Source organism: Dermacentor variabilis, chromosome 4 (assembly GCF_050947875.1).
Source record: "Dermacentor variabilis isolate Ectoservices chromosome 4, ASM5094787v1, whole genome shotgun sequence".
Classification (NCBI taxonomy): Eukaryota; Metazoa; Arthropoda; class Arachnida; order Ixodida; family Ixodidae; genus Dermacentor; species Dermacentor variabilis.
The window spans coordinates 127455299-127527036 of record NC_134571.1 but is presented as its reverse complement, the minus strand read 5'-3'; the positions used below and the strand labels follow the sequence as shown (position 1 = coordinate 127527036).

The 71738-nt window shown below is 44.7% G+C and overlaps 3 protein-coding genes across 4 annotated transcripts; 2 read left to right on the top strand and 1 right to left on the bottom strand.

Annotated features, from left to right (window-relative positions):
* The first annotated feature begins 13182 nt into the window (after positions 1–13182).
* Positions 13183–14606, top strand: LOC142578333 (uncharacterized). Its single transcript, XM_075687731.1, has 2 exons — positions 13183–13969; positions 14056–14606. The coding sequence occupies exons 1-2, from the start codon at positions 13183–13185 to the stop codon at positions 14604–14606; spliced, it is 1338 nt and encodes a 445-aa protein (XP_075543846.1).
* A 5676-nt stretch (positions 14607–20282) lies between these two features.
* Positions 20283–38168, bottom strand: IntS9 (integrator complex subunit 9). The gene is made up of 19 exons (XM_075690265.1): positions 37773–38168; positions 37531–37658; positions 33817–33880; positions 33672–33734; positions 33100–33239; positions 31869–31952; positions 31612–31732; positions 31111–31200; positions 29572–29728; positions 28751–28931; positions 27521–27624; positions 27244–27375; positions 27105–27160; positions 25469–25618; positions 24859–24945; positions 24439–24537; positions 21482–21592; positions 20532–20588; positions 20283–20442 (listed from the first exon to the last, which is right to left on the bottom strand). Exons 1-19 carry the CDS (start codon positions 37779–37781, stop codon positions 20323–20325), a joined length of 1953 nt encoding a protein of 650 aa, XP_075546380.1. The 5' UTR covers positions 37782–38168; the 3' UTR covers positions 20283–20322.
* Positions 38169–38222: 54 nt separating this feature from the next.
* On the top strand, positions 38223–69835 carry Fip1 (Factor interacting with poly(A) polymerase 1). 2 transcript variants are annotated; one of them, XM_075690266.1, is made up of 5 exons: positions 38223–38392; positions 41776–41967; positions 55347–55691; positions 62742–62936; positions 66988–69835. In XM_075690266.1, the coding sequence occupies exons 1-5, from the start codon at positions 38246–38248 to the stop codon at positions 67825–67827; spliced, it is 1719 nt and encodes a 572-aa protein (XP_075546381.1). In that variant the 5' UTR covers positions 38223–38245; the 3' UTR covers positions 67828–69835. The 2 variants fall into 2 exon arrangements, with proteins under 2 accessions (XP_075546381.1, XP_075546382.1); XM_075690267.1 differs by lacking the exon at positions 62742–62936.
* The last annotated feature ends 1903 nt before the right edge of the window (positions 69836–71738 follow it).

Sequence of the window (71738 nt, the reverse complement as noted above, 5' to 3'; positions counted from 1 at the left end):
GCCGCTCGCGTGACGTCAGGGCACGGACTCGTGCCTGTCGTCTGCTACAGACCGGGCGCTTTCTGCGGTGTTTTCGTTTGTTCGCGCTCGTTCTCTCTGCTTGTATACTTATGGCGGTAATCAAATATATTTTTACGACGTCTTCATTCGCGAAAATTTATTCAAACAGCTTATTTCTTAGACGACAATGCAGCTCTCAAAGGCAATGCTACGGTGCCAGTCGAAGGAGCGCAGACAAGCCCATTGCGGGTTTTTCATGAGCGGATCGACAACCGCCCCAAAGACATAGCATTTAATAATAATCCAGTTATGATACCATACATGCCGCGATGCAACAAGTATGTCACAAACGCTGGCTATATATGACTTTTACAACAGTTACCTTGATTTTAATCTGCTAAAACAGCTTTGCTCATGGCGAGTGGTTCAGGGTATAATATCGAATTTGTGCATTTCTTCACAGAAACGTTCGGCAGTAACACGAGGACTTCATTAACACTGCAGTTTAGATTCTACAAGCACCACTTGCTTCTTTACCTGCTTCTCAAAATTAGGCGGTTCTTCACGTGTTTATGTTAAGTGGCGGTAATTTGAAATAAAGCTAATGAAGGCTTACGGCTATTTGCAGAATACGAAAAGGAATGTACCAATATATATTCCCTTTTCCGTGCTACAACTTCAACTCACTTGAGAAATTTATCGCTGCTTGTTGCTTGAGGAATATACGTGACGGCGAATATGCATGTTTGGTGAACTGACACAGGCTGCTCGGCCCAAACTTTTTAGTGAAATATGCCTTTTCCACCGTATGGCTACAGCTAGAAAGAAGTCGAAGCGTCAATCATTAGTAGTATGGGACATATTGAAGATATCATAATTCCCCGGTGGAGAGTAAAAATAAAATGAAATATGCAAGGCTTGTGGTGTTTTCTTTATGAAGGCCCATTCTCTTTTATGTATGACGAAGCGAATAGTTGTCCGTTTGTATAACTAAACAACGCCGCATCGAGACATGGTGAGGCAGAATGTGCTTGAATTTTACTTTTCTAGACACCCAAAGCTGCGCTGCAGTACCTCGAGACTACTTTAGGCATTCCAATTGGCGCTGTAAAAGAATGTTTTATGGTTTCAATTCGAAGTTGCAGTGAACTGATGGGTTTCGCGAAGAACGCGTGCCTCGCCATATATACCGACACTCGGTTCCTACCGTTGCGTGAGGGGTGTGCCATACTGTCGATAAAGGCTACTGAGGGCCACCATGAAACATTTCATCGCTTGCGATTGATTGGCTCTCGACCTTAACCACGAAATTTTTCTCTCAGGTGATTGCAACTATGGTATTTGTGAATCAACTATGTAAACACTACATGACACGCCGTAGTGTTAACAGCCATGAGCAATTCGTTTTTTGGAGGCCTGTTTCAGAGAGGGGTGAAAATAACCGCAAACTTTTTCATAAGAAATGCGCGCCTAACTCTTTCTTTTACGCATTTATAAATGGCCATATTTGACTAGAACTCACCAGAGTAATAAGAATCGGGATGATAAATTCGCTGGGCAGTGTCTTTCTAACACGGATAGGCTGACGCCAATTACCAAGATTTTTCTTCCATGTAAAATGTAATGTCTCTCATAGCTAAATACTAACGTAAGTGTTTAGCGAAGCATCATACACAACTTCGCGTGTTGAACTTGCAGAAATTCTTTTTACGTAAAATCTGTGGGCAGACACGGCGTATATGCGCATTGTAAAACCAGTAGACCCTTTCAACGCTACATAGCTTGCGATATCCAAGCCCCAAATTTCCTTGACTCATGCAGTTTTCAAGAAGGAACTGCGGTTCAGGCATGGCAGCAGAAAGAAGCCGACATACCCTTCAATAAGTCCGGCTCGAGCCACCCATACCCCAGGCATACACGAAGGGACCGAGCGAGCCGCAGCGAGCGGCGTCCTGGCCATGACGTCACTCGCGAGAGGGCGCCACTCCAAGTTCTCGCCGCTAATAGCGCCGCAACTCAAAACTTGATAATTTAAGTTCTCTGGCTCATTTATGTACAATATAGAGTTCGTAATTAAACATAAAAGATGTCTCAGTTTCGCCCGAAAGGCAAAGCATCGATTGTGATGGCAAATTAGTAGGCAGCTATACGAAGTAATGATAGTAGTTTTATTGGCCGCATAAACTTGGAAACATTCGCTTACTAACTGAAGAAACATAGTGTCAGCGCGCACAAGCAAGCATGAATACATTGCACTCGATGAGCGCGGACAGGCGCTGTCAAACGCTGGTCAAGCGCAGCAGCAGCAGCGGGCTAAGTGACATTCGTGCTGTCTATTCAACGCAAGAGCGGAGAGAACACAGCGCGCACAAAGGCATGAGCTGTCGGCAGATCCCCTTCAGGATATGGCGCGCGCGGCCGTGCAAAGTACGCACTTGTTGGCGGAGTCGAAGCTGTCTCCCCTATCCCGCACTGCCTCCCCACTTTCCTTCATATTGCGCGCGCGATTGAGCCGTGCTCATCAGTTCCCCTTGCGCCTAGTCGCGGAATACGCGGTTGCTGCCGGAGCACAATCACCCTCCACCCCCTCCCTCCCATCCCCACACGGCCTTTCGCGCGACGGAAGACGGTGCGAAATTTGGTCGGTTTGGTCTCCGCTTTCCTCCGCGCGTGCCAGATTGAGCAGCGATCGTCGGCTTCCCTCGCGTGCTTTCACAATACAGGATACTTGGCGAGCTAGTGCGGGAACGTCAAGGGGGGTTCACCATCCGTTTCTTTATTGCGACAGCACTCTGGGCGCATTTTTGCCGCCGCCGTGAGGTTCCGCATAAAGTCCAAGGGCGACGAAATCGTCGCCGCGCGCCTGTGTGTGGGAGTGAAAGCGTGCGAGGCGATCACGGCTCAATCTCGCGCACGCAAAGTGACGCAAGCGGGGAAGAAGCGTACCGTGTTCCGTAGCCAGCAAAACCCCAGTGGGAGGGCAGGGCATTCTACCCCGGGCCGCTGTGTCTTGAAAGCCATCTGCGACGCGCGCTGTGTTTTCGCGGCTTAGTTCGCGTTCATGCGATACGCAACACGAAAGTGAATTCGCTCGCTGCTGCTGCCGCGCTTCCTCACTCCAGCGTTTTGACAGCGAGTTTTCGCGGTCATCGAGTGAGCTGTGTTCACGTTTGCTTGTGCGCTCGACACCTTACTCGTTAATTCAGTTAGTATGCCTATGTTTACAAGTTTACACGGCCGATAAAACATATCCTTACTTGGTATAGTTGTCCAGCAATTTGCTATCGCAATCGATGCTTCGTCTTTAGGGCAAAACTGCGACGTTTTGCTTTCTGAATTCGATGTCGAACTTTCGCTCAAATTCCTACAAAATTGCTTGGATTTTCTGCTCAGTTACGGAAATGACGGTTGTGGATGTGTAGCGAATGGCAAATTAATTGTAGATGGTTACAAAATATACGGCCCAAGGACACGCTTGCTTTAATCCTGACGGCAGGCAGTGGTCATGACGTCACGAGCTAGTGTTGAAGCGTCTGCCTTCGATTTTGCGGCCGTAATCTCGCAGTGGATTATCGTCTTCTCCGCAAGCAGGTGGATAGGAAGTGCTGTCATATGCGAGTATCAAGACCTATTTTTATGTGCGTCAACCTGATTTGTCTCATGGCGACGTCTCTTGGACTTTGGCATATGCAGTTTCAGCACATGCCGTATAGACTGTTAAGAACGGCCAGCTGCAGTGCAAGTTTGCCAGCCATTTACGCCAGCGGTGGCAACCTCATCTTGGAATTCCGCCGCCAACCTCTATCCACGGCGTGACTAAATCGACTTTGTGTCGGGAACAATACGCGCATCCTCCACTCTCCGACGATTCAGTTAGGGTGCGTTCGACGAAGCAGGCTTTGTGCTGAAACAGCCACCGTAAGTTACGCTCTAGCCTCGTCGCCGTTGTGACTGAAGTTCGACGAAGCAGGCTTTGTGCGCAACACGACAACGCCGCCCTGTTCTGCTATCTGTTCTGCAAGTCGCGCTCCCGGGCGAGCGCGACCTGCAATTCGCCATCTCGGAGATTATCGTTCTCAGCGAGAATTTTAGGGATCTATATACGCGCTCAAGCAACAGCCACGGATTTTGATTCGAGCGAAGAGGAAGACGTCGCGGTGCTGATGTGTTGTGCCGTGCGTGGTGCCAGCTGTGGCAGTGCGGATGCCTCCGAAGAAAAAGCGACGCTAGTGTGTACGCCTGAGCCACCGTTCGGAGCCGCCTCCTGCTCGAACTCTGCGCGCGTGACGAGGAGTAACATTGAGAGAAGTTACGGGGAATGCGGGAGATGGCAATTCAAGACGATGAGCAAAACGTGAACAAGGTGAATGCAGGAGCCAACGTTTCGACAAGTGGACTTGTCTTCTTCAAGGCGACATATGCTTTCCTCGCCACAGTATATATAGGTGGGGTTCTTCTAAAGGGGAGGGGGTGTGAGGCGGGAGCGCGTGGAAACGAGGGAAAGTGTGTTAGCGTGTCGAATTAGTAAAGGAACGCTGTGTACAAGGTCAAAGCCAGGACCCCCCCTCCTCTATTCGCTATGCTAAACCTCAAGCTATAGGCAACAACACTTAGTTTGATTTCTTGGCGTATCACCCCCCCCCCCCCATTTCCTTTTTCTTCCCTTCTTTTTCTTCTTTTTTCTTTTTTTGTCAGCTGGCGTGTCAGACGCCCTTGACACGCCAGCTAACGCGCGTGGGTTGACAGACTGGGGTGAGGGGAGGGGGGTCTTGGCTTTGACCTTGTACACAGCGTTCCTTTACTAATTCGACACGCTAACACACTTTCCCTCGTTTACACGCGCTCCCGCCTCACACCCCCTCCCCTTTAGAAGAACCCCACCTATATATACTGTGGCGAGGAAAGCATATGTCGCCTTGAAGAAGACAAGTCCACTTGTCGAAACGTTGGCTCCTGCATTCACCTTGTTCACGTTTTGCTCATCGTATTGAGAGAAGTTGTAATTTCTAGTTCGCGTTGGGTGGAAATCGGTGCATAATTGTTTGTGCTTTCTTTTACTGTTGTTTAGTTTCCTGCGAATGCTAACGGGTACATTCGGCATGTTGCTGGAACTGCTGCGCCCCAGTATCACAAGGCAAGACACCGATTACATTCCTGTAGTCTGCCGTAGTGGCATATAGACTTTGTATTTCGCGCGACGCAGGAGGACGCCGGTACAGAACACATGCTAACGTAACTTTCGGCGACGAAACGTTCATTTGAGGGATCGCCAGTCGTTTGTGCGCAGGCGCGAGTAAGAGCGGGCGCGAGAGAGAAAATCTGGCGGCTTTTGCTCCTTGAATATATGACTATATGTCTAGGTACTACGGAGGTGGTTTCTTAGCGCGTGTTGTAGACATTTGTCCCTAGGCGTGCCGGCATCGGGGAGTGGGGTATAGAGTTTGTATGCGCTCGGACGCTGGCTGCGGGCACGGTAAACTAGGTGAAGCAGCCGGATCGCAGCTTTCTTGCGCCTTATGGCGATGTAAATAACATCACGGATGCTTCTGTGGGAGCAGTAGCGACCGTAGTAGAGCCCGGGCCGCATATATTTGAATATCTAGACCCATGGCTGAAAATATTGCTACTGGTTTTCTAGTGGTACTACTGGTTTTCAAGTGGTGTGAATTAAGTGGTCTGATGTGGTCCCAGTTGAAAAGCTAGTGGTCTGTTGCTGGTTTCAACTGGTCCCAGTAGAAGGCTATTGAAGCCAGAGCGCCTTAGCAACCGCGGTTGAATGCAAGTGGCTGAAAGGCCGCCGGTGACGATGACTGATCCAGAACGAGCGCCGCAGGCGCGAGAAAGTCCTTTCGACGTATATGCAAAGTTCTGACTGATGTTGCAGAAGTCGCGGCGCGCGGTAGTGCTGGACTTAGCGTCACAAGTTGGCGGCTAGACCTAACTATATTTATTCAATTGCGTTTTTTGACTAATTGAAACAACATGTCATTATTTCGCATTATTGGCGGCGCCTCAAGGGCACCAAAGCGGCAACGGGGGCACCAAAGCCATAGAACCCGGAATGGTCCGTGGGTTGAGGCTCGCCGAGGCCTGCGCGTGCCAGGGATGTAAAAGATCGGCTGTCCGCTATCGCGGATAGCCAATTTTTTATGCGAACACCCCTTGGCACGCTTCGGCCTCCGCGGCCTCAACCCGCGCGGGCCGCCCTGCTTCCAGCTTTGATCACCCCGCTACCCCTTGCGGTGCCCATAAATCCTGCACCGCCTGCTGTACTATGACTTCAGGTGCTCTCCTGAGGCCTCCGTTTGCCGGTTACATGTGCCCTCCTGGATCAGTGCTCGTAAAATATCCAATCTATCATCGCGACGAAAAAAGCGACCCGCGACTTATACAACACCAGTCAGAATCTTGTCCATTCACACACAGCAATCAACAAACGGAGTGCCCGTGCCCACTGGCTCACAGCGCGGGTAGTGTTAAGAACGGCCAGCTGCAGTGCAAGTTTGCCAGCCATTTACGCCAGCGGTGGCAACCTCATCTTGGAATGCCGCCGCCAACCTCTAGCCACGGCGTGGCTAAGTCGACTATGTGTCGGTATCAATACGCGCATCCTCCACTCTTCGTCGCTTCAGCTAGGATGCGATGTGACTGAAGGAGTTCGACGAAGCAGGCTTTGTGCGCAACACGACAACGTGGACCTGATCTCCTACGGGCGGGGGAGCTGCCGCGGGAACGCCGACGGAGGCTCCTTCCCACGCACCGACCAAGACGCAAGACAACGCGCTACCCGGAACGGCTCCGAGTTCAACGAAATTCGTATGGTGTCGGTTTCGGACCTTGAACACGTGTGTGTGTGCATGTGCGTGTGTAAACCGTCCTGCGGAGAGGTGGCTAGTTTGCGATGACTAAACGAACGTTCGCGTCACCTTGTATCGCGGGAGGACCGAGTGCTTAAAAACTGCTGTTGTGCGGATGCTCGACACACTTTTCTTAAGCAGCCATGTTGGACTGAGACTCTCTCTCTCAAGCAGTCATGTTAGACTGATGTACTTTCTCAAATAGTCATGTTAGACTGATATAAATACTGTAAATAAACCCATATTCCTCGTTCTCGATGAGAGGCAGTCCTTCCTTTTATCAACGTCCTCCATAAATACTTCGTTTGGCGCAAAACAATGGACACAAGAAAAGGCGACAGGACAAGGCGCCTGTCCTGTCGCCTTTTCTTGTGTCCGTTGTTTTGCGCTAAACGAAGTATTTATGGATCCGCACCAACTAGCCCGCCAACACATTGTGATCAACGTCCTCAGCGTGGATAAGTTGGACGACGGCATGGGCCAGCTACCTTCGAATTCATGCCGGACTCCAATCTTGACAACGGATCACGAGCGATGGGATTAAGCCCCCAATCCTGACAGCAGCCATCGGCGGAGCGTAAACTCGACCCCAGATTTTCTCTCTCGCGCACGCTCTTACTCGCGCCTGCGCACAAACGACTGGCGATCCCTTAAATGAACGTCTCGCCTTTCGGCGCGCTCTGATTGGTTTAGCAGTTTTGCGACCACGGTCGCGCGACGGAAAAATCGAGCAGCGAGCGACAGGCCCAGAAAAGTCGCTTTTCGAGAAAAGCGACCATTTCCGACCGGTCGCACGACTGCTGTCAGTCGTCGGTGAATGAGCCTTCCGCATCACCAACTTGGCAACCAAAATTTGAACACACACACACACACAATCATGGGCTTCAAAGAGCTTTGCGGGTGTTAGCGTTGAGACACAAATGAGTGAAGAGCTTTGGAATAGGATGGATGAATGGAATGGATGGAAGGTAGGAGCGTCCCCTTTGAAACGAGGTGATGGCAGTTGCCACCATGCTCATCTTTTTATTTTACCTTTTATTTTTGTTTACCTGTGTTGTGTGTTATTAAAATTCGCGATATTCTTTAAATACGTCTTCCTACCCTTTTAACCTTATGTCACCTCCCTGCTTTTGAGCCACCAATCCTCCAATCGCCTTTTGCTAATTTCCACCGCATATTTATTTACATGACTATTGTTATATCTGAACCATAGGGCCTCAGGAAGCGTGACTGTGGCCGCATCGACATCGGGATTGATACCATCACATTTTAGTATGAGGTGTTCCATTGTTTCTACATATTTACCACACACAGTACATGTGTCTTCTTCTTCGTTAAATTTCCTTTTATAGCTCCACGTTCTAAGACATTCTGACCTAGCTTCAAAGAGTAGGGCACTGCCTCTTGAGTTATCATAAAACGCTTCCTTCCTGATCTGCTGTTTCCAGTATCGATATAGTTCCATACTACGCTTCTTTTCGATTGAATTTACCCAATTTTTACCTTCCGCGTTTTTAACCTGTCGTTTAATGCTCTGTCTTTCTTCGTCCTCGTGTCTAGCATACTTACTGGTTAGCTTCCTAGTTCGTTTCCGCCATTGTGAGTCAACGCTCTTTCTGTATAGGTATTTAAATACCTTAGCTGCCCACCTGTTATCGTCCAATTTCCTCAAACGTTTTTCGTATAGGATTTTACGTTGAGCTTCCCGTGCTTCGAACGATGCCCAGCCCATATCCCCCTGTACTGCTTCGTTTGTGGCTTTCCCGTGGGCACCTAGTGCTAATCTTCCCACAGCTCTATGATTTACTTCTAGTCTCGACTGAACCTCTGCCCTTAAACACAGGACCGCATTCCCGAAAGTAAGCCCCGGCACTATTACTGCCTTCCAAATACCTTTCAGTACCTCATTCTTGTTGTACCCCCACAATGCCCTATGTTTCATTATCCCGGCATCTCTTCGCCCTTTTGCTATGAGAGACTGTCCGTGCTTTTCCGTGTACATCTTCCCTTTGTTTATCCATACCCCGAGATATCTGTATTCGGCCACTCGGAGTATTTCATGGCCTTGTATTGTAAGCTCATCAGTTGTACCGTTGAAAAACATCCCACCGGACTTAGCTACTCTAGAACTGAAACCTAAACTGCCTCCTTCGTCTCCACAGTAATTATCCAGAGTTTTGTAGTCGAGGAAGGCGAGGATATCGACAATTTCCGGGTTTCAGCACCAGTACAGCCGCCTTGGATACCGCGCACGTCCCCCGGGTCCCCCTCTCCTTCGCTTTCTTTCCCAGAGATCGCGAATGCAGCAGGTATTGGCGGCGAGGACTTACGGAGTCGCCATCTATCGGAAGCGCCTCGCTGGCGTATAGTACGAGGGATCACGCGGCGCGCTCCTCATAGGTTTTGCTGTCAGCGCTCACTGAAAACTCTCCCCGGACATTTCTGTAGGTACTTTCGAAACGAGAGAAGTTTTTTAATGTCTAAATAATAATCTAGGGCAAACTGAAAGCACAGAATCGCTTACAGACGCTATTTCTTTACTGAATACGTACAGTGAACGCCACTGTGCGCGGTCGCCGCGATGGAGTCTCCCGAACCGGCTTCTTGCGTGAAAGGTAGGTAAATGCTGCGAGCAAACTATGTGAAATATGTTCTTATAATGTTTGTATAACTAAATGGAGCGTAATAGAATGAAGCCTCAATGCAGCGATCACAGTTTCGCAGCGACCGACTGCGCGTCTGCATGCTATTAGATTTGGAGCGGTCGTGCTTGTAGGGAGGAACTTGACTCTGCGTCGGGACTTAGGCGAGAAGGTTTTATTTACATTATTTACAGTTGAAACAAGACATATATCGACAGTCTAGCGTGACTCCCAAATGGAGCCTGCAAGACAAAGTATACAGCAAACGAGCACACAGCTCACGAGTACATTTCGAGCACAGAGCACGACGACGGGCACGACGACGAGCACGCACTAGCAGCCGACAATCGCTGCTTATAAGCACTCCGCTCGACGTCATAGTTCGACGTCATTGAAGATGACCCGCCCTTTTGGAGGAGGAGGGCTCACATACACGTATACACACACACACACACAGGTGCAATGGTCCGGAGCCGACGTCAGAGGGGCTTCGTAGAACTATGAGCCGCCCCGGGTAGCACATTGTCTTGCGTCTTGGTCGGCGCGTGGGAAGGAGCCTACGACGACGTTCCCGCGGCAACTCCCCCACCCGTAGCAGATCAGGTCCGCGTTGGGGAGTTGGGTAACAACAGTTGGCCCGCCGAACTCATTCGGCGCCTCTATATTCCAGAGCTGCCTTTCTCCTTGGTCGCCTCGTGTGTCGGCAGACTGTGACGAATCCTGGGGCCCCCGTACCGCAAAGCACCCTTTCGCCGAGGCGGCGCATGGTCGGTTAGCGTCGTCGTCCTCGCTCATTCTCCGAAGGGCGCCGCCACCCCGGATTGATCGACGCACCTGCAACGGGCTGAAATAGCTGCAGGCCGATCCTAACAATGCCTGTCCGCGTACTGCTTCGCTTTCGCCGCGTGCGCGTTTTCGCACCGTGCCTTGAGCTTTAGGCCGCAGGATATGAGCATTTGACAGTATACAAGCAACCATCGTTGCGTGAGCGCTATCAGAACTGTTCAAAAATAATTTCATTGTAGAGACTTCGACGCCTACGGGGACTGTGATGTGCCGTTGCGACGATTCAATCTTCTTTCTTTTTTCTAAATTCTTGGACATTTCAATATTATTTCTCGAGTTGTGTCGCACTATATGTTTATCGGTGTTCTCAGTGTGCGATTTCCCGCTGCTTCTTTTTTTGTAATCCAGTGCATTAATTCATAACGCAAACATGACCATATGCCATGCTTTTTTTTTAATGTGCTTCTTACCGCTCCCTTTTTACTCCAGTGAAATTGCCAGTATCTATAGCATCGACAAGTTCATAGACCAAACCGTCGTGACATTAGTCGGGCAGCGGACTCGGGCGAGCGTCTCAGAGCGCGTTTTTCGAACATCGCAGACCCGGAGCCGTAGCAGAAATCCTCCTCGCGTCTGTGCTTGCTGCATACCCGAATTGTAGCCGATGACTATTTGCCGATTTTATGTTTCACGAGCCAAGCTTCACGCAGCTTCTTGTCCTGCGGCTACGTATGAATAAGGCTGACACTGGGTTCCGCTGCGTACGTCCGGCACTGCGGCACCGAGCAGTAGCCTACCATGTTGCGCACCTTCAAAGGCAGCCACTACCTATTCTAGTGCTTTCAATCGTTGTAAAGGAGACACTCGAAGCGGGAAAATCTCGCCAATAAATGAGGACCGCAGCGTACGAGGGAACTTAAGCTTTCCTTTTCAGCTCGCTTCGGCGCTCCCGAAGCAGCCGACGCGGCCGCTATGTCCACGTGATCCCTAATAGCACGTCACGCCGACGGTGGCGCCAGCTTTTCCAGTGGTGGAGCTCGAGTCGCGCGCCCCGGAGTATCACCCACACGCTTGTGAGGGAGGATACACAGAAATCTTAAACTTATACAGAGGGATGAGAGCCAAATATCCCCCACCCCACAAAGCTCTAACGCAGGAGGAAGCAACGAGTTGGCGCAGATTGCAGACAAACTCCTTCCCAAATTTATACATCCTAAACAAAATGTACCCAACACAATACAGAGACACCTGCCCATGGTGCGGGGCCACACCCACACTATACCATGTCACATGGGAATGTAAACACAATAAATCATTCCACCAACACAATAACCCGAGTGCGGAGCAATGGGAGAGTCGGCTTACCAGCTGCGAGCTCACGGCCCAAAGGGCCTTAGTGCAGCACGCTAGTCAGGTAGCCAGGCTCAGTGGAGCCCTGGAATAGGGGCCCACCCTTGCTGGAAGAGGCTCCAAGTCGCCGGCGCCCAAGACGACCGAGACCTCGAGACGCTAAATCCTTGAAGGAACCAAAATAAAGTTTCTCTCTCTCTCTCTCTGCACCAAATAACACATGGTGCTGCACTGATAACTTGTGATAAGCGCATGTGCACATCTTCTGTCAGACTGTAAGGCTTGGCAACCAATACAAATGCGGCATCGTGGCAAATACGGCTCACGTCACAAGTAAAAAAAATTATAAAGTTTTAATTACCAATTTTAGCGGCAACATTGCATTTGCAAAATTGAAGGCCGACATTCATATCTTGCCCAACAACAACTTCACAAAAATCGTCGTAGGGTACTATGGCCTGCAGTATTTTGGCTGTGGGCAGCCCTGAAAGAAAACGAAAATTAAATTGTGTCTCAGTGACGCTGATCTCCCCACCATATTAGAAAAACGGAAAACGCGCCACCTGCCTCCCTGCTGCTCGGGCGTTAATGTTATGACAATTACGAGTTATCTTCATTGTGATCAATGTAGACCTGTGTTTTTATTTGCTGCTATACGGACAAACGTGATTATCCGAGCTGCGACACCACCAAGAGATTGGGAACAGAATAGAGCACGCTTCGCGTCGATTCTTGGCGTCACCATAAAAAAAAAAAAAGAAAAAAAAAGAAAGAAAAGAAGACCGCGATGAAGCCCGTGCCAGCGAAACCTGTTGGGCTGCACTCGCAATGGAGGGGGTTGAGGGATGAACATCACTGATCCACTATTTCATATTTCTTTCTCTACTGCCATACTGGGCGCCGTCCGCAGTGCCAAAGTACTGTAGGTTGTAGCACCTAAAACGATTTTAAGAAGTTTTTGATAAGTAAATAATATGACTTCGAGTCCTCAATTCTGGAATTGAAGTGCTTGCTCTATAAATACTAATTAAGGGATTATTAAGGATATGGTTATTACTTATCTGCCATATTTTTCACGCTACCGAGTTCCTAGTAATCACAGACACATAACTTCATAGAATATTGGGAAATATCAATACAATATTCACGTTTTATTTTTTTGTAATATTCTGTGCAGCTGACAGACACTGTACTCATGACATGAAGTCACACAACAACAGTTTTCTGAAACTTTTGAGGGTAAGAAGGAAAGCGTGAAACATAACGGCAGGTTTCGCAGCGGCTTCTTGGAGCGAGCGGGAGAGGGGAAGTAAAAGCGAGCTGAACATCGCGGCGCCCGCGACTATATCGCCGATCGACTATATCTGCCGATCGACCCCGACTATCCGGTGAGTGCCTCCATCTACGCGGACGACATCGCCCTGTGGTTGTGAAGCCCACCACACAAACACCGCAGCGCGCGCTCGGCCCTGCAAAGTGCTCTCGGCACCGCCGCTGCTTACCTGAGCAGCATTGGCCTTGCCATCTAGGCAAGGAAGACGGAGGCCATGCTGCTCCACCCAAGAGCAGCCGCCCGCCGCACAGCACCCCGACTGCACCTGGAAGGCGTCCAGTTATCCTGGAGCACTGCAGTGACGTACCTGGGGCTGCGCATTGATCACCGACTGGCCTGGCTGCCTGCTGTCAAGACCCTGCATGTTCAGGTCCTCCGGGTCCGCAAGGCAGTCTCCCAGCTTCTTGCCCGAGGACAGGGCTGTACCACTGGGTGGGCACTGCGGCTGTACGATGCAGCAGCCACCTCACGCCTGCGGTACGCCCTCCCACTCGTGGCACTACCACCTGCCCGTCTCAAGAAGCTGGAGCTGCAGCATCGGGCCGCGATTAGGCTCTGCCTGGGCGCTCCCCGCAGCTCCCAAGTCGCTGCAACATTGGCCGAGGCGGGAGCATGGCCCCTGTCACTCCTCCTCCTGCAGCAGGGGCTACGCCATGTTGACCGCCTCCACCATGCACCAGACGGCAGTGCCCTGCTCTCCCGACTGCGCTCGCGGCCCCATTCACAGATGGGCAGACTCTGTGGGCTGCACGAAGAGGTGATTGGGAGGCCTCCAGCGAACAACGCACAGCTGCCTCCTCCCCAAAGACCACCCATACCCATCACCACAGAGCTGCCCGGCGTTTCCAAACGGCGCTCCCCGACTTGTGCCCTTCAACAGACGGCTGCCTCCCTCCTGCATGAGGACCACGGAGGAAACCTGCAGATCTACGTTGACGGCTCGGTGATGCCGGACACAGGCTCGTCGACTGCGGCCTGCGTGGTGCCCACTTTGCGGAAGAGCAAGCAGTGTCGTCTCTCCGACCATGCGACGTCAACAGCGGCAGAGGTAGCGCAGGCCTTCACCTGGCTGTGGACTTACTCGCAGAGGAGCTGCCAGTGACCCCAGTGACCATCTACTGCGACTCCAAGGCGGCACTTCTCAGCCTGCAGAGGCCAGAAAGGGCCAGCCTCGGGGTTGCCCTGCTCTCGACAAGGCTGATGGCGCTCCAGGAGGCGGGCTGCTCAGTGTCCCTGCACTGGCTTCCAGCCCACGTAGGGATACCGGGCAACGAGGAAGCAGATGCACTGGCAAAGCGTGCCCACCACTGCGTGGTCCCGCCCAGCCTGGCAGTGACAGCCAATGATTTCACAAGCCACAGGCTTCGGCGCCATCTGCTGGCCTGCCATCCGGACAAGCGGCTGTCCTTGGGTCGCCCTCCGCGACCACTTCTACAGCGCGGCCTCGCACGTAGGGGGACCTCCCTCCTTCTGCGACTAAGGATTGGCTGCTGTTGGACGGGTGCTCGCCGCCACAGGCACGGCCTCATCGCCTCTCCAGCCTGTGCCTCCAGTGGGGAGCCCGAGACCCTGGAGCACCTCCTACTGGCCTGCCCTGCTTACCTGCAGCAGCGTGACCGTCTCCTGCAGGAGTTCTGACGCCTGGGGCTTCCTTCTGCACGGCAGGAAGACATCCTCTTCCCTGGTCGTAGCGAGCTACCAGCCCTCCTGTGTCCTCGAGTACCTCGACTCGTCGGGGCTCTCGGCGAGACTCTAGGATTTTCTGCAAAGACGGATAGCCTCACGGCTATCCAAACCACTCTAGGCTACTCGACCTGCTCCAATCATCTGGCTCCTGCTGGATCACCGCCCCCTGGCCTTTCACCAGATCACCACTCCTACCGGACCCACTGGGCCCTTCCTGCCGGACTGCTCAGCCGCTGCCATGGCGACACTTTAACCCTCTACTCTCCTATCTCCTTTGCTCCCACTATCCCCCCCCACCCCTGGTGACGCTGAGCCGTGCTCCCGCAAGGGCTGCAGAAAACAGCGTCAACCTTTCCTTATCCCTTCAAGAACCACTTCTCTCTATATATACAGCCTGTCGAGTCAAACTCGCCACATCAAACCGCCGCCAAACTCTTCGGCCGCACCGAGTCTGAAGACGATCCAGAGAATCCCATTCGCGACTTTTGACGGCCGCACCAGGCCGCACTTATGCAACGTCGCTCTCAATGAACGCTTCCCCATAAACGAGAGCGCCGGGCGCGCTCCTTCAACGCCCTCTTGCTGCTGCCTTTGTTCGTTTTCGTTGCGCGTTCTGAACGGAAGCCTTAGGGAGCGCACCCGGAAGAGCACGACAGTCATGTAAATAAATATGCGGTGGAAATTAGCAAAATGCGATTGGAGGTTTGGTGGCTCAAAAGCAGAGAGGTGACATAAGGTTAAAGGGGTAGGAAGACGTATTTAAAGAAAATCGAAAATTTTAATAACACACAGCACAGGTAAATAAAAATAAAGCAAAATAAAAAGCTGAGCATGGTGGCAACTGCCAATATCACCCCGTTTCAAAGGGGACGCTCCTACCTTCCATCCATCTATTCACGAGCGCACCCCACATGAAACATTCCGCTAAGGCGAATAGTTTAGCGACCATTTTGCGAATTAAATTTTTTCGCCCGCACATTCATGGGGTGTTGATAGAGCTGCAGCCGACAATTCTGCGGCGCAATGCACCGGGTACATGAGCTCAGGCTACCGGATACCGGAGCATTTTTTGCCATTTGCGCCCAGTCAAGCCGGCGGAAAAAGGGCGTCTTCAGGCATATGAAACCCCACCGCCCCCGCCACCTTGCAACCGGGGCCCACGGCCCCCCGGCCCCCCTGCTGCTACGCCACTGGTCCGCATACATTAAACCCGATAGTCGTTGCTCAACAACATTTCCGCCTTATCTGTACGACAGATTATACCCTAGATTGCTTCGTTGTAACCTTCTTTCCATACTTATCATATAAAGCGTGAGCAGCAGAGGACAACCTTGCCTTAATCCTTTGTGTATCTCCACAGTTGGAGTACTCTTAATTTCTTCCCATGTTATTTCAACATTATTTTGTCGATATATTTCCTGTAGAAAATCAGTTACCTCATGACTGATACCTTCATCTTTTAATATGATCCACAGGAGTTCCCTGCTCACGTTGTCGTATGCACCACTTATGTCCAGGAAGGCTAAATATAGAGGTCTATTTTCTGCCTTAGCTATTTCTATGCACTGGGTAAGCACAAATTCAGGCTATCATCTAAGCGCCTACCACTTCTGAACCTGTTCTGAAGTTATCCAAGTATTCTATTACTTTCTACCGATGACTGCATTTTTAATCTCACCGCCTGCATCGCCAGCCTATATATAGCTGATGTTATCGTAATTGGTCTGAAGGATTTGATGTTCTTATCCCCTTTCCCTTTATAAATCAAATTAATTTTACTCTGTTTCCAGCTGTGTGGAATTTGCTTATTTGTTATGACTGCCTCCAATGCTTTTATCAGCGTTTCCTTGCTTCTTGGGCCAAGTTCATTAACTAACTTGATTGGAATTTCGTCTTATCCCCGCGGACATGCATTTTGGAACATTTGCTGCCGCCTTTTTCCAGTTAAGATTGGTCAGTTCTAAGCTGTTTTCTATTATGCTATCCTGTGTTGCTCCCTCATTTGGGGCGATTACCCTATCGTCTTTCCTAAATGACTCTGCTATAACTGAACCAATGTAGTTCACAGCATCATCTCCCGCTAAACAATTTCCTTCGGCATCGTGAATTGGTCTGTTCCTGCTTTCTGTGATTCGCTTTACCCAGCCAGCTTATATGGTTCCAGAATTTTCTTGACCCCCCTTTAGTTGCATCGCGAACTTCAGCCAGCCAGCGATCAGAGGACTGCTTTATTTTAGCCTGGACGAGGACCTGCACTTGTTGTTTCTTTTGTCGATAAGATTCCCATTTTTGGCCTATTTCATCTTCAGATAACTGCGCCCTCTTTGCTTCTCCGTGTTCCCTTGATGCAGTGGCGTAGCTAGGTCATCTGGCACCCGGGGCCCATAGGTCTTCTGTCACCCCCCTCCCCGGAAGTAGCCGGCGGAAAGAGGGGTGTCTTCAGACGTATCTGACACCCCCCCCCCCCTCACTGGCCCCTTGCACCTGGGGCCCACGGCCCCCCGGCCCCCCCTGTTGCTACGCCACTGCCTTGATGCCAACCGTCGTTGTTCGATGACCTCTCTAATTTCCTTATTTCACCAACTTCATGGCTTCCTCTTTCCTCTCCGGCGGTTTACTCCTTGTACTTATTTTATTTTTGTACTAATGAGTTCTAACTGATTATAATCTCACCTTTCCATATGGGATGTTTCTCTATTGCTTCCTCTATGCCGGCCGCTATTTGTGCTATTTGTTCGTCACTTAGTTTCGCATACTCTTTTTGACTTCTCTGTATTTCTCTTTTGAGCAGGGCTCCCTACTGTAGACTAATACGCTTATGATCACTTCCGAGGCTGTACTTCCCCTCTTCGTCTATTCCCATTATTGCGACATTAATTGTCCGATAGGACTTTACGCTTGCAGCGTCACTACGGCCATAGCTACGGCGTCAAGAAAAGCTATAATAAACAATTAAATAAAATGTACCATTTTATAAAAGTAATTTTGACTTTCATGTTTAATTACATTAGGAGGTTATTCTATTAGCAGCAAGCAATTTGTTGCGCTTAGTTTTGAGTAACCAACTTTACGTGCCTTCACCAGCCAAGTTAAGCCATCATAAAATATGAAGACGCCAAATAAACGAACACACACAAGAGAAGAGAACGGGACAGGGCGCCTTCATATTTGGCGTCTTCATATTTTATAATGAACAGCTACCAACTAGCCCAACAAGAAGTGCTTTTAAGTTATGCCATGTTAGGCTACGAGCCATGAAATCGATAATCGAATTCAGAAACAGAGGTGTCTAACTAATGAATCAATCTTCATTACACACGTTGGTTGAGAGAAAGCGGCACCTGCAGTGACTCCTCCTAGCTTACGAACTTCACACGTTGCCACGAATCGAGCCCAGTTTGGTGCTAGGTTAGAGCCTCGACATAAAGCTTCTGCGGAAATCTGCAAGGTGCTGTCGGCCTCGGTGGGTGCCGCCATGTTTGATGACACAAAGCTTCCTGGGCTCCCGCTAAATGAGTGAAATAGCGTCCACGACGCAAAACCCAAACGCAGTTTGCGTCTCCCGCATGCACAGTGTCTTCGATGCTATTTCTTTGGGGCTCCTATTCTAAAACTCCGTTTCCAATGCAAAAGTAATTGCGTTTGGTGCCCCAATGCCGCGCACGCGCATTGCCGAATTTTCTCGCGTTGCTTACATCCGCGTCCCGCTACCACATGGCGAGAACTGCGTATTGACATCTGATGCATGGTATGTACATCCTGGGATCAGAGGTGTGCACAAGTCAAGGCTACACCGGCACTATTTTGACCAACAGGTTGGGTCCCATGTAAGGGCCGCACCTTGTCGAAATTGGAAAAAAAGAAAGTGCCACCTTTACACGAGTCTATACGGTATTCAATCATCTTGCTATTTGAGCTATCCTCTTTGCTCACACAAAGAACGTCGCTGTGGTCTTTTAGACATAGACTGCACTATTTTCAGGATTGGTCGACGTTTTTGGTGGAATAGCTACATAGCCAGAAAGAAAACTGGTCTGACATTGCCAAGAATGCTTATTTGCAGTAAAAGCAGTAAAAGTCAAGCCAGCACATGGTAGTTGATAACAACCTATAGTAGTTGACCGACTGCTCAACAATACATATTAAATAAATAATCTTAAGTTCTAGCTTGTCTTCACATTATTATTACTAGTACTGTCTGCCCTTTCCCATATTTTTTCTCCTGCTACCATCCACTTATAGGCCAAACCACTGTTGTGGTTACGTGAAAATGTTTGGGATTATCATAATCATCATCCCACGAAAGTATGTGTGCACATGGCCATTCCTGGAGTTACCCACTCTTGAAAGCTAGTGATCTGTGGATAGGCATGTTCCTACATTACATTTAGTAAACCATCACAGTTCAAAGAAGATGCTAAATTGTGTCAATGGCTGCAGTTTGCAATTTGCAAACAGCTGACGTACAATTATGATAATGCTGGAATGGCTGTCGCTTTGTCTGCAAGTGCCACTTTGGCAATTACAGCTTTATTCAAAAGAAATGAGGACGAAAGTGCAACAGCATCTGAGCTGGCCTCTTGTTGCACTTTCATTGCTTGATACAGTATTCTGTGGAGAGAAGTTAACACTTGTTTTCATCATTAATTCAGTCTCCTAGTGACAAGTTCAATGAGCATGCCACAATGCACCCATGAATCAGCTGTACTCATGCTCCTAGTGGATCCAACTGCTTTGACAAAAACTGTACCTCTTCCATGTGTTCAACTCTAGTGCAAGTATCGTCTTGGGATTTTAGAGCAGCTGAGCCAAACTGAACACAACACAGTTGCATCAACAGAACTATAGTTTATACTGGTTCCCTACCATGTCAAAACTCGCAGTATGAAACTGGCTAACAACAAAGGAAACAAAGTATTGACAACTTTTGATACCAGCGTACCATAAAATTGCCCTACTCATTTGACATGCCATAGAAATGGAACTCTTCAAATAGAACTCTTCAAAACATTAACAAATCTTTTGTTAAAATTTTTGGGCTTATTGTCAAGCAAAATACGTCACCTACTTACAAGTTGCAAACCAATTACTTACCAGTGCAAGCTACCAGGATAGCATCAAATCTTGGTGCACTTCAATAAAGATTTACATTTAGCTGCCTGAAAACTTCCGCAGACAAAGCATGCAGAAAAGAATGTTGCATTTTCATTTCAATCTTGCTGAAGTAGGCGTTACAGCATTCGTTCAACAGAATGGGCAAAAATCAAATACCACAAGAACAGCATGTAACCATCTGCATTTCATACTTTGTTTTGCCATGGTTAAATTTATGAAACAAACTGCTGTGGCTGCAGCAGATGACTAGGCACCTTGCATGATCACACAAAAATGCTTGTGCTAATGTGCGAGCTACTAGATGCAACATGTGCCTGCATTTAACAAGAGATTTTATGTGGTTCTGGATTAAGCTCCTTTATTGAAAAGCCCCACAGTGGTAGCTAATACCATTGAAAGGTCGGAGGGAATACCATCGAAGATGTAGCCTAAGAAGCATTATCCTTCCTAGCCTCAAACAAAACCATGACGCCCAAATATCTTCAATAATTGGGTTAAAACAGACTCACAGAATAAAGCAATCCCTAACCTTTATTGTTCCTTTCACACATTTTTAAAACTTGTTGAGACATTGCAGCAAGAGGTCTCTGAGCTGGGTTCGAATAGCATAATCACCTTCGCAAAATACATGCGTAGAATGCTCGTCCACTTGAATGATTGTGTCTTCGTTTGGCTGAACAAAGGAAAAAGAAAAACAAAAACAGTATATCAGTTCAGCCGATTAAGTGCAATTACATCATAACTGCAAAACACTCTACTTACCAAATGAACAATCATCCCGGATGCAGTGTTCTCCACCTTAACATCAGTAAATCCGGCCTGGGCAGTTAGAAAAAACATCTATATATATGTACATGAATATAGATATATATAAAAGCTCGGTACAGAGATCTACACTGCTACTAGATGGCCACGCAAACATGCACAATATGAGAGCCCTGAGGCGGCAACTGGGTCTGTATGTAGGATGAAATGGAATCGTTGGTTTCTTGCAAAGCAATCACAGCAAGTGCTGCCATGTTGATTTGAAGTTGCAGCTATGGTGGGAAGGAAATCTGTACAAAGTTTACTTTTCACACAAATACTGTTTCACAATCCTTTCCAGTTGGCCAGTACAAACATGCACTTATTGTGCACTGTGTATTGCATGCCAAGATACTACGAGAAATTTATGCCTGGTGAGATTTTTGAACAGCCAGTATGGTAAATTCTGCTCCTGTAAACCCAATGTCCCAGAGGTGTAGTGTTCACGCTTAATAAGCATGAAGTGAAATGTAACAAGTCAGAGTCGACCAGGGTGGGTCTTCACACTTTCATTTCTCATTGATGTGCATGGAATTGATGTGGTGTAATTCAGGCCACAACACAGGTCATCCTGAAACTGGAGCACAGTCACAAACCACACATGCAGCGGCCGCACAGTGCACTCTAACATACTTGCATAACGTGGGTTTAAATTTATATCCTGCTTGCATTTTATTTTACTGCTCCTGATGAACTTTTGCCGCTAGAATACAGACCACTATGAGTGAGACCACAGCCAATTTCTCACTTTCTTTGGCCTCGGAGCGCTGGGAACACAAACAAGGGGCCCACTACAGGTTTGAGAGTAGAGTTTCATTCATGCCCACTGGGCAGTATGTTTTTGAGAAAGCTTGCACCCGTAGTGCAGTGCCCCCAAACTGCATCACTGCGCTGAACAAACATCTTACCTGTTCTAATTTCCGCGCAAATTCTGTGACATCCAGGCTTCCCCAGGTGTAGATCTTTGGGGGTGTCTGGCCGTTCCACTTCTTGCTTCCACTCGGTTCTTTCTGTAGTGGCTGCAAGAGGTTACCTTTGCCATAACCTTTGCACATGGCTGCTAAGTCACATGGCCGCTACTAGGCTGTCATTGTACAGTAATGACTAAATACATAAGCTAAAGACATCAACCAAACACATTGGTTACTATAACAGAGCCAGCATCCACAAAATTGATGCTGAACTAGAATCCCCCCCCCCCCACTTTAGCCTTTCTACCTTGTGCATGACAGTGAACAAAGGCTGGCTGCTCTTTAAGCGCAAATTATTATTGCTAGTGCATAAACATATGTCGCTCAATTGCATTCATGGTGACGCTGATAAGCTGTGGTTTTCTAACTACCTCATTGTTGTCGTCAATGTAGGGGGCATTGTTGAACTACCTTTGCAATCAACTACACAGCTGATCACATTATTATGTACCACACGCGCACGCACGTACACATACATAGACAGTATATTGTCTTGTATAATGTTTCTGTATAATTTCCTTGATTATAGTCTTGGTGTCACGTGATGGCTACCTTTCGTGGATTTATTCTGATATTTACCACAGATATTTATGCCCTGCAAAAATTTTCACACCTATGACCATTGTTATTTTTTTTCATGATGATTTTCTTCGTCCCCTCGTGACACTATCCCACCAAAGGCCCTTAAGAGGGGACATGGGTTCCAGGAAGAACATTCTTGATATTTACTCTAGATACCTGAAAATTAAAAAAAAATATTCAATCTTGTGTGCTGATTGCAAATATGCAATTAGCTTTTTTCTACGCGAATCCTAGAAACAGTTAAAAAATATTTCAATTATAAGTTTGCAGGCCGAGTCCCAGAAGCTGTACTGCAGCAAGATAGCTGAAATTAAGCAGGTATCTTTCTGGATATCCAAAGAATGCAACTTCGCATTTTAATGTTTTTATCTATACTTTAGAAGAATATTTTAAACTGTTGCCATGTCCTAAAACACTAAATAATAGTGGTTCTATACTTTACAACTCTCTAGCATTCAGACAAAGAAATAAACAAAAATAAGAAGGCAAATTGAATGAGCAGCAGAGAATCTGTAGAGCTCCCAAAATTTGCGACTTACAAAAATAATTTTTTGAAGAAAAATGTGATGAACTGGAAAGAGTGCAAAAATATACATTTTAAGCTAAAAAATCTGGTGGCTTTCTTCTAAAGCAGCATTGAAGGATCATTTCAGACAGGAAAGCAAGCCGGAAAGATGCTTTTTTCAAATGAGACCAAGATGACCGGGATAAGATAAGTGGCTTTGGAATTGCAAACGGCACAAAATGGGCAATTTTCAGTGTTTTCATAGGCGGCGCTGAGCATTTCAATGTACTATAAGTACAGTGTTATTTTTCTTTAATGACATGTCATTTCGAGCCAGTTTTCCGCCAGAAGTTGCATCATGATATGTGTATTAAAAAAATAACAGAAAACGAAAATAGATTTTTTTGTGATCTTGTTTTTTCAAAGAACCATCTCCCCCCTTAGAGTGGCCCTTAACAGCCTTTCTTTAACGCCTCAAGAATGCCTTGTAACCAGTGTCGTGCCTCCTGGGAATATACTGTGAAATAATTTTTCAAAAAGACCTAGTACGAGCATAGATACTACGAGTGCAATATTTACTTTCCTCACTCCCCTTCAGCACCCTTCATTACGGTAGAGTGGGGCGGTTACGCTACCTGGCTTCAATATTGTGCTTCTACTTTCCACGCAAATTGACAGGCGCTGTTGGCTACCCATACTTCCGGTCACCTACGTCTCACTGCACATGGTTTAAGTGTACTAGAATTTAGCACAGCTGTGCAAGTGTAAAACCAAGGTGCCAGTGTGATTTCTGTTCCATTGCTTGGGTCCTCTGATCCGTGGTTTGTAACATTGTCCGTGTGTGGTGCCTTCTTTTCAATTGCCTGTCTACATTGATAGCGTGCATAAGAGCTCACCGATGGATACTGCCTCATCAGCTTGTGCATTTTACACCGAAGGTGCTCAAGCTGCCAGCAGCATCCTCACTTCAAGGTTAATTAGCGAGGGAAGATAACTTCCCTAACCTTGCGGAGGGTGCCCTGCCACTGACCCCGGGAAACAGGGGTCACATTTGGTGCCTTTCACTGAAATTTGGCAACTGCTGCTGCATGAGAATGGCAGAGAAGCGGCAACAGGAGATCTGTGGCTTCAACAACCTTTTCTGTCAACGGGGAAGGTGTTAGCCAGGCACTGCCACTCCATGAGAAGAGCACCTCCCAGGCACGTGCCTTCACTAGATGCGTGAGTAATAAGAGCCTGCCATGGACGCCAACGAGAGAGGGGAGAGCTGAAGAAGCATCCACGGGAGATCGAGCGAGGCATCAAATCGCCAGGATGTAAGTAATTCACAGTGAAATTCAAAACAAAGTTTTTGCTTACTTCAGTCTGTTTAGTTTGCTACAACCACTATACAAAGTAACAGTAGGAAGAAGTGAACTGATCCAAACACCCTTCCTGACTGATGTCAGCTATCGGCCAATAGCAACAGCCTGTGGGAATCCGACATATGACGACACATGACAGCGCCTCCTTCGAAACAGGTGAGCAGAAGGCCTTTGTTTGAAAAGAGGGTGTTTGAGAAAAAGGTGACTTCGTGCTCCACTTGTGAACTCCATGCGCTGCGTATGACTGCAAAATTTGGCTGAGATGTTCCCAGTGGCATATGCTATCTGTGGAATGTGTTTTCTCACCAAGCCCAGGGGGTGGTTCAGAGCCTCTTTAGGGTAAATAAATGAATTACAATGATGAAAACAAGAGACATACAAAAGCAGATCAGCGGGTAGAATCGCATTATCCTACAGCCTCTAAATGAGCAAGGGCAGCTTACCTTGAGCATGCAGCGGTTGTTATTGACGTGAAGTGCGCCAGTAATAGTTGCAATGCCCAGCCCACACTTCACTTCCACGGGCACTACGGACTCAGCCAGCTGGAAGAGTAATGTCACAAGGTCTCTTATATTGGGTTTAGTACTTTGCAAGCAAGCCAATAACAGAAAAATTAACTAAATACTTATGCATCAAGTCAAAGAAAGCACAACTATGCCACTAGTTTATAGAATTCACTGCAAAGTAACCTCTTCATTCATTCATTCGTATTACAATGCAACAAATTTGATAGCCTGAATCTGTTGAATAATTGAAATGCACACACATTGAATAGCATGCAGCTAAAAATATGAGCATAAAACATTAACAAGTTTAAATCAACCATTAAACACGACCTAAATGAAAAAATAAATTCATATCACCTCGGAAGTCATTTCAATTCGCTGGTACCTCCGCTGAACTGGAATGTGAACAATGCTGCCGCGCGTGTAGGTTTGTACCTCACATTCCTGCATAAAATGAAAACGGAGAAAGAAAATAAGGTTATATGAAATTGACAACAGATTAAATTTTGCAGCAATCTGTCACAAATGCTATGAAATGCACTGGCTAGGCAAAAAACTAATGCACAAGTACACTGGTCCTCAGAAAATGCAACATTTACAGCATTCATACTGACTGGTACTGTAGTGATCCGGCTTTGTGATGCCTTCTCTATTTCAGGCTGATTATCAGAAGATTAAGGCATGGCATCGTTGTCACTGATGACAAAGAGAGTAAAGTAGGCACAGCAACTATGAAAATGAGCCAAGAAACAATCTTAAGTAAGAACAGGCTGACAACAGTGTTGCAAAGGAAAGCAACCAGTAACTTCAAAGCTGACATAGCTGATGCCACCAGTTGTCTATTGCGCAGCCTTACGATTCAGCAAAAGCACGAGGGGAGGCACATTGCCATTCAGAACCTACAAATTGGCAAATTAATGGAGGGCCATGGCCCTCCCCACATGCCTATGCCCACATGTGTACGCACCGCTTCAATGACAAGGTCACTGCGGTGCGGCTGCAAGAGCGGTGGCAACGTGTACTGCAGGGGCAGAACAATGTTGGTCGGCTTCAAGTCACGGATGAGCTTGTTGGCCTGTACAAAGCTGAGACTCGTGTCGATGGGGAAGCACAGTGCCTGCACACATATAAAACAACATGTTGAAAGCAAAAATTCCTTCTGTGGAGGCAAAAATAACTAACAAGTTGTCATCAAACCCTGTACTATGAGACCCGCAGATCTGAAATATGCTTGCTATAGCAGGCACCACATGTAGTACATTTAGTAGTCATGCAATAGCCGTGTCCCATTTCAAAAACCCCCTGAAGTCCCAGGATATATATATATATATATATTAAATGACTACCACAGGCACTTGCATCAATGTATACACCAGCAAAGATACAAAGAAATAGACAATGAAGCGAGAGAAAGCATAAGAGAAATTACTTGCTGTATTAGAGGTGTGCGAATAGCAGTTATAAAGACTGAATCAATTGAATATTAATAAAATATAGTGCCAGAATCTCTCTCTCAGAAGTGAATGAAATAGGAATCAAGTAGTGTCACAAGCAAGTTGAATCAAATCGAATAGTTTTCTACTAGTTCGCAAATAATGTCAACCTGACAGGTGCAGTCCTGTTCACTAGTCTGCAGCACTGTGCAGAGATTCCGTACTAAGTGAATTCCACGATCACTCCATTTTGAATAATTCAGCACACACAAGGCATTCGCTGTAGTCGAAACCACAAAAAACTTCTATTAGAGCGGATAATTGAAATAAGAAAATTTTATTAAATAACAAGGGTTTGTTGTATGTGCAGTCAACTTCCATTAATTTGACACCGGTTAATTCAGTCCCAACCTAAGGTATTGGCTGGTTGCATTCCTCTTGGCCCAAAATTTGATTATTTTCATCCAAAAATGGGCCTCCGTTGGATAATTCGAACTTGACCAGTCAGTACGGACGCACCTGATCCCTCCCCTTTAGTGGCAGCGTCTCTCTCAGCAAAGCTTAGGGGACAGAGAATTGCTGAACACATGTTATCTTCCATTGAAAATGGCTCTTTTCAGCCTGTCCTAGGAAGATTCTTAAGCAATAACCATAGCTTACAATGTCTGTTTACAGTATTTATCTGATTCTAACGCGTAACTTTTCCTTTTTCGAAAATTACCTGCGTAGTGCAATCAAACACGAAACCAATACCTCTTCCATGGTGTTTGTATGCTTTACCACATAACAAAGATGTATTGTAATGAAGATAACTTTAGAAAACCGACCGCCATTGTGCAGCACATATTGCTTGCCCCCCAAAAGTTAGATGCGCATTACATTTCTACTTTGTTAGGAGCTTTAATGTCATTTCTATGTTAGTTTTCTACTTTGGACACAGAAAGTGGGTGCACGTTTGGTTCGGGGGCCTGTTAGAATATGGCAAATAATGCCAAATGAACAAGAGGTGTGTTTTGACTTTTTTTTTCTCCATCTTGTTTATTTCGGCCAGCCAGATAATTAGATCAATTTCGTCGGTCCTTCAGGGTCGTATTAACGGAAGCCAACACGCATAATATGCTAATTGAAGCAACAAGCACACAAAAACAATTATAAACAAGCATAACCAACCTTCATTGCCATGGGTTGAAATGGTGCAATTGCTTCTGCCAAGTTGAAGTCGGGTTCTACAATGAGGACACGTCAGAAGAAAATGTTAGTGATTCACTCTTTAGAATGACCTTAGCTCTTCGCGAGTTAGCCGACACACCTGTGAATATGACGACATTATTTGGTGACGGCCCCCAAAGCTCCATGAAGTGAACCACATCACCAAACCGAAGGGAAGGGTGGCCAGCAAACACAATACACGGGGTGTGAAAATCAGCAGTGAATCCTTCAGCTAGGAAAGAAAAATCAAATTGGAAGTGCAGAAGGGGAGCATATACTTCAGCTATGTATACTTCACAGTAGTAATGATATAAAGAAGAAAAAATTGAAAAAGAGAGAACAGAAAAACTTCAGAAGACTACAAGAAAACTACATACCTTTGATGCTGGAAAAAGGTTTTAACCTGCCTCCACGCACCAATTGAGCATGGGGGAAAGGCTCTTCAGGTATATACACTTTTGCCTGCTTGGCCGAGGAAAGCCTAGGTATATGAAAAAAAAAAAAAAATGCTCTGTCAGGAACAACAGGTGCTAAACGTAAATTTGCACCATCATAACATGCACTTCTCTTTAAAAGAAGAAAGAGGAAAAAAAGAAGGACTACACAAAGAAATACAAAGTATGAAACTAAACCTGCACTAGCAAGCACCCCACTGCCACTAGCATAACAAAATGAAACCTATTGCTTTTGAGTACCATTTCAGCACTGCTTACACTCATGGCATGAAGACTGACAAGCTTAGCATACATCACAAGCTACAACACATGCATTTTGGCAGACCTAGTTACACAGGGCCTCATTTTTAGCATGTTTCGTTTGAACAGGTCTAGTTCAGAGGGCCTAGTTTAGTGGGCCTAGGAATATTACAACCTGAGAGCAGTGAGCAAAAATAGTAGCAGCACAGAGACACCATGTTAACAATCATGCTGCTTAAATGCAGAGTGATTCCCACTTATTTAAGACCAGATGAGTGGAAAACTGAAATACATTTTGTCCTTTAATGCTCAAAAGACAGCTGTGAACCAATGGTGCAACTGAAAAGATTGAATCTTGGCAAGCAATTTAATGGGTGAAAGTTACAACACGGTATGCTGCACAGTTTCCCTGGCCATGAAAACCACACGCACAATAGATGTGGAGGGGATGGTAAAATTGTGAGGGCACGGCAATGCTACTCCCCCCCCCCCTTCCTCTGCGGCTGGATTTTGACATTAGCATTTGAATTTAACAATTAAAAGTACCACTTTCACGCTTCGGTAATTCGCGTGAGAAAGACTCTTTGATCGCAACACCAATTGTGAGGCTGTGGATAAACACGGTGGGAAAAGAAGGGCGGGGGGCCGGAGGGGGCGGAGGGGGCGGGGAGGGAGTTTGCAGTACTCTGGGAAGGCAGGTGGGGTTCCTCAAGGTCTCAAAGTCTGGGAACCCCTGCATAACAACATAGGATTAAGGAACTGTCTTGCTGCCCTTCCAATAGAACACTGACACACTTTTATGCCACAGGGGATGGAAACATTTATGTCAGCAAATGGCAGAGAACACAGTTACAATAATAAGCCTCTGTACTGTATTTTGGCGAGCCCCCTCAGACATTGGTGTTTACCTACCATTCGGCAAGTATGGACGAGTATGCAAGCGAATTCTCGGCCACAGGTGACAAGAAGTACATGGGGACATTGACCTGCCCAGTGGTCTCTAGGTGACCAGAGAGGCACTCAAAGAGGTCGTAGGTCACACCTGATGGGTAGCAAGGGATGAGCACATTGCCTCCCATCTTTACAGTCATAGCTGCAAAAGCCCACAAGGATTGTGGTCAGGATACATTTGCATATAACATCACATGGCAGACCATAAATTCAGCTGAAAAGTACACATTAACAACAGTACAAGCCAGCTTACAAAATTGCAGAACATGAAACACAATAAAAATAGCTAACAACCAGACTGCTGCTGTTACAAAATAAATTTTAAGGATAATAGCTAACATCTCTTGCAATTTTTCTAACAGGTATGGAATGAGAATGTTTCAGGATCACAAGAGTGAATTATTTTTATGTCTATTGTTGCAGTCTAATGCTAGTCTAATGCAGTTTTTTTAAAAGTACTTTGCCATACATAAAACAAACATGTTGCATGTTAAACAAATTTTTAGACTACTATGATCTGCAACACTGCACGACACTTGTCACCTGAATGTGTGTACTTTAAGTTCATCGAAGGATCTATACAATGCCCTTTTACCACTAATGGTAAAATGGTAACATGCCTGATGCTACATCTGAGCAGTACTCCCCATGCCTGCTCGCTGCTGTCTACGCAGGGATGGCCTTCCTATTAAGCAACCTTTGCGGCCGTACAACAATCGCATTTTTGCTCACAATTCAAGGAAGATGAAAGTTTGATTGCCTTCATCCGACTGTGTTCTTACCTACTGTGATGCAGAACTCTCCAAGCATGGTGTCTGGGTTGGCCAATGGTGTCTGCGTCAAGCTGGTCAGGATGAGTGCATCAGCATTCCTTAGGGGTCCGTGCTCAATTGGCTTTGGGTGCGTAGTCAATGTTGATGAACCCGACATGTACACAATCTGCATCAAGATAAGACGGACTTGTAAGGCCAACTATTCTTTCAATTTTGCAGGCCAGAACAGAAAGGAAACCATAAAAAGAAACACAGAATGCCATATCTCTCGTGACCTGGGCCACTGACCACCACGAGAGTATGCAGAATAGCCGCAAAAAGCCTTCCTTCCTCCGTGATGTACTAGAGCGGTGCCTCTTATGTGAATTTGTCTTTAAAGCAAGAGCCTTTGCTTCTCTTGCCACCCAAGCCACCCAAGAACATGCGCGTGTATAGCGACAGTTGTTGCCAGAAGCTGACTGTGAATAAATCTCTCCCCTATCTGCAATACAATTGAGTCTCTTGTAGTGCAATACTTGCTTCTGTACTAAGGTTGAACACACATGCATCATGCACCAGCTTAGATACACGGACAACTGACATGGCACTGCTGACTGCTAAGAACTGCGGTGGTCTGTACTCCTATGCTTAGTGCAGAGAGACTGCAGGTACAAGGGCAGATCTACACATTACGTAACTGCTGTCTGGAATAAGGAGAAGTTGAGAAATAGTGAAGGTTAAAGGCAAAGAAGAAGTTAATGTTGGTTATTTGGCATATGTTGGCAAACTTACTCATCCATCAACTAACTCAGAGCCATTCGTGAGCATAGGTTGACATACCCACTCATGAGTATAATGATTCGTGGTTGCTTTACACTTACCTCAAAGGCGTGAGATGGGGTGTTAGTGAGTGGACATGAGTATGAACAGGAGTGAGCACCAGTGAGTTTGAATGGATGCAACTCTGAAGAGTGAGTGAGTGCCAATTAATGTGAGTACTAACTAAAGTCAATGACATGAGTGCATACGTGAGTGGGAGTAGATGCGAGTGTGAGTGGTTGCTGGTAAGTTTGAATGGAAATGACTATGAATGCAAGTAAGTGTTGGTGAGCATTATTTGTTTTGAACACATATATACATTTAGCAGGAAAGGCGTGAGTAGGAACGCGAGTGTGTGCCGAGAAGTGCAAGTGCCCATGAGTGTTCGCTTAGTGGGCCAACCTGAGTTCACAAGTGAGTGAGCCCTAGCGAATCCAAGCAGGCGAGTTTCAGTCGGCAGAAGTAAGATTGAATTGTTGAGGTATAGGTAGGACTGTACAGTAAGACTGAAAGTGCGAGTCCGAATCAATTTAAATCGAAGCGGACGCGAGGCTGAGGTACTATGGCAGGTTCTGATTTATGGTGGGTTTGAGCGCGAGTGAGCCTGGCCGAGTCTAATTTTGGTGAGTCTGAGCGAGCTCCGATTAAACTATCATTCTAATTCTATCAGTGCTAACCACCATGCCTCAGAGGGAAGGGCACCTTTTAATAGCAAAAAAAAAAAAACCTGATCTTCAGAAAGGTTCCTACCTTTTCATGATCAGCTGTGACAATCCAGTTGCAGCTACCCAAGCAATAACCGGAGCTGACTGCAGACACTTGAACCATTCCAAATACATCCTGAAAGCAAAACAAACAGTATGCACACTGATCACACATTTAGGACAACAGCTTTTAAAAAAATGGCACTTGTGGGATTTCTCACCCCATGACAACACATCGAAGCACAAAACAATTTTGAATAAAAAATGGTGATTTGGTTGAGTAATGTGAAGATATAAGAACAGTGTGCATAGGAAGGCAGTGAAGACTGAAGATTGGTAGAAAAGAAAACAGGGTTGGTCCGGGGTAGAGTGGCAAGACGCACCTGAGAATGACTGCAAAGCAAAGAAGCTGAGGAAGTGATGAGTAAATGTCGATGCCAAGGGATGAAGAATGATGGTAACACCAGAAACAGCTAATCAAACAATTACGACTTTAAAGCTGATAGATTAGACTTTCATCCAATGTGGGAAAAAAAAAGGTTCTCACCACTTTCTCGGCAAACCCAACCACCTTGACTTTGGAAAGGCTGCTGTTCACATCTTGCATGCTGTACAACTGTCGCCAAGACCTCGGTTTTCCCAAGTCAAGTGATGGGAGCTGCAGGAACCTGACCATAGAGAAAGAAGAATGCTGTCATCAAAACTTATTTTAAAGAAATAATAACGCCTCACCTGCTCAGTCTAGTTTGCTTACAATTTATCTATCCTGCAAAAAGGAGAGGAAGGGAAAACCCACAAACTTACTTTAGAGCCTGGTGCTTCCATTTGGTTGCAGTTCTTGGCTTGGGAGTTCTTTCTATGTAGGTGACAAGCTCTTCCATGAACTGCCTGGAAGCATAAACAATATATGTGACAGAAGAGACTGGTGGCAGTTTAATTTATATACATGTAGACTTGGTGGCCACGTACAATTAACACATAGAGCCCTAGCACTTTTGAGCAAACTCAACACTGCCTCACTGAATGTTAACGGCTTACATACGGCACACTGCCCTGTTCAGAAAAGGCAGCACCATGTGGTGACAACTCTGCTTGCGCTATCGCTTAGTGTTGGAACTGTCAACAGCAAACCTGTGAACCCTGTAACAAGTTCTCCACTATAGAAATTAAAGCAGAAGCAGAGTCTTCCAGATCATTATTAACAATAAAATTTTACTATAGTATTTATACCCTGTTGCTATCTTTTCTCACTTTTGTTTTACTTGTAAACCATTCCTTAACCTCCCACGAGGGCCTTTTGTAATAATAATAATAATGATGATGATGATGATGATGATAATAATAATAATAATAATAATAATAATAATAATAATAATAATAATAATAATAATAATAATAATAATAAAGAAAAAAAGAAGAAAAAAAACCGTGATGGATGAGTGTTGACTACAGGCCACACACCAGAATGGGTTTTCTTTTGCCGAGTTTCAGCTTTGAGTAGGGAGTTTCTGACTAAATGTCTTCAACTATCACTGAATGAGAGGCAGCAAGCGTCATTTGTTGGATTAGAGCAGGAACAGAGGAGAAAGAGTGATGCAAGACTCCTGGCTGCAGAAGTATCACACAGATAGTGAATGCAATGTGCACCTCTGTTTCACATCCGATGTGAACTGTCTGCACAAGTTGCACACGAAGTCATTAGTGGCCTGGATGCTATTATGGTGCGCTTCGCATCTTTAGATGAAAAATAACATTTCCTCTTGTTATTTTTATGACACAACATTAAATGATTAACAGAATTAAACAGTAAAGCTCAATGTGACAGCCCGTGTTCTTTAGGGTTAGGGCATCTTTTTATCTTAACTGATGTTTCCTATTAACAAGACCCTAAAGCACTTGGTCTGCTGGGTGGTCTGTGAGTAGAAAAACTGCTGCGTGACCTTTTGTTACTCCTTACAAACAATGCATCCTGAAAATTGACCATCGAGTTTGTAGCTAAACATCGAATTGTGTGCCATGCGATCCCTTCTCCTACCTTCCGATAAGGAGGGTTGGCTCAGTCATGTAGACGGTTCCCTTGAAGCCTGTCCTTTCCGTGACATAAGGTAATGCCAACATGGACTGGTAGTTGGAAATGAGGATGACATCGATATCGGCAAAGTCAACGAGACCAGTCTGCAATAAAAGTGAAGAAAAATAATCTTGAAAATGACGCTAAAACAAAAATGCATACTTGATCTGTCATGACCATTAGACCTACTACCTCTTTTCTTTTAGGCATGAGCTGTCACTATTATCTGTTTTTCATAATGATATAGTAAATCTGAAATTCAGATGTAGGCTTTTGCAAGGCATATTTTTATATTTCAATACAGGGATTGGAGCAGTTGTTGCAGGTAGTAAAACTGACATGCCTTCAACTTGCGAGAAAGAAATACATTGCCCGAAAACAAAGCTCAAATAAAAGTTTAAAGAAGATTCCTGCAGACGAGGCAAATGAATACATGTACATCAAAAGCTAGAATGGTGGGCCCTTAGAATGGCAGAGTTTGCAGACTGAAATTTAGAGCCTCTCTACAACCTTCATCTAATATGTTGTGTTCTCACCTCTGGAAGGCAGAATTCCGGGGCACTGTCAACAAACACACGTCCATTTGCCTCCTTGAACTCCTGCACAAATGATACTCGTTACTTGAGAGTTTGACACACAGCAGACCGAAGACATTAGGCTGATGAAAATGTTCAACCTTACCCCTTCTAACTGTGCATCACCAGCATCTCTTGGAATCCACAGGGGTAAGTTTGAGAGCCGTGTGCTGAAATTGACCGAAGGAACTCGTTTGTTGAAGGACATACTCAGACCCTGCCAACTTTTTAATTTGGAAATTAACATAGTCAAAGCCAGAAAACACTACACCTTGCTGAAAAAATTCTAAAAAATGGTTTCATTACTCAAGATGGTGACCACTAATTAAGAAAAATGGCTTTCTTTCTTCCATCTGAATGTTGTGAGCTGGCACTCTGCTTAGCTGCAGTCAGAATAATCTGTGCCAATGACAAATAAACATATTCATGAAGTTTATTTAGGAATTATTCATGCAGCAGTGACTTAAATTTTAGTTTCTGTTATGCATTAGTTCTCTATAGTGGGTGGCAATGCAGCAGGTAGATCCAAATAATCGAGTGGGTCCAGAAAATCAAGAGCACCGAATTCACAAAAAAAATTACATTAGAACTTCCTGTAAAAGCAAATGCCACTCAATCGTAGTAAACAGATATTAATGGATTAAGCTGGCCAATGGCGAGGTGTACTTACAAGTGAAAAGCTTTGCAAGTTCGACCGAAAGGTTAAAAATCAGTTGGAGACTATATATCTGTATTTCTCTTGAAATCAATTTTGCCATAAAGGAGACGGAAATGAAAGAAAATAGTAAGATTATTGGTGTCGCTCCTACAATCGTACACAAGTTTCAAAAATGTGAAATATAACGATGAAATCATAGAAATTGGCCGGTATGCAGACTGAATTTGTTGCAGCAGAAAAGTGACTTTTAAATTTTCCGATGTGAAAGAAAAACATTATCATTCATTTTGCCCTAATAGAGATATGTTGCACTTGTAAGGGGAAAAAATAGTATGGCGATGCAAGTTCAATGTGCTCTTTCACTGAATACTAAGGACATTTTACTGATTCTTAGCAACTCCCTCTGTCCAGCAGCAGAATGAAAATTTTGTAACAAGAAATAAGTGGTCCATTGCAGTACAAAATGCCAGTTTATGTTTTATATGTGTGGTCCATGTGATGGGGTTTCACTTGTGACGCTAACTGACCAAGGATATTACACAATTCTTACAAGCATGTATGGCACCAATTATACTTGCCTGGAGCACACAAGGGAAATTTCGGCATGTGTAGCAGCTACATTTATGGGGCCTTGATAAAGTTGAGGGGGGAAAAAAGGTTAAAAAAAAGAAACAAAAGAAAAAAAAATGCCTACGTGGTAAAGCGTGCCCTGCGATTTGCACTTCAAACCCAAAGACAGCTCGAGACATAATGGCTTTTATAGATTGTTCTTATTACCGACTGGTATGTTACAAACATAAAAAACCCAATGTTTAAAATGACACTAAAGAATAATTAGGTGTGCATTAGTAAATTACCCTTGTTCAATGCTGAGAAGACCACTGCCACTGTGAGAAGAGGCTTGGTAAGCCAAAGAAGAGGAAAGAACGAAAGACAGGTGACCGCCCTGCAGTTCCTGCACCGATTCGTGGTGATGTCATAGATCTTGGTGGCACCTGCTCGTGTTTAGTTAATCCTTTGTTGGCAAAGACTGATTGCACTGTATTTTATAAGAGCCAAAGATAGAATTCCGAAAATTTCAAGAACTTCCACTGAGCGATGATGACCCAAACATTAAATGAATAGTTTGAAATCCATGACGTCATACTGACATGCTGGTGCTAGGTCTTGGTGTGAAATTAAAAGAAAAAATGAAACTTTGACTACCATTCTCTCCAAATAATCAAATTCTCACTTCGAAATTAACAAAGGTAAGGTTTTCCAAGTGTACTTTATCAGTCTAAACTGACTTTGTCTTTTTTAATTGTCCCTTTAAATATTATGGTCGGATGCTGAAAGCAGTAGCTCCTTGTACGTGAAGAGAGTAACAGTCTCCTAATGTTGCCATAGAAAATGCCGTACATGTCCTCAACGTATTGGAGCCACTTATTGCTGCTCTTTACATAATTTAAAGACCTTTCTTGGCATCTTTGCTGCTCATGCAGGAGAAGCCCACATACAAGCTTCACTGCACATTTTTGTGAAGCTTTCATTCGATTTGTGACTCCAGCCATGCTCTAGAAGGATGACTTCTGGTTGACTTTTCTGGACTTTGTTGATAACTATGATGTTGACAACTATGAGGATGCTTAACTTGCCTTCATCATTGTGCATCCTCCTTCTATGTCATCATCACCTCTCATATCCAGCCTTTACGTCTCCGTTTCCCCCTCCTCTTGTGCAGAGTAGCAGGCCAGAGCACACAAGCTCAGGCTGACCTCTCTGGCTTCCTTCAAATAAATTCTCTCTCTTCCTTGCTTAGGTACAGAGATGGAAGTGTAACATTGTGTGGTCGGTTGGCAATTGACGCTGCGTCCTGAATATTTATGGAAACTTGCGGTATGCAAGATATAACACTTCACGGGTGCTTTTCATCATATGTGATGACAGAACAGTTTATATCAAATTAGTGCCAATTTTTATGAAAGATGACAGCAAGAATATCCTTAACGGCCAACTGCAACGAATGTTTGGGCCATGTAAGAAGCCTAGTTTAAGATAGTGCATATATAGATTAGCCCTGGTGCATAATTTGATGTTTGAAATACGAGTGGAAGCACCAAAAAAAGCTAGCAAAAATATCTGCTGTTCATACCAAAACACAAAATATTGGTGCCGCCATTACTGCTCGCCGAAGTGACATGTGACCTAGGACATGCGGCTTCTTGGCATGACCTCTAATATAAGCTCAGACCACACACATGTATGCCTGCTATTGATAGTGCTTAAAAAATGCACAATTTAGATTGTGCATTTTGCCCCCTCCTTTTTTTTTTTTTCAGTTGTTGAAAACTCACCTCTACTAGTTTCATTTTCTGGAAAGACAAAGCAATCACTGTTTACTTATTTTTGTCCTCTCTGCTGCTGCTTTATATATTGTCATTTTACGTAAGCCAAAAGCCTGAGAATCACCTGCTACCACCACTAACTAAGCACCTAAAGCAAACCTCATGCTCTCAAATATAGGCAATGTTTTGTAACACACTTGGTGTCGCACTTGCACTCAACATTTGGACGTAAGCTGGCAACAAACGAAGGCTGAACAAAGGGAAGAAAGCATGTCCAGTGACCCTTTGGTCAGTCTTTGCCTCTGTGGTGCTGCCAAAAATGATGGTTTGTCAACAGTACAGAGTCTACATGGCGTACAACCAAAACTATGTTACTGAGCTGTGGAGCAAGGCTCTCATATGGTACTCTTCATGCTTCAAAATTTCTGGATGGTCACAATTTCTGTGCGCATGGCGTGCAAGAACCCGACTACACATTCTGGCGTCGGCTTCAGTCACACATGGTGTGGCCCGTATCTTTTTGACAAAGCTATGTGAGCCCACATTTGGCTTGCTCATAAGCAGGCAAACTATGTTCAACAAGTTCAAGTACAACATTGATGTAGAAAGTCACTGATTGCAAATGCAGGCGATATGAACGAAATGTGAACGGCAAAGACATGCCTGAATCTCATCTGAAATTATGGTATTGCTGGTTTCAAGCAAAGAATGCGATGACAGGTTGAATAATGAGTCACTGTATGTGGTCTCCACAAACGGTTGTGAAACTTTTCCTGTAAGAGTATTTGATAGGATGAAGAACGCTGGGACAGAAATCAGGCAGAGCATTTAACACCTGAGGACAAGTGGTAGAGGCAGGAATCCAAGGACGGACGTTGCATCCAGACCACAGTCGAACATGATGAGAGTGTTCTTGAACTTCAGTACGCTGCATGGCTTGTTTGGGTTGCTGCTCAAACAGAACTGAAAATAATAATAACAATAATGAAAAAAATCAGTAAGACTGTCAGTGGGCGGGGGAAAGGATGCGGATGTCGAGTGTTTACGCATGAACCAGTAAAAATAAGCCATACTTACGAGTTTCATCGTGAAGCACACGAGGCGAAACTAATCAAATGAGAACGATATCACGCAACAACTGCATAGGAGGAAGTGCCTTTAGGAAGTCTATTCTTGAAACGTTTTGGAGCGTATTGATCATATAACTGTGTGATAATTCTCAAACTCATGCTGAGCGTAAACAAACAAGCTCACGCATTCATTCAGAACTGCTGTGGATTCAATCGTCAATAAAGATAAAACTGCAACAGACACCGTTGGTCGGCAGCAACTAAAGCAAAACTAGAATACAATACGAAGAAGTAATACATAGTTTTCAGTATGACAGACGTTATAACGCCAACTTCGCGCGTTGCGCCATAGAATAAAGAACCAACTGGTTGCGCGTTGGCTGGCGGCGTCGGCTGGCTGCGTCGGCACGTGCGCAAGCCAACCGGTTTGACCAATCCATCGCGATCCACATCCAATCCGATACTCCTTGTTTGAGCAAAATGGCGTCTGCCGCAGAAGACGATGATGCTTGGTTGTATGGTGATAACGACAAAACGGACGCTGGTGCATCGAATGAAAGAAGCAGTGATTCGAAGTTACAGGTGGATGAGTCAGCACTTTTGCAAAATAAAGATGAATCGCAACAGGTACGGAAAACCTTTAGCTTCCGTCATCCAACTTGTGTGCCACGACCGCGCATGGGCCGGCTAGCACTAGGCTGCGCGTTTAGCAAAAGCGCAGCACAAAAAAAGATTTCGGCTGGCAGTTTTTTCGAACTATGATCTGAATCAGATGGCACGTGCTGAAAGATGCCAGTACGGTGGTCGCAGTGTGCTTATATGAGACATCTCTTGAAGCTGCAAATGAACGCAACTGGTTTGAGTTGGAAGTAAGGAAAGCTTCAGTGCTTCAAAAAAAAGATTGGCTAGCTGTAAGTTAAGCGGCTTGCTAAGTATGCGTGGCTGCAACGTTGTAGGCCAGAATAAGTATTTACGAAGTAGTAGCGTGCTGCACCACTACGCAGCGTTTTTCTTTGCATGGAAATGCAAAGCAATGTGCAGGAGGTATGCTCTTGTGTGACTCGCAATGTGTTGAACACGGCCGAAACTATCCAGATTTCTGTCGTCCATTTCCGAAAACAAATAGGAGCTCTGAGCAGCTCGCATCACGAAAAGGTGTCATCGATGACGCTTCTTACTTCCAGTTACGATCAGGAACAATGCGCATCGAACGGACTATGCTTCCAGCTCGCTACAGGAGCAACATTGTGGTCGGGACTAGTGTGAACCTTACTTGTATTACGTGTCTTTCAGTGTGGCACCGTAATCTGTGGTTCGCTGTTTGCGTTCTGCTGCTGGGCGCAAGGTCTCGGGCTCGATCCCTGACCGTGGCAACCGCATTCCGACAGGGATGGAATGCGAAACATCTCGTGTATCGATTCTTTCTTTTTTTTTTTTTTTGGCGCATGGCAAAGAGCCCCAGCTGGTCAAAATCGATTCGAAGCCCCATATGGTTGTGCCTCTCATAACCCCTGTTTTTCTTTGGAATGCCATCGATAATTCACCGTTTTTCTTGTTATTGGAGCTGTGTTTCACTTTAAGCAATTCAAAATCATATTGAGTTTTTTAACGTCTCAAGGCAACACACAGACTATTCCAGACTCCTTAATGAGGGGCTGCTTATTAATTTAGGCTACCTTGCATTCCTTAATATTCACCTAAATCTAAGTACAAAGGCTTTGCTTTTTTTACATTCCCCCCACCCATGGGAATGATGATGCCAGAACTTGAACATGCGACCTCATGCACAACAGCAGACAGCCATAGCCACTGCGACGGGGGTTCAGACGTTCACCTATTCGATTCCTCAACTTAATACATAATACAGTTTACATAGTTACATGCAGTTTGCTTAAACGTTTCAAACACCACTTTATCCCCTTGATTGAAAAACTTGCTTTCACCCCATTTATTGCATCTTCAGAATCATAGAAAATGTACAGCTGCAGAAAAGTTTAACAATTTTCAACTGTTTAGTGAGTATTGTAATGTTTACAGAATGTAGACTCCATGCGAAAACTCGCTACAGCAATACCAAATACAAAAAGATAAACTATTTAGTGTTTTTAAAAGCACTTACACAACCAATTGAAAATTATGCCTGGTGCATGACATTGTGAATAACATTGAAAGAAGTGAGCCCACTACATACAACACACTGACCTGGAGTAAAAGGACCCAACCATCTACCTTCCCACTCATATTGCTAAAACATTTTCTACGTACTATTCAAAATTGCAGCACAGTTCTAAGTGTTTCAAGACGTATGTGACACATTTTACATATCATTACTTTCGTTTTTTTTTTTCTGTTGATGCACTATGTTGTTGTACAGCGTCTGAAAGGGTCAATACACTTGCGAGGCCCCAGTTAGAATATGCAAGCATAGCTTGTGATCTGTACTTAAGAACAATTTACAAATTTGAAATGATGCAAAGGAAGCCGAAGTTTGTTTCATCTTTAACTCCTATTCACCGACCCAGCTCATGACTAACAACACATTTTGTGGCTGCATAAGAGGAGTGCCATTGATACACTGAAATTTTTCTTTTTATTAGTTCTAATCGGTTTAACAATAGTCTGTACTCATACTTACGCCCCCATTTATCACAACCAGCAAGGCACGCTCGTAATGTTAAAATAGCAGCACATTTTTCTCGCACTGCGCTTGTTTTCCCCCCATACTATCCTGCAATGAAATGCCTTGCCGGAAAGTGTTGTAATGAATGATGATGTGAAAGGGTTTTATGGAACTCTTTTTCTCTATATTGATGTATGTAACTTCGTGCCAAGATGTCCTTGTTTCTTGGATCATAGATTTTTTTTTCTTCTTTTTCATGTCTTTACATTGTTGTTTGCACTGTGTTCTTTCATATTTTTATGACCACCTGCTTGTTCCTCGGACTGCAGTATATATTACATATGTAGGTAAATAGATGAAATAGCAGTTAGCACATAGTAAACACCAGAATTGTTTGGTCATGCTACAAGCTGGCGCAACTTCAGTTTGCTGTTGTAGAATGTTGGTGGTGTATGCCAGTTTCTGAACTACTGTGATCAGGGTAGGACTTTAGCACCTAGTAATGGCAGTAGTACGCAGCACAATAATACCAGTATTACCACATTGCATTTCATTAGACATCCTTCTATAGTCCATCGATCAATCTTTGTTCCAATATCAGTAACGAGTCATCTGGGCAAGAAGAAAAGAGCATCAACAATCGCCTGGATAATAGTTTAGTAGGTGCTCCCAAACGAAGTTCTGGAGAATCAAAGCCTTCTGAAAGATGTAGCATGAGTTCCATAAGCACCCAAATAAAGTTTTTACACTTCATCTTTCCTTTTTGTATGTTACGAATTTGATTGAGAAGTAAAGAAGACAGCGTGTTTACTTTCACCAGAACATATGCCTTTTAACTGGCATTTGCAGCCATGACTCTTCAAAAAAATTAAGAGTTGAGTATTGCAACTGGCTGGTAGTTGTACCGCAATCGGCCCTGATTATGTCACAGGTGCGCACACATGACTGCCTGTTTAAAAAGCAAATTCATGATATACATGTTTTTTTTTCCTTTGCAACATACTTTTTTTTTTTAACCGCAGAAAAGATTAGGAGTGTTTAGTATGAGAGTTTGAGTGCAGCCATGACTGATATTGCATGAGAAGGCGGTAACATGATTTGGCAGTGCCTCAGTGTATTTTGAGAGCTGTCAGGGTTCCCTGAGCTGTAGATTGCTGAAATCTCTGTGCTTTAGTCACATCGTTGAATCTTTACGTCGATGCTCTACATCATGCAGTGTGTTATGGGCACAACAATGGATTTGTTGACTGGTGTACCTAGTGGAGCCTCAGCAGAGAGGCCTTTTAAATCTCCGTGTTTCTGTGAGATTGTTTAGGCTCCAGGGGCAGTATCATTTGCTGGAGAAAGAAAGCTTTAGAGCCATAATGTGTCCTTACTTATTGCCTTTAAGGATGACAGAGAAGCCGGAGAGCTTAGCTGCGAGGACGAGCAGGGCCAGCAGTCTGAGGGTCCAGCCACAGACCCCGTGGAGGTCGACGGGGAAGCAAAAGGCCCAAGTTCCGAGGCTGACAAGAATGGCGATGCTGGAGATGGAGCAGATGAGGACGAGGATGACGACGATGATGACGACGACGATGTTCAGGTTTGACACCTTGAAAGTAATAAATGGGATTTTTTTCAGATGTGGTTAAATGCAGCATCATTCAAGGCTGCTTGGCACATAGGCTGCATGGCACACCAGAAGTTTCAGAACTGAAGCCATTTGTTAAACTCTACAGGACCAGCCATATGACTTAAATTTACATCTGCTTACCTAGCTCATAGAATGAGGAGGGATCCTTTGCTTTGAATTTCATGTCATATGTGAAAGACAAGAAACCAGTGCAATCCACTCATAACAGTACATCATAACAATGGGCTTTGTATACCACATGATAAGTTGAAGCCCTGTAAGGTCAGCCTGTATACAACAGTATACAAACACAGTAGGCAGGCTTTCTGGCTTATTCAAGATCATCAGTGATGTGCACACTACGAGAGCATGAACCACCTGCTCATGCTATTTGCTCAGGGTAGTCAAACTCTCCGCATTTGAGGTACTGCGCAAGAGACACCGTGCGTGTCTGCTACATCAGACAGAGTGCATGTCGTATGCAGAGGTAAGCCAGTGGCCTCATTTCTAGCTTTGTTCTCTCAACTTGGAGACATTTTTCCCATGCTCTGTGTTTAAACAATATCACTTCTCAATTTTGAACCTTGTTCTTCATTATTTATGGACAATTTGGGGAAATTTCAATATATAGCTTAGTCATTGCTCTACATCGTATCGTATGTACAGCACCAGCAGTAAATGGTAATGCATTTTGCACTGATGAGCATGAAAGTTTCAAGTCTCCACTGTGGAAACGCAAAGCTTGAATAAAATTTCTGTATAAAATGTGCCTTGTCGACTTCCATAACAGCCACACTTTTCTTTGTTCTGTTCTTAGAAATAAATGTGAAGGCAAATTTCAGGGCTCAGGAGTTTGCAGGGGTTTAAAATAAATGAAATAGTTTTGTAGTGTATCTTAATTGACCATCCACATTATCTCAGGAATTGTATCACAAAGTGCACTAGCAGCCATAGCGCTACTGTGCTTGTGGATTTTTTTTATCCTGCCTGGTGGCATGAGCCCGTACTCCCATGAAAAGTTCTGATCCTGCTCTCAGGCTTATGATTTCGCTGAGAAAGCAGCGTAGTTATTGCGAGATGTAAACTATGAGAAACACGTCCCTCGGGTGTTTGAACACCAAGAAAAAATGCACTCATACAGTCACAGGTCTTGTGTCTCAGCTGCTAAATTTAGCTGACATATATTGCAAAAGAGGCAGGAAATATCCTGGGACTCTTATTTGTAAAAAACAATAATATATATATGCTATGCGTAGCAGTGGCAACACCAGACCACACTCTTTGATTTTTGCTTTCTTGAACTAGTGTGTGGGGATACACCACACAAGAGCATTGATTAAGCTTCTTGTGGAGCTTACAGAGCGACCAATATATTTGCTTTCTTGCCTCTGCTGCCAGTATGAATCGCTTCTCGTCACATTGACAGAGGTTATGCAGTTAACAAGCTTCTAACAGTTGCAAGAATAGTGATGAGATTTAAGAGCAGTGTCATACACATTTTGATGCTTCTACAGCCAGTGTCAGAAGCTTACAAACTGCAGAATCTTGATGACATCGAATTTCCAAGCAGTTTGTGATTGCAACCAATAAAAATGTTTGTTATTCAGTATGTTGTTAACAAATTCATGAACATTAATGAACAGCATGTTAAAGAAAACTGTTATTCACATATTTTAGAACAGGCTGGAAATCTGAATATACCAGGCTGTGTGTCTAGGCTATGGAAATATTCAGCTTTCTCTCAGATCCTGTTGTCTATACACTTTTCATGCTAACTGTACACGCACCCGTGTGAAGTTGTTCTGGAAAGATGGCATTGAAGATGATGTAACCAGCGCGTATGTAGACACAGCACAAAAGAAAAAGTGACAGGGACAAGTGCTGACTTTCGCCGGCATTTATTAAAAAAAAGAACCATGAATATATAACCACGCACACGGAATCACTATCACATATAATTGTGCAAGTTAACATGAACACCACACATGAACAAGAGTGCGCCAAGGCCTAAGGCAGCCCTCCGCATGCCGACCCTAAGTAAGCGAATTCTTTATCAGTCAACGCTCTGGAAGGTTTACTGATGCAGTTGCCTCCTGCAATAGCCGCTGCCTCAAAGATAAGTATTGTGTTTTCATGCGCATTTCTTGCTAGTATTACTGTCTGGTCAAAAAATGAACGACATTTGCATTGAGAGCGATGTATTTCGAGAAAACCCTCTCTTTCTTTTTTCACTTTCTGATTATGCTCCTGCAACCTCACATTTAGGCACCTTCCCGTCTGTCCCATGTAAGGCTGCCTGCAGGAAAGAGGTGTGCTATACACTACTCCTCTTGAGCACTCCACGAAATCCTTTCTGTGCATGATGCTGCATAAGTTCAATTGTCTGCTGACAGGGCTGGTTCTAGTACATAACTGAGATAGTTTGTGGGGTGCAGAAAAGCTGACTAAAACTTTCGCCCTTTGGCCTATCTTCTCGAGCTTGTACGAGAGAGTGTGTATGTATGGGATGACCGCTATATTCCTGTGAACGGTTGCTCGTGTATCAGGATGGGTATCACGAAATTGCGACTTCTTACGCAGTGTCTCTGAAGCAGAAACAATAACGCAACGGGGATAGCTAGCAGCCTTCAGTTGAGCAACCTATGAGCTGAAGCTCTCTTGTATTGAGTGGTGACAGGATTTCAGCAAAGCGTTTTTAAAACTAGCCTGAACAATGCTGCGCTTGACTAATTTACTGTGGGCTGACATGAAAGGCAACCGAGGTTTCTTAGCGTGAGGCTCATACTTCCAGCTGGCTTTGAATCCTCCCTCCAGCAGGCATTGGCACTGTTTAGAGAATGCCTGGAACTGCTCACTCTGACACACAAACGTCCTGAGAACTGTGCCATCAAGTTTCTTGATTTGAGGTTGTCCTTTTTAGGCGAACATGTCTGCTGGAAGTATGAGCCTCGCGCTAAAATGCCTCTGTTGCCTTTTGTGTCAGCCCACAGTAAATTAGCCAAGCGCATTCAGGCTTGTTTTAAAAACGCTTTGCTGAAATCCTGTCACCACTCAATACAAGAGAGCTTCAGCTCGCAGGTTGCTTGACTGAAGGCTGCTAGCTATCTCTGTTGCCTTATTAGACAGCTTTAGTTTAGGGTATGCAACTTATAGTGTACGCTGTATGCTAAGCAACGCGCATTTTTTATAGCTTTAGTTGGCTGGCAAGATCTTCGGATCTCAGAGGCCATATGCCGTCGTTGCGGCTATTTCCCGACTGTAGCGATAGGTGGCACTGACATCTCGAATGTTTCTTACGTTGGGCTTCGACGCATTCGAAACGAGAAGCAATCTCGAAAACACCACAAGGTTATCCATAATACTCTGTTGTCAAAGTGGCCTTTGACTAAGCGAAAGCGGTTTACACAATCATTTGCTACGAATTAAGTGCATTTTACAAAAGCAACGTCAAATTCAATTCGAAGCGGGCAGCCGGGACCACCGCCATGTTTCACACAAGCTCCGCAAACCACGCTAGGGCGCTAACACTAAATCTGAGAAATAGCTTGCATACGCTATGGGTCCTTTAGCATTCTGCGCATGCACAGTGATGACCCGCTATTTTATAGCGTACGTAATGGTATAGCGTACGCTATTCTAAAACTGTCTATTAACGCGGGAGCGTTAAGGAGCCTGTGTTGCATAAAATCTGGCGTTGGCGTCCCACGTCGGTGTCCAGTGTCGGACGTCGCCTCGGCAGAAGTAATTTCGAACCAGATTCTGAACCATGCATACCCAACCACTTCTCTACCACTAAAGCTGCTCATACCTTGTCTTTCATTCTTTACAAAGTTATTCCTCTGAATATTGAGAACGGCAGCCCACAAACAAATGTACAGTAATGGAAAAAAACACCGACAGTGCATCCTTTATGTTATCACTTCTCAGACTGAAATATTAAAAGTGCAAAACAATAGCAGGAGATTGACCCTCGCAAAAGGCCACATTTCTACCAGAAAGCTCGCCTTTGTACATAGCGTTTGCAGCCACTGTCTACCGGTAAATGTTACGGTTACATAAGCTGCAGTTGCCGGGAAGCATCAAAAGCAGGAAGGGGTCTTGGAACGCTATCCCGTTCCACTCTTAAAGGCAAAGCTTAAGCGCCCTCCAAACTTTTGTTTCCGTTTCAGAGACGCTGCACAAGAAGTTGCAATATTGTGATACCCGTCCTGATACACAAGCAACCGTTTGCAGGAATATAGCAGTCATTCCGTACATACACACTATTTCACACAAACTCAAGATGATAGGCCAAAGGGCGGGAGTTTCAGTCATCTTTTCTGCACCCCACAAGTTATCTCAGTTATGTGCTAGAACCAGCCGTGTCAGCGGACAGTCGAACTCATGCAACATCACGCACAGAAATTATTTCGTCGACTGCTCAAAAAGAGTGGTGTATAGCATACCTCATTCCTGAGGGCAGCCTTAAGTAGCACAGAAAGAAAAATGCCTAAATGTGAGGTTGCAGGAGCATAATCGCAAAGTGCAAAAAGGGAGAGAGGCTTTCCTCAAAATACATTGCTCTCAATGCAAATGTCGTTCACTTTTTGAGAAGGCACTAATACTAGCAAGAAATGCCGCATGAAAATGCAAGACTTATCATTGTGGCAACGGCTATTGCAGGAGGCAACTGTATCAGTAAACCTTCCATAGCGTTGACTAATAAAGAATTCGCTTATTAGGGTCTGCACATGGGAGACTGCCTTAGGTCTTGGCGTGCTCTTGTAGATTTGTGGTGTTCATGTTAACTTGCACAATTATATATGGTTGTGATCACGTGCGCGAGGTTATATAGTGCTTTTCTTTAATAAACGCGAGTTGGAAGTCAGCGCTTGTCATTGTCACTTTTTCTTTTGTTCTTTGTCCACCTTTGCGCTGGTTACATCATCATGGAATACCAACTAGCTCGGTCTCACACCTGGCATTGAAGACACTCTTATACAAGGCCAGGAAGCTATATATTGCTAACAGCCATCTCATGCTGGTCAGCATAAGCAGCAGATGTTTCACCACGTTTTCCTGTAGACGAACTGAGCGATGTAAAGCAGTTAGAGTGATGGCATCGCAATAACGAAGAAAACAAGTCTTGAGACCGATCACATTTTATGTAACCATTAAGTTACATCAGAGGATTAGTCAGCTTCTTTGTAAGCACGGGCGTGGAAGGCATGGGAAAAACAAATGTGCCAACTTCCAAATAACTTTTATATCGAAATGCACGCTATTTATATACAAGATACAGTACCAGAAAGTGAAATGAAGAATGAAACTAATAGAAGGCATGAACTGCATCTGTGTTGGAGTTTGTGCACAGAACATCAGTTGTCATCTGCACACATGGAGCTGAGAAAATGCATTTCCTTGCTTGTTAAAGCAATAGATAGCACCTTCGTGAATGAGTGGTCAATCCGAGTCATTTTGGTTGGTTCTACTAATTCATTGGCCTGCTGATTGGCCAAGGAAATATTGATTGCCATGACATTGAATGTTTTCGAGCACAAGACTAGGCCCACTTCCAGGTGTAGTACAGTGCGAGACAGCTGACATGCATGAGTGCTTGCCTTGTGCAGGCAACGCATGAAAGGTTACCGCAGTACTGACAGTTAAATCCTTGTACAAGAAGAATTGAAAGAACAAACCAAGGGGCTGGATTTATGTCAGTGACAATTATACAAAGTCATGATTGTCACTAATAAAAACCGAACTCCCTGGTTACCTGTATTCTTCCTGCTCATTGTATAGGGAGAGCCTAGAAATTGGCAGTTGTCATGCCATGAGGTAGTATATGAAGGTTTATTGGCCAGCTGCAGACTTCTGTGATCACATGCTTTGTCACACCTGCAGTCACAACCTTCACTGTGAGCAACACTAACACTCTGAGAGCTAATCTTGTGCACAAACGCCAAAGAATGAGGGATGGTGCTGTGGTAGCTTAAGAGGTAGAGCGCAGCACATGTAATGTGCAGATATGGGTTCAGTCCCCACCTGTGGCAAATTATCTTTTTTGTCTTCTTTCGTTTTCCTTTACCTTATTATTTCTACATTTCAAGTCAACATAACAATTAACTTCCTCTGTGCTTTCTCTACCTTCATTAACTGTCACTTCGTATGGTATGTGTTACTCGTTCCATACACAGCAGTCACTCTGCAGTGGAGTGCACACTGATTTATCTCCACCTAGGAACACAATGGCAAGGTTGGAGAAGCAAATTATTGGCTTGTGTTCCTACTCTGCTCATTGTGTCTTTTACTTATTTATTTTATTTGTTTATACATACTGTCAGTCCTAATAGGGATTTAACTGGAGGGCAAAAAGAGACAGGGATTTAGTACAAGGCAAAAAGTAAAACATTATACAGCCAAAAGTTACCCAATTTACGGCTGTAAGGCATACAACAAACTCTACAAAAGTAAATTGCACAGACAGAATGACGTTGGCACTTGACCTATATGAGAACAAAGGCAAAGACATAACGCTGTTTTAAAATTGTAAGGCTAGCGAATTACTTTCAATTAGTTTAGAGATATTGGCTAAAGATATGCTACTGGTAATCGAGGGGGTCAGGTTATTCAATTCTTTGATCGCCAGTGGAAAAATAGAATGAGAATTTGGGAGCCTCTGTGTGGAATTTGTAAGAAGCAAGGGTATGGCTGTATGGCTGTGTTTCTGGTGGGTAGTTCTTGCCATGGATCGCTCAATATAACTGGACTTTGTGATGCAGGTTCTTTAATTGTTGCAGATGGTTCCCTGAGGCGGTGCCTCCGAGAACTCAATTGAGGACAAAGCCATCTTTTTTCCGAAACACACACAAAACTTTTAATGTAACATACAAAGGTAGAAGCACATAGAATAACCATTTAATGAAAACTTATAACCAGAAACAAAATACAGTAAGAGCTATAACAGTAGCCACAGCACTAGAGTTAAGGGCAGATTATGAGTGTGAGCGTGCACGCAACAGTTTGATGCAGAGGGGCGGAGACGAGGCGGCGAAGGAAGTGGTGTCGGTCTCACCACAGTGTCGGTATAGTTGACCAATGAGCCAACAACCAGAGCGTGAGAGTGAGAGAGAGAAACAAGATTTAATGGTATGCTGGAGATGCTAGCCTGGCTTTTCACCTGACATGCTACTCCAGGTGCTGGGTGAGGATTATGATATATACAATGATAAACACTTTACAGTATGTACAATCTCACACACATACATGCACACACAGACAGAGAGAGAGAGATACACTATAGAGTTACAAAGTTTCGTTAAGGTCCATGGCCCCCCAAGAACGTCAGCAGTGCCTTCGTGGCACATAACGCACAAGTGGTACTTTCCCCTGGGCTGAGAATGTGCTGTAGTGCCAAGTTTGAGTCCTGTTGAAGGTGCAGTGATGCCTTGAGTGACTCTCTCTCTTACGCATAGCGGTAGCGGTCGTATAGAACATGTCGCAGGTTTTCAGGGACGTTACATTCAGAGCACATTGGTGTGTCTGTGAGTTGAATCTCACACATGAGGTAGTTTGTGTAGGCCACATTGGGTCTTATGTGGTGAAGGCATGCTTAGTCTTGTCTGTTGAGGCCTCACGGCATGTAAAAGTTGCACAATGGATCTATTTCATATAGGGGTCTGTACTGGTAGCTGGAATCTGTCTAGAGGAATCGCTGGAGATGCCAAGCGAGTGCAGATACCAGTGTCCCCGTGTCTTTTCTCAACAAAGGTATCTGGACCATTTCTCTTGAAGTGTCATGTCCAGCTTTGGCAGCATGGTCAGCCTGTACGTTGCCTTGTATTCCACAGTGGGTTGGTAACCACTGCAGCACAATGCTGTGATGCAGTTCGCAAGCTTCATTGCATGGGCGTCTGATGTCCATCATGAGTTCTTCCTGCATGCGTGGCGACTTCAGGGACTTCCAGGCCACTCTTGAGTCGGTGAAGATGACCCAAGACTCAGCTGTCTGCTCTATGATGTAAATGAAAGCTGCCCGCAATGCGGCTAGTTCAGTGATTGTAGATGAAGTGCGGTGACTGAGAGGGGCAGAGATGGTAACACTCGCAGACGGAATTTACACACCATTGCCACATGATCTGGGTGTAACGGAGTCACCAATGTAAATATGATGGGAACCCTGTAGCTGGTGTTAACATGCTCTAGAGCAAAATATTGTCCCATAGTAGTGACGGTGAAGAAAGCAGCAAAACTGGGAATGACGAAGCTAGCATTTTATTGGGCGAACTTGTGCCCTCAAATACAAGCTACACTCAAACAACGATGACAGTGGCGAACACAGTCAGCGATTGGCAAAAATTTGATCAGTAGGTCAAGCGTGTTGGCTTTTATACATCAGTCATCAAAGGTTCCAGAGCAATCGCTGGTGCCCGCGTATCTTCCAGAATGTCCTACACCATTCGCGTCGCGCATACATGAAATCAGATTATACAAGGTTCGGTGAACACAGACAACAGATAGAACCATCGATAACATTCGAGAAACTTCCATTACATGCAGGCGTGACCTGCACTGTGCGATAACATTGGTTAGGTGGTGAAACGTAGTCACTCGATGAAGATAAACACGTGTCAATATGTCAGTGCTGGACCAGGAGTATTTCTTTTGCTCTTTAACCTAGGCACAAAAGTGACAATGAACCACGAAGAAATTTTCCGTGGTGGTTCCGTCGGCATAGAAGGGCTTTGATAATTCAGTAGGAGCAAGCTCTGCACCATAAAACCACTGCCTGGAGCGGATGACCCGGCACCCTGGCGGCAAAGCACATATGTACTCGATGAAACTCCTGCTGCAGAAGCACTGGAACTGATATGTGTCTGCTTTCTGCAAAGGTTCCTACACTTCATGTGTTTTTCAATAGGCCGAGGCACACCGTCAGGACTTTTGCTTGTGCACATGTGAGTGTTCTTATGTCGGTTTGGGAAATGCCCTGTAGCGCAGGAAGGCTGTACCATTGGAGACCTTCACAGAGAGCTGTATACATGCGTAGCAGAAAGTTTATGGAGCAGCTTCCAGTATTGCTTGATAGCATACAGAAGATCTTCGCGTATGACCCAATTTTTTTATTTAGTATTCGAATATGGGGTGTTCACGTCATTAGTCTGTTGATTGTCACACCCAGAAACTTCTGACTTGACACGTACCGAATGGGAGAGTGTGCAACCTTTAACGTGTAGCGCGAGGCATCACGCTTAGTGAAAGCAATGGCGGCAGACTTTTCTGGTGACATCATTAGACCTCCTGCAAATAGAAAATTTTCAATAGAACTGATAGCTCTTGCAGTCTTGCTCATAGGACACGTCTGTTGCGAGCACAGCTCCATATACGGATGCCATCTGCTTATAGCGAGATTTCAACCAACATGGGAATGCACTTCTCCAGTCCAATAAGAGAGATGTAGAATAAGGTCGGGCTTAAAATACCACCCTGGGCTACTCCTCGGTGCTCTGTGTGCGGAGCTGTGTCACTTTCTTTTGTGGACATGTAGACTGACTGATCAGTGACGTATTCTGAGATCTCGCGGTACATATGACCACCAACTCCAACGGACTTCAGATCGTATAGAATAGCCTAGTGAGTCACGTTATCGAACACTCCAGAGCGTGGCAGCTCCGGCTTGAAGAAGGGAATGCAAGTGGCTTGGTTTCACGGGCAGATAAGGGCGTTGTCTCGGCCAGGCAGTTGTGTGCACACTCGGGTCCATAGCCTGACTGCTCGCACTCTGCCTGTGGGCGCAGAAGTTCGCCGCTCTTGAGTAGAGTACAGTATTTTGGCAGCCTTGCTTGGGAAGGGTAGCGACACTTGGGAACAGGATAGCAGGAGGCCCTGGTCGGGTGAAGCCCTGGAGGCTGGGGTTCAGAACCCGACAACCCGTCTTCAACTCCCGGTCTGGTGGCCTATCTTCACCCTTGCGTGGCCTCCTCAAACTCTCCCCCTCTTCCGCCAGCTTGCCTCGTTTTTCTGCCACTCTGGCCGATTTGTCTTCTCCTGATTGGCTTCCGGGAGCTCCGTGCACTTTCTCGATTGGATCATTTTCCTTTTTTGTTTTGTCTTGTTGCACCTTGCGTGCTTGACACTCCTCGACATCATCGTCTTCCATTCAGAACTGAATTTGCCACCGCACAACCAATCTGTTGTCCTGTTCTTTCTATTCTTTCACCTCTGCACTGTTTCGCACACTTCACACAACACAGATTTGTCTATATCTACATGGTTGTGTAATAGTTGGTACATTACTTTTAGGCATGCCAGTTTCACCCGTTTTTTTTTTTTTTTTTTTTTTTTTTTTTGCGGTTAGTAATCCAGCCTCCTTAAGCAGTTCTTGGGGTGAATCTGTTCGGCTAAATTTGTTAAAAATGACCCTATGCGCTTTTCTTTGAACTCCTTCAAGCATGTTCGTTAGTTTTTTTGTGTACGGAAACCAAGCAGCGTTTGCTTATTCCAGGATCGGTCTGATAAGTGTATTATAGGCCAGTAACATCCAGAATGTCTGGTTATGCTAGCTGTAATCGTCGTTTTAGGAAAAGCGCTCTTTTTAGTGCAGATGATATGATGTATTGAATATGAGAATCATATCGTAAGTCTTGTGACAATATGACACCTAGGTATTTATGCTCCTTAACTTTAGACAGGGTAGTTGAATTAATGGTATAATTAAAGTTGAATGAATGGCTTTTTTCAAGTTATGGATAACAGAGTGCACTTTTTTTTTCATTGATGTGCGTTTGCCAATCACTGCACCACACTGAAACTTCCTTTATGGTGGTATTTAAGGGGGTGTGATCATCATGTGAATAGATTTCTTTGTACAGAATGCAGTCGTCTGCAAACGATCTGCATCTGGCATTAACAGATGAAGGCAGATCATTCACCAAAAGTAAGACTAATACCAGCACCAACACACTACCTAGCGGTACACCAGAAGTCACCGGTGTGGCTAAAAATTTCACTTGATTGAATTCTATGAATTGCAATCTGTCTGTAAGGAAGTTAGTGATCCCCTCAGGAATTTGTTTCTTGCTCAGGGTGAATTGAAGTTTCAGGATAAGTTTGTTATGTTACACACTATCAAAAGCTTTAGAAAAATCCAGCAGAATGAGATTGTTTTTGATGATCGATCCTTGAGGAGACGTCATGGACCCATTCGATAAGTTAGGTTACTGTAGGCATGCCCTGATGGAAACCATGTTGAAAAGGAGATAAGATTTTGTATTCTTTAGTGAGATCACCAAACACTATAAATTGGGAAGGGCCCATTTCCCTCCGGTACGCTCCTTGCTAAGTAGATGGCAACGATGGAGTGGCACCTCTTACAAACAGATACATATCTGAATCCTGTGGTCTACCACCGCTACTACCTGGACCTCCACACATATAGATGGGGATTCTGTCGAGGAAGGGAGGACCTACAACATATGCTTTGGGCTTGTCCTCAGACACCCACACAAAATAAAACACATAAGACCAGAGAGCAGTGGGAGACCTGGTTGCTCAGCTGTGCACCAGAAGACCAATTTAAGGCAGTCCATCAAGCCAAAGATGCCAGCGCCCAAGTGTTCGAGGCTGTCATCTAGGTAGAGAGGCCTAGGTCTCATAAATCTGCTTTACTAAAATAAAGTTTATTACTCCTCCTCCTTCAAGGTGATTCGTTATATGTTTTAGAATTATGTATTCAAGCAATTTACCAACTGTACAAATGAATGAGATTGGTCTATAATTTGAAGGCTCGTTCTTATTTGTGGACTTATATAGGAATTATTTTTGCTATTTGCCAATCTTTTGGGATGCTGCGTAACGACAGTGATCGGTTAGAGGCAAGCACAGGTATTTTGATATTCACTTGGCATATCTCTTTAAAAACACATTAGGTGTGTTATCTGGTGCGGATCTTTTTTTTTTTTTAAATTCAAGTTCAAAAGTAGATAAGGACTCCCGCTTCTGAAACAACTAATAGTTTGATCTAGTTTTCCTCCCTAATTTCTACGTTAGGCTGCTTTCCTTCATCAATGGTGAAAATAGATTGAAAGTAGCTATTTAATGTGTTTGCAGAATGAACACTTTCTTCATGCATTTCTTGGACTGTTTTTCAGACTGTGCGATTCATTTATTGCCAAAATTTTGTTTGGGAGCTTTTTATGAATTGTGGTAGGGTTCTCGTGAAATAATAGACTCGGTTGCCTTTATTTTAAATTTTATATCAGTTATGCCTGCACTCAAGCTCTGTCTGCTACAAATATTTGGTTTGTTTTTTAAGAATTTCCTCAAACGCTTCACCATTCTTTTTGGCACATATATTGTCATGTGTGATCCATGGATTCATCTTTCTGGTCTTTTTTGGACGGAATGTGGTTTTGCAAGCAATAAAGGATCATTTCTTTAAACCTATGCCACAACATTTTATTGTTAACAGTGGAGTCAGAGGCTATTTCTTGAAACGATGGGAATTCACAGAACAGCAAGTCAAGAATTGTGACCATCATCAGCTTTACTAAAATCTGGAAATGTTTCTTCCACACGAGTGGGCGTGATACTGTCATTTATCGGCACTACACAGTACACTATTTTATGATCTGATATGCCATCCAGTATTTCTAACTTTGAATCACGTGCCAGGAAGTTATCAGTGAGAAATATTATTCCTCAAGGTGAAAAAATATTCAAAATTTGATTTGACATTTTAGTATAATATTTAGAAATGCTAGCCGTATTTTTGTTTGATTAAAAATTCTAATTTATTTGAACACCCATACTGCAAAGACTATACAAGTACTGCAACGTGCACAGGGAGACCTGCTGTATTTACATTTGTACCAGGTGAATTTCTTGCTTCATTAATTCATTTTCTTTATGAATACAAATTATCATTTATTTAGTCATTTTTCAGAATTTTGACAAGTTTAGGTTCCTATTTAATGACACTGAACACTGCACTTCGACTACCACATGTAATGCGCAACCTATAATGAATTTTCGATTAGCAAAAATTTTAGTTCTTTAGTTTTCTTATTTCGATTGTTGCGACTGGTGAATACAGCTGCTCCACAGCATGTGTACTCGAATGCCTTTTGGTGCCACTTTTTTTTTTTTTTTCATATGGAGAGTGCAGTCCCTGCTAAAAAGCAGGTATTGCATGGGTAGATGTGGTAGTACAGGTTGTACGAGCGCATCCAGTATTCTTGTAAAATTCACTGCGTTGTCAGAAGGAGAGGGCTATCTGTGATGTGAGCTGTCCCCTGCCTTTTGAGACCTACATATTGGCCGTGTTTGCAGTTGAAGCTCAGCATCTGTTGAGCACATTCTTGCCCCTGCAGGTGACGATAAGGGACATCAAGGCCCCCCCTTACAGCACCTACCCGGGACCAACCCAGACGGTGAACCTGAACATCAAGCGGGGCCCCCCGTTCACCAGTAACCTGGGTCCTGGCTCGGGGGTTCCAGGTGTAGGCAAGACCAAGGGCCTTGACGTAGACGAAGTGGCGCTCATCAATGGGACATCCATTTATGAGTTCAACATAGAGTCCCTAGAGGACAAACCATGGCGCAAGCCAGGTGCTGATATCACTGACTATTTCAACTACGGCTTCAATGAAGATACATGGAAGATCTATTGCGACCGGCAGCGTAAGCTTCGATCAGACAACAATGTGCCTATCAAGGTAGGTTTGCATTGGTGTACCTCTGCTGTCTCTGTGGCAGTTTGTAGAGCAGTAGCTGGCACGCTGTGTCCCATTTTCATGCTAGTTACCCATAGTTCTGCATAGGCTAGAGTTAGCTGAATCCAAAGTATGTTTTCTTTCTCTTTAAGAACTATTAAGGCTCTGGGCATGTGGGGCCCAGCTTGGAACTGCAAGTGATTGTTCCAGGACGCTAGATAAACCGTAACTTGGCCAAGCGAAACATTTTCTCAAGCTAGTTGGTTCATAGTTAAGAGCGAGAAGCGAAGTGCAAAAAAGATGAGGACCAGGCACATAAGTGCACAGGATGAGCACTACATTAACTACTAACGGTTCTTCATGCAAAAGTAGGAAAAAAGAAAGCCATTAATACAAGGGCATCATCAACAAATTAAGTATGTCATCTTTCTTTTTTTACAAAAAAGTTAGCACTCGTCGTGTGCATTCTGTGCTTACCTCTGCATATTTTCCATGCTATTCTGATTAATTTTTTCTTAATTTTGTTCGCTCTAGAAAATCAAGCAGATCTTCAGTTCTGATGTCCTTTTGTACTGTAATTTCTTGTAAAAATAAGGTGTGTATAGGAGTAAAACAAGTTATTTAACTGTATTATTACTATCATATATTAAAGCAAGTAAGTCTACACTACCACTAAATGCTTCCAGCATGAGCCTGATAGATTTGCTTGTTGCACTGTCTGCTTTTGTTCTGCTTTTGCTACTAACATTACCTTAACATTTTGCTTAATGTTCTGGTGTTGTGCACTTGTAGCATGCCTTAACCATCTGTGTTATTGTTCACTCATGAGGTCAGTGTCAGGTAGGAATTTACTGTAGTCAAGGGTGTAAATAAACATTTGGCATCAGGTGAATTCGTACTGCGGCACTTGGGACAGTAGTAGTGTTGTGAGGAAAAAGGTCTTAAGACCTATAGATCTTAAGTTGTTCAGTAAACAGCCTTATGCGATAGGCAGTAATGCACACTCTATGTCAAAAGTGCACGGCTGTGTTGCCTTAGGCCACCAGGCTGACCACAGGCTGTTTAACCCTTTCTGTGCCAACGACAAGTCTTGTAGGGTCTCTAACATGCTCTTGGTACAAGAGAACTACAACAACAGTAGTGCAAACAATCACAAGGGCATTTATTGCACCTTTCCTACACCAATGCCAGCTAGCCAAATTACTACCAATGGAATATGCCGATGGGTGTGCGACAAATCAGTGAAGTCCGACTCACCGTGACAGAGAGAATATGTTTGCCCCCATGCTGGACACCAACACCTAATCATTCGCATGTACAGTCAGACGAACGTTGGAGTGTTCGAATGATCGTATTTGTCCATCCCAGTGTCCTGCTACGAAGCCTTTCGCAGGGTGGTCCCGTGGTGAATGCCAGCTGGCACGCGAAATGTCTGTGTGCTCTGCGGAACCCAAGCCAAAGAGAGACAGGCTACTCTCTTTTGCGCCCGAGTAACCTCACGATTAAGTGGCGTTAGCAGCACAACACTCATGCCACCTCCTGTACTATTCTGCAACTACACCAACCGCCAGCAGCACTTATCTATGCGGCATAGCCAGGTTACAGGAGATGTGAGAGAAATGCGGGGAAAACAACATCAAAGGACGCGTGAGAGTCGAGCGTCCCGACAGCATTCAGGCGATTTCTTAAAAATATGCCAGTGACAAGTCCCACACATCCAGAGATTTCCTTTCGTCTACTGCATGCCACGGATGAGCGGCAGTCACTTTATGATTTCGATGTGAATGCTACACACTCCAGCTTTCCAGAAAACGAACTTTTTTAGGGTGCAGTCGGTGGAAACAACTGTGGAAATCTGGCTCCTCTGAGTTTTAAAAATGTTGTGTCGGAATGAGGTGGTTGCAGCGATAATGGTTGCTTATTTTAATGTCGTAACCATGATTTTTTTTAATGTTTCTTTATCGCAAGTAAGCTATTGGGCCTAGAAAACTAATGAGTCATGTTTGGAGCTTCAACTTAGTAATGACAATTGTTAGGAAGATTGAGAGCCTCTGGCGACCCTTCTCGTGTGGACGCTGCTCAACGCTTTTCCGCCAGTGCCTCTGCTATTTTCTTTCTGTGTCATGCCAACAATAATCTGTTGCATGGAGGATACACAAGCAGGCTTGACTTGCGTTCCAAGTAATATCGAACCACATATGGACTATTTCTGTGGTCTTGCCTATCTGCAAGCCAGAACACAAATAAATAATAGACAGTAAAAAACAATGGAGAAGAATATGAGCTGCTGATATTGCAGTAATAAAAGCTTTTCACAATGAATCAGTCATAAAAAAAATCAGTAAATTTGGGTGGGTTTCGGAAAAAGAAGTTGGCACGGAGAGGGTTAAGAGTTAAGTTCCTGTGTCACGCCGCCACTTCCAACATTCTGGCTGAGTGAAAAGAACTCTCGTGCTCACGGTCCACAGGTCTTGACTTTCGGGAGCGCCACAGGAACCACACCACAAAGCCGAACAGCATATGTCGTCAAGGCGCACAGTGACCTGTATACTTTTGGCAAAGGCTGTATCTACAAATTTGCTATCGCTCAGAGTCAAAGCACACTCTTGTCTATAGCAGGAATGAAAGTAAACTCGCTTCTGCTTAGAGTTGCTGTAGTTTAAATCTAAAAGACCTGGAAGTTTTGATTTGTAGAGGGGAATGGGGGGCAAAACAGAAGACGAAAATACATAATATAAAATAAAGCCATAGGAGCAGGCACATTTATTTGAATAAAAGGGACATTAATGGAAAATAATAGGTCGAACTAAATTGGCAGATTCATGTGATGGAACAACAAATGCACTGCTGTAGCAGGGAGCCGAAGGTGCTTAAGCGAGAAGATTATGTTAATTTGAAAGGGCAGGTGCCTACACTTTAGAAAAGTAAAACTGGTTAGATAATATATCCCTGCAGAAACTTGTCAAATGAAGCCAGTTGTCAGTAACATAAAGCAAATTTAAGTGTATTTCATCATGATAGAAGGTGCAGTTTGGGCGATTTTCCTCCTCTCAGACATTGACAAATTCACTGATCTTGATACGGCTCTATAGGCACTTCCTTTGGGAGTGTGGTGCCCTCTCTCTGCAGGCTCCTGACCCAAAGCAGGCAGTAGAGCGCAGCAGGTCGTAACTGCAGAGATCACAGGTGCAGCTGCTTGTGAGACGCCATGTTTCTTGTGGCCAACTGGAGTTGGGGAAAGGTTGTGCAGCCTCTTCAGTTGCGATCCGAACTGTGACTAAGCACTCTGTTGGCACAGAAAGAAATAAGGAAAATTTTTCAAAGGTTCTATACGAGTGATATAACAATCTAGAGTGATGCAGCGTTTGCCTTGAAGTCCCTTTAACTTGCCATGGTGGTTCCGTGGCTATCGCATTCTGCTGCCGAACGCACCGTCCCAGGCTCGATTTCTGGCCGAGGTGTTCGGAATGCGAAAATGCTTGTGTATGAGGTATACTCCAGGTGGTCAAAATAATCTAGAGCTCCCCCCCCTTGAGCATAGCGTCCCTAATAGTCCACTGTGTAACTTCAGGGTGTTGAATCCCATAGTTAAGTTCAATTTAAACTCCCTTTAATCACTTGGTAAGCGTAACACCTGCTGAGAACTTTGCCATGTAGTCTAGAACAATGTCTGGCTGTTGCCTTATGGTAAAGGTATATTTTACAGGCTCAGGATCAGTTGTCTAATTGCAAATAATATTGCCTGTACATGTTTATTGTGGTATGTAGTAACTGCTTGCGCCCATATTATTGATTTTATGCTGTCGTTTGATCTGCTTAATGCTCAGTTTCTTCACTTTCCATGTTCTTTCACTAGTTGACCCACTTTGCCCTCCCTGCACCTGCATGTGTCTGTATGTATGTGCGTGCTGTCCAGGGCTGTGAAAGCCTTTCTGTGTCATTTCTGTTGCACATTTCCCCTCCTTACTTGTTTTAGAGCCATGTGCTGTGTGGGACATTTCTTTATATCTTTTTTTTTTCTTGTGACCAAATAACCTTCAAGATTGAAATGCTTGTTTGTAGTTGCCTTCCTCCTTCCTTCTTTTCTGATGCCAGTTCTGCTACTTCGGTGTGCATTGACAGACAAGCTTCCTCTTTTTCCGTCAATGTCTTTGCTGCTGGCTTCCCATTGTTGGTAGAGCAAAACCGTAGCTTCACTTTTTTCACAGCAAAAGTAAGAGAAACATTTTGACCACTGTAACTTGTGTAATTTTCAACTGCCCCTTGTAGTTCTTGTGCCATCTAGAGCTGTGGCTGCTGCCTTTTGCGGCACTTACAAGATAGGCATTTTTCTGTATTTGGTAAGGTTGCTAAGGCAATAATATATTCTGATACTTAGCTGAAAGCTAGCCACTAAGTTTTCCTGCATTGCTTTAAGGCCCATTTATTTCTTGGGTTTATAAATTTTGAATACAGTGGCGCTATCAACTCAGCTGTTAGGAGCACTGCTGTCTTGAATGTGCAGTGCATGCTACAAAGCTGTTTCTCTGTGACAGAAAAACAAAAATCGGAGAGATAGTATATGTACTAAACCTGGCAGTGTATGCTGTTAGTATAAGTGTTAACCGTTTGCTGCTCCTGTTTTTTGAAGCCTTATGGCTTTGCCGCAGTGCCTTTGTGCTTGGGGAGGCGCTTGATGCACGTTGTCTCCGGTAGCATGTTCTGATGATGGAGTAGTTGTGGCCTTGACTGTGCTTGCCTATGTTACTTTGTTTGCTGTGCATGACACATAGTCATATGACATTGCTAACACTGTACTGTGAAGATTGTTCCTGCGGTGAATGTATGCACGAAATGGTTCGTATCCATGTCACGTAATGATGTCACTTGGCATTAGTGCTACTTGTAGATAGTCGGACGGTATCATTCAATGACATTAGCACGCTTTCTTCAGCTATGTCATAGTGGAATGAAGTGCTATCTTTATTACTTTGTAAGATTATTACATGCCTAATGACTTCACGCCTGCAAAAATCGAAGCCTGACCTGCAGTGACTTTTAGATCTGCTTTCTGTTGCTGTCGACACTGATGGCGTCGTTGAAGCTACATTAGGTCCTCTTATTTATTCCTGGAGACCTTCTAACCTGCTTTCTTCTTTTTATTTATGGAATATCGGTTTTCTTGGAAGCTTCTCACCTGTTATTCGGCATATGGTGGGCCCATAAGAAGCCATTATCGTACCATTCTATACGGCCATCAATTCTGAAGGGGACATTGCTTTTCCACATATTGCCTGCCACTAATGTGACACCTTGTGATTCAATGTGCACTTACTGAAACCAACATTGCATTCACTTGTCTGGTAGGATCAACTGGTAGGATCAACACTCATTAACCTATATGTGCTATGTGTAAGCACAATTTTTTTTTTTTTATTGAATACGGGAAATACTGGCAGCATAAGGTTAATGGCAGTAATGTGAAGTGGTTGCTTGTAAGCATGACATAGCCACATGGTCTATTCAGGACACAAAGCTTTCTCTGGCTTTTTCAGTTTGACTGTAACTGTCCTGCTAGGGCTGATTGTGCACAACAGTCGCATTTCTTGTGTGTAAGCAGTTGCTGCTCACTTTTATGTAATGCTAATAGAGTTTGTGAGGTTTTTGTCTTTACTAGCAAATAATTAAGCATGGCCAGAAAGTGACTATTATAAACTAATGCCATTTCTGTTATTCACAAAGAGTGCATGCATCATATGTCTGTCAAATAGTACATGTACTTCAGTGTATGCATGAATCATGTCATTCTTTGGCAATGCTGAAGCAACATTGATTGGCATGTGTTGACTAATTTGATTAGACACTGCTTGAGACATATCCTATTTAGCGAATTAATATACATTTCCCTGTCATTGCTGTGTGTGCCTCATGTGACCAGCACTGCATAGTGTTGCCAGGATAGATATTTGTAGAAGACTGTACCAACAACTGAAAATTTGAGTGTTTTCAAAATTCTGTCATTGAAACAGCACAAATGCCTGCTGTCTTGTTTACTTTTTTGTTATAATTTGTAACAGAATACTGTACATCATTGGGTTATTGTGCTGCCTATGCAGGAAAGTGGATAGTTAAGCTGTTAGAAACACACCGCAGCTCTGTGATAGGGCAGGTTGTACTGAATTAATTCATTATACATTCCAAACTGATGCGCACCTTCTTTGTTTGGGTGTCTGCATACCTAGTCACTTCTCTTAACAGCCCTTCCTGCCAGCAATTAAATGGTGCTACTGCACTTTTTTCCCTGCAGTAGAGTGAATTCCACTGTAGGCATTGCTACTCTGATCAGGCAATAGATAGGGGCTGCATTCTCATCTGACCAGTTCTGGCAATTAATTTCATGCAATTTCAAACCCTGAGCACTACACAACTGTAGTGAATAGCACTGAGCATTGATGTCATGATGTACCCATCAGCCCACCCCCTCTTGATAACATTGACGGCTAAGCGATGTGGAAGCACCCTTCACAGGAAACATGTGGACCTGCAAGTTCTTCTTGCATATCTGCTTGTGCTGATTCATCCAATTGGCCTGCCCTGAAAGTGAAATGCTATCATATTCACAAACACCCCTTGACTTGAAATTCCTCAGCTATGCAGAATGGAGGGCAGTATTGCACTTCGCACAGGTTCAGCAGCACTTCTTATCAATTCTTGAGTTGTCAGTTTTCAGCTAGGCAGTTCTGCTGTCTACGTGGTGGTGCTAAAGTGAAGGGCCATTTCTCAAGCAGGAATCAAGGAGCTATGGTTATAGGTTAGTGACTGCTTTAGTTGAGAGGTCGTACTGCCCTCTGTTAGACAGGGCAGTGGAGAAAAGTTTCCAAGTCGAGGGGCATTTGTGAAATATGCCAGCATCCCCCGGAAGTGTTTGACGGAGAATGTGGCCCCTAGGAATGGCGGACGGGGAGGAACGAAGTGCCCCAAGCACATGTGTTTTTGGGCGATGCCCCACTGGCCTGGCAGCAGCAGAGGCAGCAGCAGCAAGGGCCCCTTCCTCCTGAACCTCTGCTGCCGCAGGTGCCCATTCCACCGGTAAACGAGAACAGCAAGTACACAGGCGTGGGCATAGGCGTCCCCCCACCCCTGCTGGGCTCCAAGAAGGCGGGGCCCCCACCGGGGCGCAAGATGTCCGGCAGCATCGACGTCATTGGCGGCGGCGCCCCGTCCTTGCCAAGCCGGCGACCGGGCGCCGCCAAGGAAGGGGTCATTCAGGTGCGCTGCTCTCCTCTTGCCCCTTCCTCACGTATCTTCTCTTACAGAAACTTTGCGTCCCATCCTGCCCTCTCCACACTTCTCTACTTCTGTCCATTTCTCCCGCTCCCTGTTGGCCACGTTAGTCCCAGTAAATGTGTACCACCTCATTGAAAATGCTGGACTTGTGCACAACCAAGTTTCCATCTCTTTGAGCAGAGCTTTACAAATATACACATTTGCACAATGTGAATGATGTGCAAACAAGTGTTGCTGTATGTAAAATCGAACGCTCCTAATGGCCCAAGCACATAGAGCCCTGGATTGAAATCAGTTGTATGTTTGAAGTTATGCTCACCGTAGCCTTGGCAACAAGAGTTCGGTCCATGTGTAATCACTTCTTCTGGCTTTTGTTTGCAATTATATTGTGTGAAGTTCAGAGAAAGTGGAGAGAGTAAAGAATATGGAGGTAGCATCAAAGAATGGCACAGTTTTGAGAGTACTATGTAGGGACGTTAACATGCTCATTTACCTATCCCCATACATTGCACACTGTGCTCTTGGCTGGCAGACACTCTTCAGAATTGCTCAGCAATCTTTGCCACAATGAGTATTCCAAAATGGTAGCAGAACAGTGAACTTTCAAATTAAAAGATAGTATGTTTTTTAGAGCTGAAAAATCATCTGCAAATCTCGTTTCAACAAGTGCGACTTGCCATGCCTTGGGTGCACATTAAAGAACTTCAGGTAGTCAAAATTAATCGATAACCCTACGCTACATTGTCTGCCATTGCCACTGTAGTGCTTCAACTTTAAACAAGATCAAGCAATCAATCTTTTATGGCAAGTAGTTCACCTGCCAAGCAGTTCCCATATTTGAAGTTCTATCGCTTTTCTGCCTGCCACATGACACGAGCACACAATAATATGTTTTCCTAGCTACAGCATTGCTGGAGAGCAGAAAAATGATGTTTATGGAAGGTGCCAGGCAAAAAGATGCAATTTTTTCGGGGTGTTCACTGCATGCCTGCAAGAATAATTGAAGATGCTAGATATTTTTGGAAGAATTCGGTGTAAAGACTATGTGGGATATCTCAGCAAACTGCAGTTTGCAGATGACGGTGTCCCGCTTAGCAGTGCGGAAGAACAGATGCATCATAGGATGTGTATATTAAAGAAATAGTTTTCTATTGAAGACAAGCACATGCATGAGTTGGAGTTAGTTTCTTCTTTAAGCACTGTCCAGTTATTGCACGATGTGCTTGACTATTGCTCTTTGAAGGGTGAAGGGTGGCAGTAAAGGTAGTTTGTTGTCCAGGGCACATTCTGTCTTATAAACCTAAAGAACTTTGATGACTCCTGTGCTGGCGGCGAGGGGGACATTAAAGGAAACTTAATTTTCACTATTTATGTGAGGCTTGTATTTCATATTTTTAACTTTTATTTTTCTGCTTGTCATGTCTGCTTTGTGTTGATTTTTTGCTATGACACTTCTTTTACCTTCACTTCCTCATTTAATGGCTATGTACTTGGGCAGTTAGCCATTTTCCGTTCCTTGTTGTAGATAGAGTGTAGGCTTATTCCCCTTGACATTAATAGTCAAAGCATGGTAGGACATTAATTTATATTTGCTAACATTCATCACTACACAAGTCTACATTGTTCCATGTGTATTTGTAGCACTTTGTGCACTTTATTGCACCTTCATGCAATTGACAACTGCAAGCTTAAAATAGCACTGGAAAGGTATGAGGACGATGCCTGTCTTTTATTGTGCTGACTTGTCTATACTTGGTTTGTAACGTAATGACTTGTATGCTTTCAAGAATAAAGTTCACTGATTTGTGAAAACCTTTAAGTTCGGTTTTTCTTCACTACATTTCCTTGCACATCATTTTTCTTTTCTGACCTCCGTTGGTTTCGGGCCTGTGTCAATTGCATATAAAGACAAGTAACCGAATCTGCAGAGATTTTAAGCAACTGGAGAGACATGCATTGGCAGCAACAATAACTTTTATCTCAACATCCACTATGCTCATTCATAGCCTCTTGTATACTTTCTGTGCCATTCAGCCTCCTCACCTGGCCTCCTCGCATTTTACTCATTCTGGCCTGACAGCACCCTCTCTAGGGGCATTATGAAAGTGTCTGCAAGCTGGGGCCGGCATGCAGAAAAGTCGCAGTGGTAGCATGTGCCCGTCTGTAAGTGTACTAAACATGTTTGTCTGAACAAAGCAGCCACTGAGGATAAAGGATAATGCGAGTTTAAAGCAGTCACTGCTGTACATAAAGCAAAAAGGTGCTTTCATCTGTGAAATTGACTATTGGCATATTGTTCCCAGAAAAAGAATGGATGAGTCTGTGATAGCAATTCGTCATGCTCCACATGCTAAAAGAAATTAAATCGGTCGGCTTTCTCATTCTGTGCACTGTCACCGACACCCACAGGATTGATACGGCCACAGTTCAACACATAGTGGAGACATCATGAACTACGTTCCGCATCTTGAAAGTTCAGACTGCTAGTTATTCTTGGCATTTGATCAGTGTCATTTGATCATGAACTTGATTAGCACTTGAGCAAAAACGGTGTTCAAGTGCTTTGACAGATTGAAGTCTTCAAGTATTCAGGCCCCGATCGTCACAAGAATTTGTTTGAGATGATCCTAAGTTTTTCCGTCCTCTGCTAACTAAATTTGCCCTCAAGGTAACGGGTAAGAAAGACATCGCCAAAATGTTTTCGCAGATGCTTTAGCTGCAAAAGATGGAAATATTTGGGTTTGTGTTGCATTTTTCAAGCATCGTATTGCTTTATTGCTAGACTAATGTGTAATATAGCTTCAATATTTAAACGTGCTAGGAAGCATCTGAGGATAAATGAGAACAATCTCTTATGCTTGTTTGTTTCTCGTGTGCATAGTATTTTTTTGCGGCACATGAAATTTGTGGCATAATGTTTGTTCGTGCTAGTGTAGGTGTTACTTTGCACTTGGATTCAGTAGAGCAATAGAAGCTGCACAAAAAAGAAGGCCAGCCCTAGCCGGTGCTGCACTATAGCACCATCTGCTATATTCTGGGCTGGCACTTCTGACATGACAGCCTGCGCTCTTTGTGGTGATGGGTGGGAAGGAAAGAGTATAGGTGGCTATGGCTCATTCATCTCAAAGGCTTTGGGCTTGCAGAGAGCATTTTTAACTTCTTGTTTGGAAGCTGCCAGCATGAAACATAAGGTGTAATTATGTTATTCATTACAGCATAGTTGCTGCTTGCTCAATCATGACAGTTATGTGTCCTTTGCCTTAACCATGTAGTGTTAAGCAAGTGCTATAATCCAAGTTTACTTTTCTTTGAACAGGTTAACTCTCTTCAGTGGTTTCCGTTGTATGACTTACCCATCATCTGTGTCTGTAAAAATTCTTTTGAGCTCTTCATATCATTTAATGACTCTATCATGACTGATGTAAATTATTCATGCTTTGGAACTTGTATGTTTAATGATTTAGGCCTCCTTTTTCATTGAGCATAGTATATTACGTTCTGCTAGCCTTCTTTATGGTCATTGTAGTTTTCAGGTACTCGGCTTACAATTTCTTTTTGTTGCCTGTCTGTATTGTTCTGTTCCCACATTCACCATTCTATCTTTGTGCCCACCCATGTTCCACCCAGTCTCCCTCAGCACCATACCTGCACAGTTGTGCCTTGTTCTTTTCTGTTGTCTGTGTGATTACACGTTCTGGTGGTCGTTTCACTTTTCCTCTATTGAACCTGCCAGCATTCTCTGGATTGTGGATCAAGCAGGAAGCTGCCGTACCTTGGGGGCAAAAGCTATAGCACAGGGGTGTCCTGAGATAAAAAAAAAAAGATGGCTGAACGTTAGTTGTGCCTATAGGCACACATGGTAATCGAGAGCTGCAATGCAGTGACTGCATACCTAAATGCAGGCTGGACTGCTGAGAAGTTAGGCCTATTCTTGGCACCTGTGATTGGTTCGCTTTTGTCCCCAAGTATTGTGCGCGTGGTGCAGCATGCATTGGCCTGTCACCAACATTGACAGGCCCTGACCGGCTCGCAGGTGATCGGCGCCGGGGAGCAGCCGTTGGGCGGCATCACCCTGCCGCCGACGCACATGCCGCCACCGGGCTACATGGGCATGGGCCTAGACGGGCTCAGCGTGCCCCCGCCCATCCCTGGCATGATCCCAGGCGTCCCGCCACCAGGCTACGAGACGGGTGCTTTCCCACCTCCGCGGTTCACGCACCCACCGCCGCCGCTGCCGGGAAGCGCCGGCGGAGGCGGCCCCGGTGGAGATCGCAGCTCATCGTATGGAGAAGATGGCCGATCGTCCTACTACAACGGTGCCAGCGGGTATGGCCAGTCGTACGGGGACGACGGTGGAGGCAGTGGTGGCGGCGGCTCTTGGTCGGGCCGGGAACGCAGTGAGCGCGGCCATGGCAGCGAGCGTGGGGACCGTAGCGAGCGGGAGCGCGAACGGGACCGCGAGCGGCCCTCGTCGCGCCGAGAATACGACGATGAGGAGCGGCGTGAGTCACGACGCTACCGCGAGTACTACCGCGAGCGGGAGCGAGAACGCGACAGGGACCGGGAGCGGGACCGGAGAGAACGAGGAGGAGGCGCTGAGGACGAGTACGAGGAGACATCGTCGTCGTCACGCTACGAGCGGCGGCATCGCGAGCACCGCGGTGACAAGGAGGAGCGAGAGAGGCATCGGTCAGAGAGGCGCCGCCGCCACCACCGGGGTGGGGACGATGAGGAGGAGGAAGAGCGGCGCTCGTCCAAGCATAAGCACAAGCGATCCAAGAAGGAGCGCCCACCTGTCGAAGAGGCAGAGGCGCCTTCTGGCGAGGCTGGGGGCGCGCCTGAGGCAGCCGGCGATGAGTCGAAGGCCGACTGACATCCTGCGCCGGACGGTGAAAGTGTACAGTTTTGGCTGAATAGTGTCTGGGAGCAGCAGGTGAAACATTCAGACATGCTTGGAGGAGACCATGTCCAGAGATGCTGGAAAGAGAGTCTTGCAGTACAGCAGTCTGCTTAAAATGCAGTAGAAGCACTGTGCCTAGCACGAAGTAACGAAGACGAGGCATGGGTGCCAGTGATGTGTTAGTGTGCGATTTGCTTCCACCACTGTTACTGCCCTACCTGGTTGCCAGCTTCACATGTGCCTGCTGTAGGGAACTTGCGTGAAATGTTGTGGCTGCTACGGAGTCTCATTCACAGCTTCTTCAGCACTGCCAGGAATAAGTTTGAAATAAGTTAATCAGATTAGGGCCCTAATGGCAGGCTCATTGGATCATCAAATTGGTTGCAGCTGCTATGTTTTATGCGAGCTCCCTTTACCTTGATGCATACATGCACAGTTAGCATTTGCTAGGGACAGCATCAGCAATGGTGGTGGAACTATAATGAGACATCGAAGAGGAATAATAGTAGCCTATGCTAAGACATATTTGCAGGCGTGTATTTTTCCTACCTCTGGCTTCGCATTGGTCATCAAATTCGTTTCACTATGTACGGAGCTGACAGCTGTATTCTGGAAGGTCATTGCAGTGTCTCTGGCTGTGTCAGGCTTGTCAAGAACTTGAATGTGGTTGCATGTCTTTGAGGTGCTCACCACTGAATGTGTACAGTGCCTGCTGTTTGATTAGTTTTGGTTAAGCATTAAAATGAACCACATTGTTCACTTGAAGAATTCCATGAAACTTTCACTGCATTTCTGAAAATTCCTGTTTAGTAATTATTTCCTTTCCTTTCTTTAATTTTGGCTTAGCCTGCCAGGAATTCATGTTTAGCTGCAGATGTTCTTCAAATCCTGTGCTATGCAGCACAGATAATGTCTGCCAGAAGCCCCTTGTGCCATTGCACATTTTTTCTTATGGTATTCATGGTGATAACTTTGAAAAGGAGCCTTTGGTATCTTTTGTTTATTGAACTTTATGGGAAGTATTAACAGTTTGTTTAAGTGTATGCTTGAAGTGCTTGCTATCAAGTTAATGAATGTCCTAGGTACCAAAATTTTTTCTGCATTATGTCTTCATTTCAATTTTCAGAAAAAGAAAAAGCATTTTGTGCTTAATTAGTTTAAGTTGCAACCTTGGAAATTTGTGCATAGCTACCTTGTGCACACAAGGGTGTTGAACAAAAGTCCAGATTTCTGCACAAGCTAGAAATTAGTTTTGCCATGCATATGCATATGAAAGCTTCATGACGATTCTGTGGAGTGACTAATATACTTCTGTTTCTGTCTCTTTTGGCACTTCCGTTGTACAGGTCGCACATTTTAGCATTGTTATTGGCCCTCATGCACATGTCCAGTACGAAGGTCAAACTGTGTTTTCATGTTTATATGCGTGGCAGTAATTGGCTTTCAGTACCTTTTAGTGGGGCAGTTGTGCTCACAGAAATCTAGGCTGTGTGTGAGCTGCCGCCAATTTTGCCTACAGGAATAGCATTAATGTCAAGTTGAAAACCAAGCCATAGTTCGTTGTCATTTTCACACAAACTTTCCAAAGTGTGTCACGTATGTCATTGTACTGTGCAATTCGAATGCTTTCATGCAGTGGAAAAAAGAAAACTCTTCTTTTTAAAAATTATATTTCTGGGCATACAGCAGCCATGCATGTTCAAAATAAAAGGTGTGTTAGTCAGTTTTGAAAAAAGCATACGTTAACGCCTGTTGGCAGTTCATTGCGTCAGGTTGCTCATGCCCATGCCTCTCCATGCCCATCTGTGCTGATAAGAGTGTCATCAGTGTTTAGCCAATTTGCAGAGTTCTTTGCCATTGGCTTCCCATACCGGCCTGACATGTCACATTTCATCAATCACTCAACTGTTAATTTCAGACTCATTCCCTGCTGAGCTTGTTTTCCTTGAGGTGAGAAAATAAACTTATTATGATTATGTGACTACTTTGTAGCTGTGTGCTTATTCCTTGCCTGTCGAATGAGGCAGTGATTCACGCAACTTTCAGTAGTGGTTCATAAAGTTGCTTTGTAGCATGAATCAAACGGCAGCAGCAGGCAAGTGTCACATCAACAAAAGTAAAGTTCAGATGGTACTTGAGAGTCAAGCCAGGAACAAATTGTTCATCGTACAAATCATGCTTTAAGCAATCTCACTCCAACAAAGAAATTCGTTGGGGAGAATACTGGCCCTGTTGTAGAGTGCAACTCATTCCCTTTGTGGTAGTTTGTATCTCTGGTGGACCACAGGGTAGCATAAGGCACATATGGCTGTCCATTGCATTGAGGCATATGTACTATACAGGGGAAAGACAAGGTTGAACAGGCAGAACAAATAAAACAGGTGTGGATGAGGCAGGTGTTTCTAACACCTGTGAAGCTTACTCTTAAATTTCCGCCACATGAAAACAGTGTGTGCCACTTCGAGAGCTTACAAGAAGGTGAGGAGCATGTGAAAACTTCGATATGATGCGGTAAAATTTACCACACACAACAGCTGGCCACATTCACAAACCATTAAAGCCACCTGCTCCCGCCCATCATTTTTAATGTATTGTCATTTGCCATGAGAGACACTGTCTTCTAAATCTGCCACAAAACTGTTGCCAATGGAACATGTCTGTTATTTCTAATAACTAGGGCCTCTAAATTTACCAGCAACTTAGTGGGACACAAGTCGACTGCTATGGTGGCTCAGCAGATTTAGCTTTCTGATGCTGAACATGATGCAAGTTTGGTTTCATACCGTTCCGGCCTTGTTCTAAAGGAGATGAAATGCAAGGATGCTACTGTACCTCGATGTAAGTGTGCATCAAGTGCATTTTGGTGGTATAAATTAACTTGGAGCTCTCCGCAACAACCAAATTATCGCTTTGTGATGCTAAAACTCCATCATTCAGTCAGTCAGTACCAGCAGAAGTATCTGCGGTTGACGGATGTGATATTCCCTATGTTTCCTTTTATGTTGATGCACCTCAACACACTGTCAAAAATGTTGGTGGAGCTGCATGTAAAGTTTCGGCATGCTTTCCGATTGTAGCCACCCCCACTCCCCTGCCTACTCCCTTTTTTTTTTTTCGGGACTGTGACGTATAAGATGATATGGTTAAAGACAGATTGCCTTGCAAGCCCATACCACACAGGTGCTGTGGCCTTGCAGTATGAAAGAACACATTACAATGACGTATGAAGTTGAAAAAGCAATGAGTGTGTGTGCCGAAATTTCCCGTTTCATTTAAATGCACATAAAGGGATGCTTGCCACATTGGCTCTGTGGCCATGGTGATCTGCAGCTGTGCACAAGGTTGCCGCTTGAACTCCCAGCTTCAAAGGCCCGTTATGTATTTGGTGGCAGATCGACTGCTGGCTGTTAAGAAATGGACAGCCAGCACCTAGGCCCGGAAGACAATCTCGCTTTATACTTGTGGAATGCACATTTTGTGTGGTTCTCGGCCAATCACAGACGAGCAAAAATAAAAGGAAACACGAGTCCCGGCAAGTGTGGCAACCATATCTGAAGGAAGCGTGAACAGAAAGCAAGCACCGCATATGAAATAGGCTGCATTCCAGTGAGGGCAGAATGCAAAAATACACATGCACGGTACATTGCGTACACATTAAAGAACCCCGTCTGGTCAAGATAGACAACTTTCACATTCAGTTTCATTATGCCACTGCTGCCACAAAGTATGCAGTAATAGTTCTTAGCGGGCTGAAAGGAAACTATTGTAGGAAGCATGTTGCATTTGCGTACCATGACCCAGTTGGCTCTCAAGGACAAAAGCAGTGAGGCGGGAATAAAAAAATTCTACAACAGCATTAGGGTCGAGGAGACGCCACGAAGCAA

Bases quoted from the DNA above. Each gene is read 5' to 3' on its own strand.
- LOC142578333 (XM_075687731.1), top strand. From the start codon at position 13,183: ATGCTGCTCCACCCAAGAGCAGCCGCCCGCCGCACAGCACCCCGACTG. The intron at 13,970-14,055 runs GCAAGCAGTGTC...ACTTACTCGCAG, and splicing joins GGTGCCCACTTTGCGGAAGA to AGGAGCTGCCAGTGACCCCA.
- Fip1 (XM_075690266.1), top strand. From the start codon at position 38,246: ATGGCGTCTGCCGCAGAAGACGATGATGCTTGGTTGTATGGTGATAAC. The intron at 38,393-41,775 runs GTACGGAAAACC...ATTGCCTTTAAG, and splicing joins ATAAAGATGAATCGCAACAG to GATGACAGAGAAGCCGGAGA. The intron at 62,937-66,987 runs GTGCGCTGCTCT...ACCGGCTCGCAG, and splicing joins CCAAGGAAGGGGTCATTCAG to GTGATCGGCGCCGGGGAGCA.
- IntS9 (XM_075690265.1), bottom strand. The intron at 31,733-31,868 runs GTAAGTTTGTGG...CTCTATGGTCAG, and splicing joins TGGAAGCACCAGGCTCTAAA to GTTCCTGCAGCTCCCATCAC. The intron at 27,376-27,520 runs GTATGTAGTTTT...TTTCTTTCCTAG, and splicing joins ACCTTTTTCCAGCATCAAAG to CTGAAGGATTCACTGCTGAT.